Raw genomic sequence first — 69,569 nt, 5'->3', positions numbered from 1 at the left:
AAAGGCAGCATACAGGGAGAGACATGGACCCAAGGAGCAGAGTTGAGATCTCAGAGCAGATCCACAAGTATGTGAAAAATTGGGTATGACAAAGAGGGGAATTCAATGCGGCGGTGAACACATGAGCTATTCTATTGAGTTATCCAGTTGGAAAAAATTTGAATGAGTCTCTACCTCACCATACATAGAAAGTAAAATTTTTGATGGCTAAAAGACCTAACTGTAAAAAGTAGATCTTTAGAACTTAAAATATATATACATGTGTGTGTGTGTGTGTGTTACAAATATTTTTATGACCTCAGGCTAAGGAAGGATTTCTTAAACAAAACCCAAAATATATAAGCCATGAAAGAAAAGGACTGATAAAGTTGAATTAATTTAAATTAAAAACTAAAAAGTTTAAGAAGACACCATAAACAAACTGAAAAGATAAGCTGAAAACCTGGCGATGATGTTGGTGGCATCCATTTTTTTTAAATTTTTTATTAAGGTATGATTGATATACACTCTTATGAAGGCTTCACATGAAAAAACAATGTGGTTACTACATTTACCCATATTATCAAGTCCCCACCCATACCCCAATGCAGTCACTGTCCATCAGTGTAGTAAGATAGCGGCATCTATATTTTACAAAGAACTAAAAATCACTTTTGAAAGGGAGAAAATGAGCTAAGCTATAAACAGGCATTCACAGAAGATAAAATCTGAATGGCCTTTCTTCAAACTCACAAATAATCAGGAATATTAGAAATTAGAGTCTTAATAAGGGGTTTTGTATTCCAGTAATAGCAGGCTACCCTCATACTTATAACAACTAAATCAGCTGACTGAAATATTTCAAACATTGTTTGGATATGTTAGCAAACTAACAAGGGAATGAAGAATTACAGGGCCATGATGATGCCCAACGCAGTGAGTGTGCGCTCAGGGCCACTTTTCCCCTGGGGGCATTTGCCCACTTCACAGGAGGAGACCAAGAGGCTGAGTGGCACTCTGACAGCTTTTCAAGGAACAGCAGAGTCTAGTGAACTCCCCTCGCCTTCAGTAGCGGGGTGGGCCAGAAAGCCTGCCTCCTTGGAGTAAGGGTGAACCCCTAGTAGACAGACCTCACAGTGACTACTTAGCTTCAAACCTTCTCAAGCCCTAATATTGGACAGAAGTGTTCCCAGATTGCTTGTGTCCAGGCACCTCACAGGAGAAAATATTGTCCATCTCTGGAGGAAGACAGCATCATCCTAGGCCTCAAACTTTTCTACAAATAATTTGGCAGATACGTCAACAAGCAACAAAAAATAACTAGGCATGTGAGGAGAAAACAAGTAAATAGATGGATGCAGCTGTATAAATAAATAACAAAAATATCTGAGTTTTAAATATACATAGAATTAAAATACATGCTAATGACATTTAAGTTGGGAAGGAGGTAAATTGAGGTAATATGTCTTCAGGTCTTTACACTGTCAAGGGACAAGGTATTAGGGTTAATTAGTGTTAGACTTTTGTTAAGTCAAGGATACAAGTTTAGAGTAACCACTAAAGAAAAATAAAAGAATGTGTAACTTCCAACCTTTAGGAGGTAGAATAAAAGTAATAAACAATCCCAAAGAAGGCAAGAAAGAGGAGAAACAATAGCATGAAACAAGAGGAGCAAATTGAACGCCCTTTATAAAAAAGCCAATGTTAACCCAAATATATTTTTAAAATTTCATAAGCTACAAATAGAATAAATGCTCTAATTAAAAGGGTGGTCAGGCTGTTTGTTTGTTTTTTAATTTTAGTCTCTGGACTTATAAGAGACACATCTTAAGCATAAGATAGAGAAAGGTTTAAAACAAAAAGACAGAAAAGATGTATTACAAAAATACTAAGTAAAACTGGTGTTAACTATATTGATTTTAGAGAAAATAGACTTTAAGGAAAAAAGCATAACTAGAGATCATTTTCTCATGATAAAAATGTTCAGTACACCTGGAAGATATAATAATTCTATATTGGTAAACACCGAATAACATAACCTCAAAGTAAAGGAAAAAAATTGACAGAACTTCGGGGAGTAAGAGACAAATCAATATAATAGTGGCTATTTTAACATACCTCTGTCAGTAATGATAGACAAGCAGACAAAAATACTAGGGATATATACAAGATCTGAACAACATCAAACACTTCAGAACAAGTCTAAGATGCACAAGGCTCCTATGTAGTTTATAGTTTATAAAACATTGAAAAACTTGAAAGAAGACCTAAATAAGGGGAGAAACATATATGTGGTAGTCATGGATGGGAAGGTACGATACCATAAGGATGGCAATTATCCCTAAACTGTTTTATGAATTCCATGCAAATTCAAAATTTCAACAAGTTTTTAAAAATTTGTTTTGTTTTGTTTTGTTTGTGAAACGTGACAATTGATCATAAATTTTACATGGAAATACCAATGACCTGGAATTGTCAAGACAATCTTGAAGGATAACAAGGTGTGAGAGCTGCCTCTAACAACTTTAAAGACTTACCATAAAGCTACAGTAAGAAAACGAGTGTGGTATTGGCTCAAGGAGCAATATGGAGACCACGGGAATAAGATAGGGAATCCAGCAATAGTCCCAGCATATTCGGGCACTGGCAGAGCAGTGGGAAGTGGGGAAAAGAGAGTCTTTTCAATAAATAATGTGAGGACAATTGGATGACCATGTGGAAAAAAATTAATCTGCATCCCTGCTCTACATTAGACACACAAATCAACTCTGGGCAGAACATAGATCTAAATGAGAAAGGCAAAACAATAAAGCATCTACAAAATTGTATTCTAGAATATCCTCATAATGTAGGATAAGAAAAGCAATAATTTAAACAGGACACAAAAAGCACAAACCATAAAGAAAGAAATTGACAAATTAGACGATTAAATTTAGAGTCTTGAAAATGAAATAAGACTTTGTCAAAAGTTGACAAATAGTAACTACATTAAATGGGGTGCGCATCTAATAATGTAGATAACTGCTGAATCAGTATGTTGTATACCTGAAACCATTGTGATATGGTGTATCAACTACACTTCAATAAAAAAAATTTAAATAAAGGCGAAGAAATATAAAAGAAAAAACAACTAAAAGAGAACAGAACAAAAACAAAACAACTAAAAAAGACTATCAAAAGACATGACTAAGAAGCTGAAAAGGCAAGACACAAAACTGGGAGAAAGTAGTACAAAATGTATGTGTCAAACTTTTTGCTACAAATCAACAAGACAGACAACCCAATGGAAAAGTGTCTGAGACTTAATCAGGTACTTCATAAACATGGATATCCAACTAGCCAATAAGCATATGAAAATATTCTCCACCTCATTTGTAATCCGGGAAATGTACATTAAAACTTTAAGATAGCACTGTACACTCAAAATACTGGTGGTATCAGACAATAACAAGTGCTGATAAAGATGTAGAGCAATGACCTTTATCTTGCATCTACCTACCACTTCAGCATTTTATTAAAAATAATAATAATAATAATAATAATAATAATAAGGGAGAAATGTGGGATTCACATATAAATCAAGTATAAAAATCAAATGAATATTCATATTTGACCTGATTGTTTATAGTTCATAATGTGTGATCAAAACCGAAAGTTTCTGTGATGACTGCCGTTGCACTGTTCACCATGTAAGAACTTATTCACTATGTAAGAACTTGTTTACCATGTAAGAACTTGTTCGTTATGCTTCAGAAGATTGGAGACTGTTGAGAATGAGGCTTGGGGTTGATTAATGATTGTGCATTGAGTCCCCTATACAGAATTTTATTGTTGTTAACAACCATTTGATCAATAAATATGAGAGATGCCCTCTCAAAAAAAAAAAAAGACAAAGAGGAGGAAAATTAAAAAAAAAAAAAGATGTAGAGCAATGGAGGCTTCATACACCAAGGAAGGGAAAGTAAACTGGCAAACAGTTCAGCATTAAAGTTGAAAATATGAATGTCCCATGACCCAGTTATTCTACATTGAGGTATTTATCCAATCAAAATGCACACACTTGTACACCAAGAAATATTTATACATATCATATATACATTGTGTAGTGATTAATAGCATTTTTCCTGAGAACCCCAAAATGGAAATAATCCAAATGTCCATCAGTAGTGGAATGAATGAATAAATTGTAGTATAGTCATATAATGGAATACTACATAGCAAGGAAGATGGACCAACTGTAGTCGCACAAAACAACATGACTAAATCTCACAAAAATAATGTTGAATAAAAGAAGCCAGACCGAAAGGAATCCATATAGTATGATTCCATTTACATAAACTTTGCAAACAAGCAAAACTGTAGAGTTCAAAGATGAATGCTATACAGAAAAGCTAGGAAGTAATTACCCAAAAAGCCAAGATAGTGCTTACCTATGCAGAGGAGCAGAAATGGGGAGAGATTGGGAGGAGCCCTCAGGAGATGTAGATTTCTAGATCTGGGGGGTGGTTTCCGTGAGTATTCCTTTTGTGAGGAATTATTGAGCTATACATCTTTTCTGTGCATTTTTCCATAGGAGGGACCCATGATGTTTGGGGACTGTGCCAGTTAATAAGTTTTTGTCTCTCAGTTCCAAACCCACCCTTCTATACTCTGCTTTGTGATTGAGGCCCAGGGGTGCAGCAAACAACATTCATTTTGCCAGGTGCTCATTTTCAGGCTCTGCCAACAGTGGGTACTAGAAGGAGGCTGTAAGGCTAGAGGAGGAAGAGGGCCACTCTCAGGTCTGTTTCCTGCTTCAGTGAGGAGCACCAAGCTGATGCTTCCTCACCAGGGCAGAGCCCTCCTTTCTAGTAGCAGCAGCCAAATCCAGGTTGCAGTCTCTGCAACACTTACAGAACCAGTTGCACTATGCCCTCTCCCTTCCGCATTCTGGGAGCCCCTCCTCGGGGATCTAAGTCTCATCCCCATGGGTTCCTCCTCCAAGCTTCAAAGTTCTAATAATTCCATCACCTTCTCTTTGCTCCCTCAGCCGGAGGGGCAGTAGCTGCTTCCTGCAGTTGCTACCTCCTTAATGCCTTGGTGCTCACTTTCTTTTAATCAGAGTATTTTTTGAGATAATTATAGATTCACATGCAATTGTAAGAAATAATACTGAGATCCTTGGGCAGTTTGCTCAGTTTCCCCCAATGGGGACATCTTGAAAACCTATAATATAATCTCACTGCTAGGATATTAACATGGATACAATCCACCAATCTTTTTCATATTCCCCCAGTTATATTTGTACTCATACATGTACTCCTTTGTGTGTGTGTATTTAGTTCTACATGCGTTTGTCGCATGTGTATATTTATATACCCACCACAGTTATTCCATCAGCACAAGGGTCCCTCCTGTTGCCCTTTGTAACCTAACCACACCCACTTCTTCTTTCACACCACCACCCACCCCATCTCTAAGCCCTGCAACCGCTAATTTGAATTTCTAAAATTGTATAATTTCAAAAATCTTATATAAATGGGATTGTACAGTATGTAAACTTTTGGGATTGGCTCTCTTCACTCGACATAATTCCCTGGAGTTTCCAAGTTTTTGTGAGTATCCATAGTTCATTCCTTTTTGTTGCTGAGTAGTGTTCCATAGTACAGCCATACCACCATTTGTTTATCTACTCACCTACAGAAGGATATCTGAGCTGACTCCAGTCTTTAGCTCTTACAAATAAAGCTTCTATGCACATGTGTGTACAGGTTTTTGTGTGAACATAAATTTCCATTTCTGTGGGTTAAATGCCCAGGAATGCAATTGCTAAATCATATGGTATATGCATGATTAGTTTAAGAAACCACTGAACTGTTTCCTAGAGTGGCTGCATCATTTTACATTCCCACCAGCAATGTATAAAAGATCCACTTTCTTGAAGAAAAAAAACAGCAGTGGAATCACAGAACCCAAGAATGGACTAACAGGTACCAAAGGGAAAGGGACTGGGGAGAATGGGTGGGAAGGGAGGGATAAGTGGGGGAAGAAGAAGGGGGATATTAAGATTAGCATGCATTGAGGGGAGGGAGAAAGGGGAGGGCTGTACAACACAGAGAACACAAGTAGTAATTCTACAACATTTTGCTATGCTGATGGACAGTGACTGTAAAGTGGTTTATAGGGGGGACCTGGTATAGGGGAGAGCCTAGTAAACATAATATTCTTCATGTAAGTGTAGATTAATGATAAAAAAAAGAAAGAAAGAAAGAAAGAAAAGGGGGATTACTCCCTGATAGGATAAAACTAACTGTCAATCAACGATTAACGCATGCTTTAAATATCCTTAATTTTGATCACTTAAAGGGTGTCAGATGATCGGCTATGGAGGTACATTTTTCTGATAATATTCCTTTCTCTTAAAAAAAAAAAAAAGCAGTTCCTGTGTGGTGACCTCCAATGAGTTCTACACAATGGTATAAAGGGCATATCAAAGTGTGGGCAAAGGGTCTGTTTGTGTTTATACAGAGGATCAAAGCCTAATTCAGCTACCCAGAAAATGAACTAAGATATGATATGAAGAAGAACTTCCAATATCTACACTCTCTGGAAGAGTCATACCAGAAGATGATCATCAAAAAACCTCCACAAAGATCCAGGCGATGCTGCAGTTGTAGCTGCATTCATCCCACTGGTTCCTGGACTTGCCATTGGAATGAAGAAGGAGATATCTAAGCTGGCCTGTGCATACAGTAAAACAACAAATTTGACTGGATCTATACTGTTGGAACTCAACCAAGAATTAGGAGAAGTACAAGTTGTAGCGCTCTAAAATCTTACGACTCCAGACTATCTACTGTTAAAAGAACATATGGGATGTGAACAGTCCCCAGGAATGGGTTGTTTTAATTTGTCTGATTTCTCTCAGACTATTCAAGTTCAGTTGGACAATATCCACCATATCATAGATAAGTTTTCACAAATGCCTAGGGTGACTAACTGGTTTTCTTGGTTTCACTGGAGATGGCTGGTAATTATAGGTCTGCTTTGGTTATGTAACTGTATTCCTATTATGTTAATGTGTGTATGCAATTTAATTAGTATTTTAAAACCTATACATGCTTAAGTTACTCTACAAGAAGATATGTCAAATAAATAATCAATCTTCCCATGTTATCTTCTGTCTGCTACTCCTATAGCTTTTCTTCTTCCTTCCTAATTACAACGCTTAAATAGAATTCGTGCCTCATATTGAATTTACCAAGTATCATAATTCTTCCAAGTGGTAAAGATACCTCAAGACAAATCCTGGGCATAAAAGTCACAGGGCATAAATCTGCAAAGAAGTAAAAAGCTAACCTTTTCAAACAATATTGCCTCTCTCTCACTTACCAACTTTACATTTCCCTGTATGGGCCCAGAAGATGACTGGTTAGCCAGAGACGGGTAAGATTCCTCCAGGGAGGAACAACCTAAGACAGGCACAGTCGCAGGGGGGCCATCAGGTGAGAAATTGGGGATCAACAGAGGTGAGGCTTAGAACCTCACCCCCCCTGTTTTGAGAGAAATCTTCTGCATCCTTGGATGTTTTATTGCCCTTGTCTAGCTTGGATTAACACTTAGTCTACAGGCACACACCTGATCATCTAAATTTGCTCTCTTACAGCACTAAACTATGTTTTCTACCTTTATCTTGCATCTACCTACCACTTCAGCATTTTATTAAAAATAATAATAATAATAATAAGGGAGAAATGTGGGATTCACATATAAATCAAATATAAAAATCAAACGAATATTCATATTTGACCTGATTGTTTATAGTTCATAATGTGTGATCAAAACTGAAAGTTTCTGTGATGACTGCCCTTGTACTGTTCACCATGTATGAACTTATTCACTATGTAAGAACTTGTTCACCATGTAAGAACTTGTTCGTTATGGTTCAGAAGATTGGAGACTGACGAAAATTAGGCTTGGGGTGGATTAATGATTGTACATTGAGCATTGAGTCCCCTATACAGAATTTTATTGTTGTTAACAACCATTTGATCAATAAATATGAGAGATGCCCTCTCAAAAAAAAAAAAAGTAGAGGATAGGTGAACCTCCATATAGCCATAACCCGCTTTAAACAAATATTCTGCCACTCCATTCATTATAAATCACTGTTAATCCAAGAAATTACCTCAAAGTACTAATAAAGACACAGAAAAACCTAAGGGCAAAGAGTTTTCTTACCTAGCATGTGTAAAGGCAGTCTTCCCGTTACCCGCAGCAGCCAGCCCCGGCCACCAAGCATGGACAGGAAACGGGAGACACACACAGGTCTTTTTATTTCCGGCACAACTTAACATTTCTCTAGCTAATGCCAAGTTAATGCTATACTTCTTGTGATCTCAGTAACATCATCAACATTACATTGAACTTTATTTTACTTAAGATAATACATCTGAACTCCTGTCCTCACCTACTCAACAAAGGAGGGAACAGATGGAAGTCAGCACAGGCAAAAGGGTGAGACAGAAATATTTCTTACTCAGAGTCTGTGGACTGCTCTTACATTTTCCTCATGTATTCTACAAAGCTAATTAAAAACATTTTTCAAAAAAAAAAAAAGATCCAGTTTCTCTGCCTCCTCCCCAGCATTTGGTGTTGTTACTATTTTTTATTTTAGCCATTCTGATAGGTGTGTGTAGTACTATCTCATTGTGGTTTTAATTTGCATTTCTTTAATGGTTAATGATGTGGAACAAGTCTTCACATTTTAGGTTTTCAGATACTAGTTAACAACTTTGTATCCAGTTTTCATCAATGCCTTATATTAACTACTCTGTCCAAGTCCATTCCAGCAAAAATAAATAGTTGACTAAATAACTAATTAAGTAGGAGAGAAGGGAGAGCTCTTCCTTACAGCAGAATTTCAGTTAACAAATACAAAAGAAATGATAGAGATAGAAAATCACAACTTGGCAAACACTACAGTAATAATTGTTGTGGGCAGGGAACACCAATGATGCTAATACTAGTGGGTGACAATACGATATTTGCAGGGACTCAAGTGTATCTCAGTTACACAGATACTTATCAATTACCAAAGGAAATAGTAATTTTCTAGTGGGGAAACCTGGCAGACGCCACTAACCAAGTGCCCTACATGCCGCATCAATCAAACATAGCATCAGAGCCCACCCCAACCCAAAGAGGCAGACCCAGCCGCCAAGGAGCAGGGCAAAGAGCAGTAGGGCCTCCCTGTAGCATGTTAACATCACTATGTCCAGTGTCTGTGAAACAGGATAAAAACCAAAAGATCATGCTTACAACTGGCAACGGCATTTCTTTTGGGTAGGAGCTTTTCTTTATTTGGAAAAATCCTTGATAAGCAATTTGGGACGAAAGATGAGACCATAAGGGTCTGGATTAGCCAAAGCAAGAGCAATAAGGAAGTCACTAAGCAGCTCTGCATGGGAAATGGAGAGAAGTTAGAAATGGGGGTGGACAGAGCGTAGGGGAGCAGAGGTCAGGGGGATGGCCAAGAAACAGGACAAAGGAACCAAATACTTTTCAGATTATTAATATGGAAGCTTCACTGTTAAGTTATTTATATGGCAGGAGGTCTTCCCTAAAATTTCAGTAGTATCTGCTTCTATCACAAAGTCTGTATGTTTATGTTAGGATTAAGTTCAACTGCCTGTGGCTTAAACACACAAGGGTTAAGTGTCGATGAAAAGTCTGGAAGTCAGCTGACCTGGGCTGGTGTGGTATTCCCACAAAGTTGTCAGGAACCAGGGTTCTCCCAGCTTCCCTCAGCACACTCCCTAAAGTGTGGCCCTTGTCTGAATACTCCAGAATGGCTGCTCATTGTTCAGCCATCTCACTGGAATTTTAGCCAAAAGGAAAGAAGGAAAGGAGGAAAAACAGTTCAGGCCTCTCCATTTAAGGACACTTCCTGGAAGTGATACATGCCATGTCTACTTAAAAGCTCTGCAAGGGCCATTAATTGATGAATGGATAAATACAGTGTGGTTGATCCATATGGTGGAATATGGTTCAGCCATAAAAAGGAACCAAATTCTGACACATGCTACAACATGGGTGAACTTGTGGACATTATGCTAAGTGAAAAAGCCAGACACAAAAGACCACATATTGTCTCATTCCATGTATGTAAAATGTCCAGAATAGACAAACCCATAGAGACAGAAAGTAGATTAGTGGTTGCTAAGGGCTGGGGGAAATGGGGAGTTACTGTTAATGGGTATCGGGTTTCTTTTGGGGATGATAAATATGTTCTAAAACTGATCATGGAGATGGTTGCACAACCCTATGACTGTATAATAAAAAACACTGAATGGTTTAAATGGAAGGATTGTATGGTATATGAATTATATCTCAGTCAAGCTACAAATACAAACATATATATAAATAAATAGCAAACTGCCGAGGGCCCTGTGACACCACCAGGAAAAGAGTCTTAACTGTTTGAGAGAATAGACTCCGGTGTCAAACAGACTTAGTTCAAGTTCCAGCCCTCCTAAGCCCTTGTGTAGTCTTTGTCAATATGCCTAACCTCTCTGAATCTCAGTTTACTCATCTGTAAAATGGGGACAGTAATAATACCTCCCTCAGACTAGCAGTTACCAAATGGGAGGGGTGGGAGAGGGTGGGTGGGGAGGGAGGGAGAAGAGGATTGAGGGGTATTATGTTTAGTACACATGGTGTGGGGAGGTCACGGGGAAGACAGTGTAGCACAGAGAAGGTCAGTAGTGACTCTGTGGCATCTTACTACACCAATGGACAGTGACTGCAATAGGGTGTGGGGGGCGTGGGTAAAATTATAACATTTCCCAAATATCTCTCCTGGCTTTGGTGCATTTGCATATCCTCAGGGGTGGAGAGAAGTTCTCCATGTCAGTGGGTAATTACCGGGGCAACGGAGGGAGTGTCTGAACCTGAGAGTTTAAAGGGAGGGGCTGGCTGGCTTGCTTGCTTGCTTCTTCAGAAGCAGAGGAGAGAGATGGCCCTGGACTGCAGTTTGTAAGCAATAAACGGGTTTTAAACTTTATCTCTCCCTTTGACTGATTTCAGTTTTCAGAGGTATTTTGTCCCAGGATTTCCTCTCCCCAGACTTACAGGGGGGATCTCAATAATATGGGTGAATGTAGTAACCACATTGTTTATCATGTGAAACCTTCATAAGAGTGTATATCAATGATACCTTAATAAAAAAATAATGATAATACCTCAGAGCACAGTGAAAACTCAACCAGTGTCTGTAAAGTACTTGGCACTGTACCAGGGCCAGAGTAAGTGCTCACTAAATGTTTCCAGTCTCCTGTCTCCTCTCCAGCCTCATTTTCCAACATTCTCCACCAGACACTAATTACTCCAGCCATCTTGCCATCAACTGCACTTGACCATGTCCTTCCAAGCTTCTGTGGCTTTGCTCTTGCTGTTCCCTCAGTCAGGAATGCCTTTCCCCCTTTTCCAGCCAGGGGTCCCTGCTCACTTCAGAACACAGCTCAAGAACCATGTACTCTGTGCAGCCTTTTCCAGTGTCTGCCATGCATTGAATTTATGCCTTCATCTCCCCAAATTACAATGCTCTGTGCACATGTGCACTGATAGTGGACCATTGCATCTTATTTTTCATCCCCAGCAACCTAGCTCAGTGCCCAGCACAGAGTAAGTGCTGCAGTAATGTGAACTGGTTGAAGAGTAAATGAAAATATTTGACATTGATAGTGAAGTAGGGCAGAGACATGGGACAAGCATCATAATTAACTTTTCCCACCTATGATGAAAAATGCTGAGATATAAACAGTATAGTAAGAACAGGAGGGACCCCATCTTAAGGCTAAGATTCCATTTTTGAAAAGCAGAGTTGAGAAGTAAAATTCCTAACATATTCTCTGGTAATCAGACAATAACCCAACAGCCTATCTTAAGGCAGGGCAGACAATCTTAACTGATATGTCCCCACTACTTGAGGATAACCACTGTCTTAGAGAAGAACAGGACAAATAAATCCCTTGTGTTGGGTTTATTTAGCAGAATTAGCTGGAGGACTGATAACAGAAGAGAGGAGACATGGTGTCTCGTCAGAGATGAGCATCTTGAGACCATGTCAAGCCTACACCCAACAAACACCCCCTGCCCTTTGTCCCAGTCTTGAAAGCCTTAAAAGACAGAATCCGCAAACTTTCAGCATGCCTCCACTCTGAGGTTGCCCACACTTTCCTTTCTTTAAGTGTGTACTTTCAAATAAAGCTTTCTCACTGCTCAAATTATTGCAGTTTGTCTCCTTGCTATTTCATTTTATTTCCAAGTCTTCACTTTGTCTCTGCTTTACTCCTGATAAGTAGGAAGAGGCTGCTAAGAGCTCAGATTTTGGGCCTTCATGTTTCCATTGCCTTGGTGACCCAGATGAAACTGCAGCTGTGTCATCTGCTCTTAGTAGCCTATATGAAAATATCCTTTCTTTGGGAAGTTCTCAGAACATAATTTCACTCCATCCTGTGCTCTGTGGCTTCCCCAAATCCTGGGGTGGGAGGGGTTAGTCCGTGCTGATCCAAGCACAGATTGTACACAGGATGCCAGGTGACCCTGGCTTTAAGAGTTGGCATGGGGATCTGCCCTAAGCCGAGAACTTTCCCTCTTCCTCGCTTCACTTTCCTGTTCTCTGCTGCTTACAAGGGACCTGCCATTCCCTGCTGTTCTTGCTTTAATGAATTCTTTCCTGTTAGGGTCTAGGAACTCAGGGTTTTCCCGAGAGAACAAAGGACACAGGCATGGAGATGTAAGTACAGGCAAAGTTTTCATTCCGCCAGCAAGCTGGGGTTGACAGCACTTCCCCCGACACGCAGGCCGAGTCCGAGCTGCCGACCCCCAGACAACTTTAGGTATTGCTTATATACGATTTTCACAGCTGTTACACCGAAGCCCGCGCATTTCTACAACCAATAATTTTAAAACACATTCTATATTGTAACTAATGGGAAACACTGTAACCTTTTAGGGAACACTCCAGTTGCCTGACCGCTTCAATTGTTATCTCTTGATTGTAACCTTTTAGGGAACACTCCAGTTGCCTGACCGCTTCAATTGTTATCTCTTGCTTACCCAAGCATGTCTACGTGACTTATCACGGATCACGCCCCCAGGCTGTTGCCCACTTCTAGTTATCTAACTTAAAGCAGGCGCATTTCTAAGCTTAGCCTCGGGTTGTTTATTCAAAACTGGGTGGCCCATGCTTTAGGCAGTTAGGTTAAATGTTATTAGTCCTTTTTCCTGACTCTTGATGCCCTCTACCCTCCTTTACATTCCTAACCTACACTCATCCAACCTGCTCAAGAAGTCTTTCTTGTCCAGAGTCAAGAACCCTCCCCCATCCAGGCTGAGGTTTCCTCTAGTGCTTCACCTAGTGCACAGGGAAAGACCTCCCCAGATGCAGATGCCTGACAACACTATGACCTACTCCAGTCTTATCTAGTTGCCACCAAGCAGTTTCTGAAAACATCAGGGGATGGGAGTTGGGCTCTCTTCTCTTTAGAACTTGGTGGTTCAACATCTGGAGGAAAGATCCACTTAAAAGAAACCATGTGACCCTGAAAGAAAAACAACTTAACCTCTTCAGGTCTTAGTTTCTGCATCTGTAAAGTGAGCATGATACCCTCCTCTGGGGTTGTTTTGCAACTGTGGGACATAACTATGCCTGGCATGTAGTACATGCTGCTTGACAAATAGCTTCCCTCCTGCCTACCCCCATAGCCACCCACACATGGCACAAAAGCTGGGTAAGTTTTCTCAAGGCAGACTTGACAAACTCCTGTACTGACAGCAGACAACAACAACAGGGCCCATTTCCCTCCCTCCACTGCCCTGGAACTGTCCATGGCTTTAAACTTGACCCATCTGTAACTCCAGGGGGAAAATCCCAGGACAAAATACCTTTGAAACCAAAATCAGTCAAAGGGAGAAATAAAGTTTTAAGAAACCTGTTTATTTCTTACAAGCAGTCATCCTGTCTCTCTCTTGACCCCACTGCAGCAGAACAGAGCCCCACCCAACCTCTCAGGTCCAGATAAACCCTTGCTGGCCCTTGTAATTACCTAGATGATATGTAGATGCTACTTCTCTCCACCCCTTGGAAACACCTATTGATATGGAGATGCATTAAAGCCAGGCAAGAGATTCTGGAAATACTACAATTTTACTCATACATGCCTTGCAAATAACTGTGAGGTGAGCAGCTAATTTCTGAACTGGAAAATGGAAGTTTAAAACTGGTTGTTGGGAACAGGGCCAACCTGAGGCCCTGAGGCAACACTCTCAGGCCTCCTGCTCCCTCCCAGATCTCCCTGATCTTCACCTCTGACCCCAGCTGCAGGCTCTTCTGCCCTTTGGGAGGATGCATGGGCCAGGTTTGCCCTCCCCTCCCAGCCACTCACCTACTGCTGCCACATGTCTCTGCTGCTCCTCAGTGCCTCAGCCCAGGCCAGGCACTCTCCCAATTTCCAAGGTGACAGTTACCTGGACATAAACATGTTTGGGACCAGCCCAAAATGCTGAAACATTGCAAGTCACCTAGTGGAAAGTGCTCCCACAGGTGTGAACTACCACAGGGTATTTCAGGCCTTTAAACATTTTGTTTTGTTCCTTCTTTTTTTATTACATTTATTTTGAAAAATGTTAAAACCCACAGAAAAATTATGAAAATATTATTATGAGCCTTATACAAACCCTTCTCCTAGACTTACTTATTTGTAACATTATGACGTATTTCCTACATATATGTATGTATGTATATATAATATATTCACTATTTTTCTCAGTCTGATTTGTTCTTCCTGAGGCAGTTGGCAATAAGCTGCACACATCATCACACTTTGCAGGAACCAAGGCAGGCCACCGTTAGATGTGCCACTGTGACATGCACATCATTTTGAGCTGAAAAACCAGCAAGGCCCAAAATTCTCAGGAGGCTACTTTGACCTCCCCGTCCCACAACTGCATTAAAGACTTTAGGTGGAGGAAGGCTCCAAGAGGAGAGCTACCACCAGGGATAGCTATATTATCATGTAAACTAGGGGTTGACAGGGAGGGATGTGACCAAGTCTGTTAAAATTCCTCTCTGCACCCCCATTGTTTCTCTGTGGCTCAGCAAGTATTTTGTTTATCAAATGTTAACTATTTTCATGTTCCTCTGAGTTGCTCCCCTTTCCTTTGAGGTCTCAGTCCCATATCCCTTTCTCCTTAGTTCAGGATGACACGTATACCTCATTGTCCGTGACTGTGCAATCCAGGTCTATGGCTTCCCCTAACCTATGTAATTAAACTTTTGTTTTTCTCCTGTTAATCTGTCTCATGTCAATTTGATTCCTAGACCAGCTAGAAGAACCTTGCAGCGTAGAGGAAATTTCTTCCTCCCCAGCCCTCCCAAATACCTCCTGAGCATGTCCCATGATGTCCATCTCTGGTGAGAGACAATATGTCATTGTCTGCAGCCAGTCCCCTAGGTAATTCTGTAGGACAACCTTTTGTTCCTCTCTAAGAGAGTGGCTACTCCCAAGTACTGGGAACATATCAGTTAAGACTGCTTGCCTTGCCTTAAGTTGTTGGCTCATTACCAAAGATGTTAGTCTAACTTCCCAATTCTCTTTCAAAAGTGGAATCTTAGCTTTAAAATAAGGGTCTCCTGTTCTTATTATGCTAATCTTGGCATTTTTTGGAAAATTAATCATGATGCTTGTCCCTTTCCTCTGCCCTATCTCACCTGCATTAGCTAGAGCAAATCTGAAGGTCGGCCCAGATTCAAAGCATGTGGAATGAACTCACATTGCCAAGAGCGTGAGTCCTTTCTGGCTCTCTGGCTTAGTCTGATTAACTCCCTGAGTTCTTGGTGGGCCTCACTCTCTTTTTATCCCACTCATATCTGTCTTTCTGCTGAACACCTCAACCTTTCACAACTGATGTTTTATAAGAATCAATCTTATTGGCCTTTTTTGCAAGTTCCCATGAGCTATGACCTAGTGACCCCATTGAAAAGGTCTCCTGTCAGTACAGGAGTTTGTCAGGTCTGCCTTGAGAAAACTTACCCAGCTTTTGTGCCATGTGTGGGTGGCTATGGGGGTAGGCAGGAGGGAAGCTATTTGTCAAGCAGCATGTACTACATGCCAGGCATAGTTATGTCCCACAGTTGCAAAACAACCCCAGAGGAGGGTATCATGCTCACTTTACAGATGCAGAAACTAAGACCTGAAGAGGTTAAGTTGTTTTTTTTCAGGGTCACATGGTTTCTTTTAAGTGGATCTTTCCTCCAGTTGTTGAACCACCAAGTTCTAAAGAGAAGAGAGCCCAACTCCCATCCCCTGATGTTTTCAGAAACTGCTTGGTGGCAACTAGATAAGACTGGAGTAGGTCATAGTGTTGTCAGGCATCTGCATCTGGGGAGGTCTTTCCCTGTGCACTAGGTGAAACCTCAGCCTGGACAGAGGAGGGTTCTTGACTCTGATGGAGAAAGAATTCTTGAACAGATCTGATGAGTATAGGTACAGAAGGAATACATTAAACATTCCTGCAGGCAGCAAAGAGCAAGGAAGAGCAGAGAAAGGAAAAGGGAAGCTCACTGAACTACTGCTCTGCATATGGCAGATCCCTTGCCAATTCCTGAAGACAGGGTCACCTGACATCCAGTGTCTGCTTGGATCTGCACAGCATAGGAACTAAGTTCCTACCATCCCAGGATTTGGGGGAGCCAAAGAGCACTGGATGGAGTGAGATTATGCTCTGAGAACTTCCCAAAGGCAAAGAAAGGAGGCTTTCAGGCAGGCTAAAGAGCATGATCATACAGGTGCTGTCCTGTCCCAGTCACCTAGATGATAGGAACTTGCAAGCCCAAACCAGAGATCTCAGTAGCCCTTCCTACTTGTCTTAAGTAGGACAGAGAGAATGAAGACTGAAGCTTAAGTCCAGAAAATAGAATGAAATAATGAAGTAACAAAGACACTTACCACTGGAAGAGTGCAGAGACAAAACGCAAAAAGTTGATCAGTGAGAATTTTTTATTTAAGGCAAAAAGTACACACTCGAAGAAAGAGGAGTTCAGGCAACCTCAGAGAGGAGGGGTGCTTAAGGGCTTAGGATTCTGTCCTTTAAAGCTTTCAAGATAGGGCAAAGGTCAGAGGCAGGGGTGCATGGGCTTGACATGTGGTCTCATGATGTGTCTCTCCAGTGAGAGACATTATGTCAACATCCACAGTCAGTCCTCTAGATACGCTGTAAGATACACTTAACACAAGAAATGTATTGATTCTGCTCTTCTCCAAGATAGTGGTTTCCCTCAAGCACTGGGGACATATCAGTTAGGACTACTTGCCCTGCCTTAAGACAGGTTATTGGCTGATTACCAAAAAATGTGTTAGGAATCTTACCTCTTAACTCCCTGGTTTTTAAAATGGAATCTTAGTCTTAAGATGGAGTCCCTCCTGTTCCTACTATACTGTTTATATCTTGGCATTTTTCATCATAGGTAGGAAAAGTTAATCATGATGCTTGTCCCATGTCCCTGCCCTCCCTCAGCAGGAATGGGAGAAGTAGTAGCCAAGAAAGCAGTTCCCCCCTATAGAGACCTGGGGTGCAGTGGGGGTTGGGGGTGCTGAAAGCAGCAAGAAGCAGAGAGCCCTAGCAGTGGGCAAGGATGGGCCCCTACTCACACCCACCTAGCAAGCCCCTTAGAGCCTGGGGCCTGGCTGCACTGAGTCAGCACAGCCCCCTGCCCAGCCAGTTTGCTAAGGCTGTTTCATTTAATCTCTCATTAAACTTCTTTCTAAATAATTTATAAGGTTGTTAAGTGGGGCGAGTTCTCCCAGGGGCTGGGATGGGGGTGATGAGGAGCTCCAACTTTTAGGCCCGATGTTAACCTGGAGAAGTTTGGTGGGATTTAAAAGCACACGTGCATATTTTGGTTGCCTTGATCCAAGTCTGTGTACTGATGGCCCCCCTCCCCGTAAGTTATTGGTGGGAGTTACCAAACAGCCTCTCCTTTCCTGGGGAGATCAAGCAAGGTGTGCCAGTCTCTGTTTTTCTATAATTTCCCTTTCTCTCTAGTAATAGAACCCTCATTTTTTAGTGGCATACACGACCAAATGGGATAAAAATGACATTTCCCAGCCTCCACTGCATTTTAGTTTGGTCATGTGACTAAGGTTTGGCCAACAGGATGTGAGCAGAAGGGTACCTGCAACTTCCTGACAGCATTCTTGAAAGAAGATATGTTCTTCCTCACCCCTCCCACCCTGCTTCTGGCTGGAATGTGTATGTGTCAGTGCGATGTTGTGATTTATAATAATATATATGTGGTCTTCTTCTTTCTGGCAGAGCTCCTACAACCCAGAGAATTTCCTAAGTAGTGAGAGCAGCCAAGATGTCTTTTGTTATTCACAAGGAGCAGCCACGGGTGGGGGCTAGTTGCCAGGGAAACCAACCTTGTGAGCAGAGGGTTGGAAATTTCAGCCCCACAGCCCAATCTCCTGGGAGCAGCTGTAAATTGAATTATTCACCAGTGGTCAAGGATTTATTCAATCATGCCTCCACAAAGACCCAAAAGGACAGGGTCTGGAGAACTTCCTGACTGAACAAGAATGCATCCACCTGCTGGGAGTGTGGCACACCCCAAATTCCAAGGGGAGAGAAACTCCTGCGCTCAGGTCCCTTCCAAACCTCATCACCATATGCATCTCTTCCTCTGGCTTCATTTGCATTCTTTAATATCCTTCGTAATTTCTGTGTGTGGGTAAAATTGCAGTATCTCCAGAATCTCTCACCTGGCCTTAGTGCATCTCCATATCAGTAGGTGTCCCCAAGGGGTGGACAGAAGTAGTTTATCTCCATAGCAGTAGGTGATTACGTGAGGGAGCGAGGACATATCTGGACCGGAGAGGGTAGGTGGGGCTGGGTGGGTCCCTTTTTTGCAGCCAGGTGGCAAGAGACAGGGGCGAGCTGAAGTGGATGACTGCTCAAAAACAGTAAACGAGTTTCTCCCACTTTATTTCTCCCTTTGATTTCGGTTCCAAAGGTAATTTGCCCTGGGCTAGGAACAGATTTTCCCCGGGAAGTTACATGTGTAACAAAAAATTTTCCTCTACCCTTCTAGGTTCTTTGGCTGGTCTAAGAATTAAGTTAACATGAGACATGAACCAGAGAAAAATAAGTTTAATGTATCTACCTTCTGTATGCATGGGACAGACCCAGGAAAACTGAGTAACTCCAAAATGGCAAAAGCCACCACCCTGAGTACTATCTCCTTCTAAAGACAAAAGAAAGATGTTGGGGCTGGGGTGTCAGTTTACGGGAGGTGCACCAGAAAAAGCACAGTTATCAAGGGTATGGTTGTTAGGCAGATTTAAGTCTTTGCCTTCTGCATTGATAAGAGTTTCTAGAGATTGAGAATCACCCCCTTTCTGGTACAAAGAGACATCCTTACAAATGGAGATTTCCTTATACATGTAAATGTATCACAAAAGGGTAACTTCTACTTGGTTTTCAGAGCTGCTCCTGTGTCTGCAGTTTCTTAAAGCTAATCACCTTAAAATAGTCAATATGTCAAAGAGGCATATTTTGCTCCCCTTCTTAATAAATTTTTCCCAGAGTTCTGTGAACTGCTCTAGTAACTTAATCGAACCCAAAAGAGGGATCGTGGGAACCTCCAATTTATAGCTGGTCAGTCAGAACCATGGGTGACAACCTGGACTTGAGACTGGAGTCTGAAGGGGTAGGGCAGGGGCAGTGTTGTAGAACTGTTAGGTAGAAAGACAGACGTGAGCAGCCAGAGAAGGGGAAGGTAAGGTTCAAGAGAAAAACTGCCCAAATTTTACCCAGGTAGGGGGTCCCACATGAAGGCAAAAAAGCTTTGCAGGGAGAAAACTTGCTTATGGGGACCAGGCCAAAACAGTCCCAGCCAGGTCCCAATACAGGTGCAATGGAACAAAACCAAGAATGGTCTAAACCGCACCTCATCATAAAATCTCATTAAAATAAAACTGTGGTTTTGCTCCCTCTGCCCCCGTTTTCTGTGTGCGTTCTGGGAAAAGATGGGTGCACCAAAAGGAATGGGTGTATAACTGGAGCTGTCAATCAAATGACCTCACCCTGTCAATCAAAGAGGAGCCTCCCAGCTAGGTAGTGATAAACTGACCCTCCTCTAAAAGTTCAGGGCCTTTGTCTACCCTGTCTCCCTTGGAGTATATTCAAATAAAACTTTCACTCTGCTTCACTATTGTGTCTCTGCCTTTTAATTCTTTGTAGCGGGGACGAGGACTGAGGAGAACAAACTCAACCCATAATAGGACTGAGCCTTAACCTGAATTGTGACATTGTATCTAGGTAGACAATGTCAGAATTGAGTTAAATTGTAGGACACCCAGCTGGTGTCCCAGAGTTGCTTGCTGAGGGAAACACAACACATTTGGTGATCAAAAGCCAAATATTAAGCAGGGGAGACACAAGAGTGTACTTTTTTTTAGAGATGGGTGGTTCTCTGGCAGCCTTCTTGGATCATGAGATGACACACACCACAGGCCAAGAATGCAGGAGGAATCGCAGTCCTTAAGACCTTTGTGGAGCAGAGCTGCCTTGTGAACATGAGCAGAGCATGTCAGATCAAATACACCTCTTTGTTGAAAGGATTATTTTGCGATGATCATTTGGAGAAACAAGAGAAGCTCTGAGAACAGAAGTTAACCTTTTATGAGACATTTACATGTATAAGGGAAATCTCCATTTGTAAGGGTGTCTCCCTGCTTTACCAGGAAGGAGGGAGATTCAATCTCTAGAAAGTCTTTAGTACCAACTTAGATCTGCATAACAACCATACCCTTACACACACACACACACACACAAAAAAAAAAAAAAAAAAACACACACACACACACCACTCTTTCTTCCTTGTCTTTAGCTGAAGATGGGAGTTATTTGTAAGAATAGAAATAGGTTAGCATAAGCATAGCCATCTTAAAGGCCTAGAAGCCATTTTCTGAGTATGTGACTTAGAAAGAAAAACTGGAACTGGGTAAGGCCTTGAAAAACAAGTTAATCATGAGCACCGGGTGGTGGGCAGCTGTGACCCTTGGTCAGCTAACCTTGGTCAGTAAATCTTACATACCAAGCTTATCGTGCAGAACCTCCCTAACCATTGAGGAGTAGTCTTACCCTGCCCTTGCTTAACCCCAGGATATATGTCTTGCAAGAATAATGTATAGTTATAGAAAATTGCTATGAGTTAAGTGCTTTGAAATTGCTATATAAACCCTTGGCTCTGAGTGCTCGGGGTCCTTGTTGAGACCCACTGCATCGGGCTGACTTGGACCCCAACTAGTTGGCTGAATAAAGACTTTGCTTGAATTTACATCTCTATGCCTGTGTAGTTTGTTCTCTGGGGAAGCCTCGGAAGCCTGCACCCTAACATTATTCAGTTTCCCTGGGTCTTTCATGGATACAGGAAGTAGACATGTTACTAAACTTCTGGGGATTTTTTCTCTCTTGTTATTCTTTTATTAAAGGGTTTCAGCTAAGAACTCAGAAGGGTAGAAGGAAAATGACTTTTCCTCCCGTACAACATCCCTGGGACTTTATCATCAAAGAGAAATAAACTTCTGCTTTGTTTAAGCCACTGGTATTTGAGGGTTTATGTTACTCACAGCTGAGCTCAATCGTACTTGAAACTCAAGTGGTGACTCACTTTTCCTTGGCTGTGCAAAGTGCTTCACCGCTATTTGTACTCTCATCCCTCACAATAGCTCTTTGAGGTGAAAGCACTTTCCCAATGAGGAAATGGAAGCTTCGGCACTGGGTCAGGAGGTGGACATGAGGCGAGTTTTGCCTTTCTGGAAGGCCATTCCTGCAGTCACTGTATTAGTCACAGTGCATACACCCTGCCACATCAGCCATAGGTCTGGGAAACCAGGCAGCTCAAGTCGTTCTTGGTTGGCCAGAGCCTGAAATCAGTGAAGAGTGATGGGTTCACCCATCTGGAGACCAGTTCCTAAGTAAACAGGTGGCTTTAGTACATCTGCATATCAATAGGTGTTCAGAGGTGGAAAGAAGTATGGCTTTAGGGTATTTGCATCATTCCTCAGGGGTGGAGAGAAGTTCACCTCCATATCACTGGGTAATTACCTGGGCCAAGGAGGGCTTATCTGTACCCTAGAGGTGAGGGGAGGACAGGTTTTGTTTCTGCTGGAGCAGGAAAGAGAGAAACGGTCCCCGACTGCAGTTTGTAAGCAATAAACGGACTTTAAACTTCATTTCTCCCTTTGACTGATTTCGGTTTTTAGAGGTATTTTGCTCCGGGATTTCCTCTCCCCGGACTTACAACAGGCTACTTTGCAAGGTCAAAACCCATGCCCAGAACCCCACACTGACACTTCTCAGCTTGAGAGGAAATCATTCCAAAGCCTTAAGGTAGCTTTTGATGCTGCCCTGCATAACAGACAGTGTTCTGTTTTGCTGATGAACATATTGTAAAACTAGAGAATGCAAAAAATGTCAGTAAAGAAAATGGCAAGTGGGGACCAGGGGGAAGCCACAAAAATGCAGCCATGTTTAATAGTGAAGATTGGTTTCCTTACTAGTAAGGTTTTTTTGAAAGATGAAGGGGACAGAGGAACAATATGAAGATAGTGCCATAGGGGCAGAAAAGTTTCCCTTCTTCCCTTCTAGGTTCTTTGGCTGCTCTAATAATTAATTTGACATAAAACAGATTAACAAGAGAAAAAACAAACAAGTTTAATAACATGTCTACCTCCTGTACACATGGGAGAGACCCAGGAAAACTGAGTCTCTGAAATGGCCAAAGCCACCACCTGAAATCCCATCTCCAGCTACAGACCAAAGAAGATATTGGGGTTGGGGGCCAGTTATGGGGGTGACCAGGAAAAGCCCAGTGAACAAGGGCCAGGTTGTTATACAGATCTAGGTCATTACCTTCTTCATTGATAAGAGTTTCTAGAGATTTAGAGTTACCCCCCTCTTCCTGGTACAGTAGGGAGACACCCTTACAAATGGAGATTTCCTTATGCATGTAATTGTCTCTTACAAAAGATAACTTCTACTGGGTTTTCAGAGCTTCTTCTGTGTTTGCAGTTTGGTAAAAACTAATTCATCCTAAAATAACCCTTATGCCAAAGAAGCATATTTTGGGGTGGCAAATTCTGCTCCCATACAATACCATGCCAAGAATGTAAAGAGGTTGTGAAACATCCTTTACCTTGAAAATCAAGGATCCAAATGTTGGAATCTTTTTTTCATTGAAATCTTTATTAAGATCATTGTAGATTCTCATGCAATTATAAGAAAGAATACAAAATAATGGAGGGAGTCTAGTAACCATAATGTTGCTCATGTAATTGTACATTAATGACACTAAAATTTAAAAATAAATAAATAAATAATACAGAGGATTTTCCTAATTTCCCCAAATAGTAACATTTTGCAAAACTAGAGTACAGTATCACAACTAGGATATTGATATCGAGATACAATCCACCCCACCAGTCCTACTCACATTTCCCCCATTTTATTTGTACCCATTTGTGTGTGTACATACATGTTGTGTGTGTGCATGTGTGTGTGCACATGTGTACCTGTGTATTTAGTTCTATAAAATTTTGTCACCTCTGTAAGTTCATGTATCCACCACCAAATGAAGATACTGAGCTGTACTGTTACCAGGATCTCCCCTACTGCCCTTTTATAATAATACCTACTTCTCCCACATCCCAGTCCCTAACCCCTGCAACCACCAATCTCTTAGACCTTTTCTAAAATGTTATCAGTTCAAAAGTCTTATGTAAATGAAATCATGCAGTATGTAAACTTGTGGGATTGACTTTTTTCACTCAGTGTAATGTGCTGGAGATTCGTCCAAGTTTTTGTGGCACTAGTTTATTCCTTTTTATTGCTGAGTAGTATTCCTTGGTGTGGAACTAGCACAGGTTGTTTAATCATTCATCCATCAAAGGACATCTAAGCTGGTTCCAGTTTTTAGCTGTTATGAATAAGGCAGCTATGAACATGTATGTACAGGTTTGTGTGTGAGTGTAAGGCTTCATTTACTGGGATGAATGACTAAGAGTATAATTGCTGAGTTATATGGTAGTTGCATGTTTCATTTTGGAAGAAATCACCAAACTTTTTCCAGAGTGTCTGTACCCTTTTACATTCCCACCAACTATCTGTGAGTGATCCAGTTTCTCTCCAACCTTGTCAGCATTTAGTATTGTCACTATTTTCTATTTTAGCCATTCTCATAGGTGTGTGGCATTATCTCATTATGGTTTAATTTGCATTTCTTTGATGGTTAATGATGTTGAACATCTTTTCACATGCTCATCTGCTGTCTTTATATCCTCTTTGGCAAAATATCTCTTCATACCTTTTGACATTTTCTTTCACTTTTTTAAGAAAAAATTCATTACTATCAATTTTAACATTGAGATACATTCAATAAACTGCACACATCTTAGTGTACAGCTTGATGAATTTTGACATGTGTGCACACTCTTCCCTTTTTATAGTGAGGTATAATTGATATACAACATTATATTAGTTTCAGGTGTACAACATAGTTGATATTTGTACATATTGCAAAATGACCACTACAATAAGTCTAGATAACATCTACCACCATACATTTTTCTTGTGATGACAACTTTTAAGATTTACTCTCTTAACAACATTCAAATATGCAATACAGTATTATTAGGTATAGTACACCACGGTGTACATTACATCTCCATGACATATGTTTGTACCTTTTGACCCCCTTCATCCATTTCATCCACCACCCACCCCTAGCCTTTGGCAATCACCAAGCCGTTCTTTGTATCTCTGCACTTGTTTTTTTTGTGTTTTAGATTCCATATATAAGTAAGATCTTATGGTATTTATCTTTCTCTGTCTCACTTATTTCACTTAGCATAATGCCCTCCAGGTCCATCCATGTTGCTGTTGCAAAATGACAAGATTTTCTTTTCTTTTTTTTTTTTTTTGATGGTTGAATGATATTCCATATCCATATGTACTCTGTTTCCTTCATCCATTCATCCATTGATAGATACTTAGTTTCCTTCCATCTCTTGACTATTGTAAATAATGCTGCAATGAACATGGGGGTACAGGTATCTTTTTGAATTAGTGTTTTCATTTTCTTTGGATAAATATCCAGAAGAGGATTGCTGGATCATGTGATAGTTCTATTTCAATTTTTTAAGGAACCTCCATACTGTTTTCCATAGTGACAGCACCATCTACATTCCCACCCACAGTGCACAAGGGTTCCCTTTTCCCCACATCCTCACCAACACTCATTATTTCTTGTCTTTTTGATAATAGCCATTGTAACAGGTGTGAGGTGATACCTCACTGTGTTTTTGGTTTTCATTTCCCTGATGATTAGTGATGTTGAGCATCTTTTCATGAACCTTTTGGCCCTCTGTATATCTTCTTTGGGAAAATACCTATGAAGACCCTCTGCCCATTTTTAAATTGGATTGTTTGGGGTTTGGGTTTTTTTTTTGCTATTGAATTGTACGAGTTCTTTATATATTTTGGATATTAACTCCTTACCAGATATATGATTTGCAAATATTTTCTCCTATTCATAAGTTGCCTTTCATTTTGTTGATGGTTTCCTTTCCTGTGCAGAGCTTTTCAGTTTGCTGTAAGCCTGTTTGTTTATTTTTCCTTTTGTTGCCTTTACTTTTGGTACCAAATCTAAAAACTCATCACCAGGATGATGTCACAGAGCTTACTGCATGTGTTTTCTTCTAGGAGATTTACTATTTCAGGTTTTACATTCAAGCCTTTAGTTTATTGTGAGTTCATTTTTGTGTATGGTGTAAGATGGTGGTCCAGTCTCATTCTTTTGCATGTGACTGTCCAGTTTTCCCAACACCATTTATTGATGAGACTGTCCTTTTCCCATAATATACTCTTGGCTCCTTTGCCATAAATCATGTGTGGGTTTATATCTGGGCTCTCTATTCTGTTTTGCCCCTGTTGTAATTATATTGTTTATATTTTTAGTTTTGAGATTTGAGATTGCTTTGTGCGATACGTGGTTTGCAAATATTTTCTCCCAGGCTATAGTTTGTCTTGTCATCCTCTTCACATGGGCTTTCACAGAACAAAACTTAAATTTTGATGAGATAGAATTTGTCCATTTTTTCTTTTAATGGATTATACTTCTGGTGTCGAGTCTAAGAACTCTTTGCCTAGTCCTAGATGCCAATGATATCCCGTTGCATATATATATTTTGTCTTCTTCATCCATTCATTCATTGATAGATACTTAGTTTCTTTCTTAGATTTTGTTTTTTTCTTAAAAGTTTTATAATTTTATATTTTACATTTAATTCCAATATTTATTTTGAGTTAATTTTTGTATGAGGTATGAGGTTTAAGTCAAGGTTCATTTTTTTGCCTGTGGATGTGCAATTGCTCCAGCACCATTTCTATCCTTTCTCCATTGAAATGCTTTTGCTCTTTTGTCAAAAATCAGCTGAGCCTACATGTGTAGCTCTATTTCTTGGTTCTCCATTCTGTTCATTGATCTATATTTCTATGTTCCTATTTCTGACAGTTACACACTGTCTTCATTACTGTAGCTATAGAGTAAGACTTAATATCACATAGAGTGAGTGACTGCTCCCCTTTTATTCTTCTTTGTCAAGACTGGTTTACCTATTCTGTGGCCTGTGCCTTTCCATATAAATTTTAGAATACATTTATCTGTATCTACAAAAAGCCTTGCTGAGATTATGATAGAAAGTATATTACTCCATAGATCAATTTGGGGAGAACTGACGTCTTTCCTATGTTGAGTCTTCTAATCTATGAACACAGTATGTCCCTCCATTTATTTACATCTTTGATTTCCTTCATCAGCATTCCATATAGATGCTGTTCATGTTTTGTTAAATTTATATGTCAGCATTTCATTTTCTTTGGGGTAACTATAAATGGTATTGTGTTGTTAATTTGGTTTCCATGTGTTCTTTCTTCATATATAGAGGTATGATTGATTTTGTGTATTGATCTTGCATCCTGTGTTCTCACTGAACATGCTTATTAGTTCAAGGAAGTTATTTGGTATATTATTTGGAATTTCCTATGTAGAAAATTGTGTTATTTGCAAAGAAGGACAATTTTATTTCTTCCTTTCAAGTATTTATATGTTTAATTTCTTTTTCTTGACCTATTTCTCTGGCTAGAACTTCCAGTACTATGTCAAATAAAACTGGTGAGTGTGGGCATCCTCACCTTGGACCTGATTTTAGGGGAAAGCATTCAGTCCTTCACCAGTAAGTATGATATTAGCTATAGATTTCTTGTAAATGCTTCTTTTTCAAGTTCAAATCATTCCCCTCAATTTCTAACTTGCTGAAAGTTTTTATCACGAATGGGTATTGGATTTTGTCAAATGCTTTTTCTGCACCAATTGGCATGATTATATGATTGTTTTAGTTTTTTGATATGATAGATTGCATTGATTTTCAAGTGTTAAACCAGCCTCACATACCTGGAATAAATCCCACTTGGTCATAGTGTATAATTCTTTTGGATCCCCAAGAGAAAAGTTCCTAGAGGGGAAAAGTGCCATGTCACTCTCTAGAGGCAGGGAGGCTTACTCTGGGTCTGGAGCTTAGAGACCTACATTCAAATCCCAGCTTTGCCATTTACTAGCTCTGGTCCTTTGGCAAGTCACTTAATTCCCTAACCCCCTAGAGCTCAGTTTCTACATCTATCAAATGGGGATAACAACACCTAAATGAGAGAAATCGATGATTAGGCATTGGCTTTCTGGCACACAAGCATTTTTTAGTAAAATGGGAATATTTTAGCGGGAAAGTTATATTAGGAACAGGACAAAGAGGTACACAGCAGGTTTTATCCTAAATGATCACTGTCTCTGTAATCATTTACACTTGGGTTGTTTTTTTTTTTAATGTTTTTAGATGCTCTAATAATAGACATCACTGCAAGACACCAACAGGGTCATTCAAAGGCATTCTCATTATTAGTTATTAGCTTATTAAATAAAACAACCCTTAGTGCTCTGTGGGCCTCTACAGAACCTCCCTGTGGGAGCCCCACACTCATTAGCCACCTGGTCTGCACACACCACTTCACCCTGCCCCTTCAGGCCCATCAAAGAACACCTTGATTCTAACTCCTAATTGCCCAGGTGCTCTTTGAAACCCCCAGTCTTACTTCTTTTGATCTAATCAGGTTCTTAAATAGAGTTTAAATAAGGCAAGTCCATTTTTTGGTGGTGATGCAAGTAAATAAATTGGCTGGGAGAAGAATAATCAACAAAGGAAATGGAGTCCTGCATTTTACTTTCAATCCTGTGCTCTCTGAAAACAAATAAGGAATCAAACTAATCTATGACACTGGCTTTCAAGTATTCATGATGGTGACCCACAGTGACAGATATATTTTTATACTGTGTTCCAGTACACACACACATTCACATACGTATTTAACTAAAGCAAAAATTTAATGAAATAACTTCTTACTATCTGTGATGCATGCTAAAGTTTCCCATCTATTTTGTCACTATTATTTTTTAATGCTAGTTGCCACTACTAATGTCATGACCCACTTAATGGATCGTGAGAACCATGAGTGGGTTTCAGCCACAAAGTCATGTGTGCCCAGAGAGAACTCCTGCTAGGCTGCCAGGAACCCCAGAGCTAAGCTGTCCACAAGCCTCCCTGTGGTTGGTGTTTTGGTCAGTCAGGCTGTGAACAAATGCTCTCTTTTTCTCCTCTCAGGCTCACAGTTATAAAAGTCAGCAACATTTCCTGGGAACTCCCTTGAAAATTGCAAATGTTTGTTTAAGGGCTTCTAAATTTTCTGTGCCTAGAACACAAATAGAAAGAACATAAGTAACATTTATTCAGCAACTGAAGTTGGCCACGCACACCACGAAGAGGGCCATGTCTCACTCCAGCCTTGCACCCCAGGTCACAGGGAGACAGATCCCGAAGTCCTCTTTGAGGCCTGAGACTGCTTGTGACTCCTTTTCCAAACAGCCCAGCCCCTGTGAATAGTGAATGAGTGAGTGAGAGGGAGAGTGTGTGTGTGGAGGGGGCTCAGAGGGGACAGGGAGCAGAGATCCAGTAGTTACTGCCGCCTAAAACATAAAATATCACCTCCCCTGGTATGACTCCTGTCCCCCTCAGCCTTTCCTGACCACACCAGCTGCAAGGCCATGCAAGCCACCACTCATTCAGTGTCACAAACAGTTTCTGCCCTCTGGGGTGGAGACTTGGGTGGGCCTCTGGGAAAGACTGTCCTCTACACTGTGAAGCCGTCAGGCCCCGGGCAAATAGAAAGGAGGGATCCACCCTGCTGTTGGCAGGAAACCTGAACATGATCTGTCTCGGAGAAGGAAGTGAAGAGTCCTGTTTGAAAACAGAAAAACGGAGTATATTTCAAGATAAGAAAAAAACATTGGCTATACATGTTAACACTTATAAAGGAGGGGATTGCTGTATCTTTTATCAGAGCTGTGTCTCCCAGTCTTTGGAACTTTCTGGAGAGAAATATCATATTATTCTGTGTAACACTAGGCTAACTGGTGCCCTCAGAACTGATTTGTTCTTTTGTAGCTCTGAGATGTATTTTCCAGGCAACGTGGAGATGGGGTGAAGAAGGGACTGGCGGGCAGAGAGGCGGGCGGGCCGACGATCTGGACGTGACTGGCCGCTTTGGCTCTGATGGACCCCACCGTGGGACTGTGTGTGACGTCTTATGTGGAATGTGGCAGAAGCAAGACTGGCCGCTACCTGTAGAATGGAGTTTCTGGTGTGGGGCTGGAGAGGTAGGCCCTAGACTGGGGGACAAGCAAATAGTTCTCCCTGGAAGTTTGGTCTCAGAAACACAGCAAGGCCTGGGCATTCCCAGTTGGGGGGTTGTTAAGGCAGCCCAGCTGCAGGAGCCTTGAAGGGGTTGGGGTCTGGGGGTTCTGCCAATGAACACATCCAGCAGTGTGCAGAGGAGTACTTCTCTTCCATTACACCGACCCCTTTAGAGAAGGCTCTTCACTTCTCAGCTGGTCGGCTCTTCTGTGCCATGAGGGATTCTGGGGTGGGTTCAAGCCATCCTTGGGCAAGAGGATCAAAGGAGAGTAGGAACCCCTCCCTTTTTGTCGGGGTGAGAATAGCAGAGAACCAACAGCCAGGGACATATGTGCCCAGCACACAGTGTCCTCCAGAGGGCGGCATTTTGGTGGTCTGTCAAGAGGTGGGTGGGCTGGAGAGCTGTTGTCCTTGTGGAACCACCACAGGGAGACCTCTTAGAAACAGCCAGGGGGGTTCTGAGAAAGAGTTTTCCAAATAGCTCAGGCTTCCAGGGATTTAAATACTGTCACTTGAGTCTTTGTGTGGAACATCTTTTTTAAAGGGGAAAATATGAACCGTTTGTCTCTAGATTTTTCTCTCTCCTTTCTCAAAAGAACTGATACAATATGGCTTCAGCATTCCTATTGGCTAGAGCAAATACTGGTTTCAAAGCCTAGTTGGGATGCTGGGAGGAGAGACAGACAGGGGTAGCGGCTTGCTCATCAGATTTCCCCCTCAAGCCATTATTTCTTCTGACAGTTCAGAGACGTCCACACTTGATTCTATCAAGTTAGCTGCCTGGAGCTGCCCGAGTGTTTCGGAGCATTGCTAGTGTTCACCAATATTCTGTTCTCCTCCCCTGCTGGGCAAACGGGAGGATGATACTACCCTGCCTTGGTGAAGTTACATGTAGCTGTGTGACCTTTTTAGCTAATGAAATAGGAAAAGCAACATGTGTCAGCTCTGGGTGGAAGCATTTAAGCGTGATGCATGACTCTCCCAAGCTTCCTTTCTCTGCTGCAGCAAACCCTAGAGCCCATGTTTGGACAACAATGTCCTAAAATGGCAGATCCTTCATCAGCCTGGGTCCCTGAATGGCTATAATGAGCAGAGACCCCTAATAAGCCCACACTGGACAGGTAGCATACGCAAGAAATAACCCTTCGTAAACCATTGAACTTCGGGGGTTGTTTGTTACCACGGAATAACGTGGGCCCTCCTGACACGTACACACAGCTTTGCTTAGCAGAATCTATACAGTACCTTAATATTTCTCAAGGTACTAATTCACCAGTGATGGGGTGAGAAACATAGTGAACTCAAAACTGGAACTCTCCACTGCCTGTTCTCTCATGAGAGCTCATAATGGTCACAATTCACTGGAAACTCATTCCAGGAGACTCTGGATCTGTTTGGCAGTAACTCTCATGTTACCAGAATTCTGCTGGGGGCTGGGTGACTCTATACAAATCTGTCTTCCCAGAGGCTGTTTCAGTGTTGATACTTGTTCAAAAACATTCGGTCAAACAAATGTTAATTAAAAAGCTGGCCATCTAAACACCAGGCAGAACTGGGGCAACATTTTGCTGCTGACTCTCAGGAATCCGCTGCAATGAAAGAAAAGACATTCCTCCCAAGATGGCATCCTGTTCCTCAGTAACACAAGCTGCTATGTGTCTGCTGTGGCCTTCCATGGTTACCCAAATGCAGAGATCTGGTCTCCAGGACGCCCCTGATCCTCACTCAGTTACCATGGCCACAACACATGGTTTGACAAACAGTTCTGACCTCATCTGGTTCTCTCACATTTGAAAAGTAAGACATTTGGAGAAAGAATGTCCGTCAGCAGATTTAGAATTTTGAGTATTGTGATCAAAATGAACACAAGCCTTAACCTGGGAATCCCATTTTCCACCCATAAGAAAAAGAATGACTGCTAGAAAAATCATTTTTGTCAACCGTTGACATTTCAAAATAGAGCATATTTTAAATAATAGGACTCTATCAATGATAAATTGCCTGATTTTGATGATAGTATTGTGTATAAGAGAATGTCCTTGTTCTTAGGAAATACACACTGAGATACTTAGGGATGAAGTGTCCTGACATTTGCAATTAACTCAAAGTGTTAGTAAGAAATATTAATAATACAATAAGAGAGAGAAAGCAAATACGGAAAAAATGTTAACAACTGGGAACCTAGGTAAATGGCCAGTGTGCATTCCACTATTCTTGCAACTTTTCTGTAGGCTTCAGATTTTTCAAAATAAAAAGTTTAAAAAATTATGCATGCACCAGGTAAGTGACTTTCAAACTTTTTAACAATAACCCACAATAAAATATAAGCTGTATGCTCATATGTGGAGTATAACAATGAAGCAAAACTGAAGGAACAAAACAGCAGCAGACTCACAGACTCCAAGAAGGAACTAGCAGTTACCAAAGGGGAGGGGTGAGGGAGGCCGGGTGGGGAGGAACGGAGAAGGGGATTGAGGTGTATTATGTTTAGTACACATGTTGTGAGGCGTCACGGGCAAAACAGTGTAGCACAGAGAAGGTAAATAGTGACTCTGTGGCATCTTACAACACTGATGGACAGTGACTGCAATGGGGTATGGGGGGGACTCTATAATATGGGTGAGTGTAGTAACCACATTGTTTTTCATGTGAAACCTTCATAAGAGTGTGTATCTGACCCTGGAATTCCACTTCTAGGAATTTACCCAAAGAAAACAACTTCTCAGATTCAAAAAGACATATGCACCCGTATGTTTATCGCAGCACTATCTATAATAGCCAACATATGGAAGCAACCTAAGTGTCCATCAGTAGATGAATGGATAAAGAAGATGTGGTACATATACACAATGGAATACTATTCAGCCATAAGAAACAAATCCTACCATTTGTAACAACATGGATGGAGCTGGAGGGTATTATGCTCAGTGAAATAAGTCAGGCGGAGAAAGACAAATACCAAACGATTTCCCTCATTTGTGGAGTATAAGAACAAAGCAAAACTGAAGGAACAAAATAGCAGCAGACTCACAGACTCCAAGAAAGGACTAGTGGTTGCCAAAGGGGAGGGGTGGAGGAGGGTGGGGAGGGTGGGGAGGGAAGGAGAAGGGGATTGTGGGGTATCATGATTGATGCACATGGTGTGTGTGGGGTCATGGGGAAGACAGTGTAGCTCAGAGGAGACAAATAGGGACTCTGTGACATCTTATTACACTGATGGACAGTGACTGCAATGGGGTATGGGGGGACTCGATAATAAGGGTGAATGTAGTAACCACATTGTTTTTCTTGTGAAACCTTCATAAGAGTATATATCAATGATATCTTAATTAAAAAAAAGAAAAAAAATATGTAAGTTGTATGCTGCCACCAACATACATGTACATACATATATAATCTGAACAAACACATATAAATAAAAACTTTTACAAAGCAATACTTACTCTTATTACACAGGATGCCCTGTGACTTTTCTGTTCTATCTCGGTTTTTTAAATGTAACCTGTTTAATTGCACTGGTGACCACTAATGGTCACAAAAACATTCCTGCCTCAATGGTGCCTCCTGCCACATTTCTAATACCTAGTATTACCTACAGACACCAACACTGTCACCATGAAGAAATGACAGCTCCATGCACCCTGAATCCATGTGGGCTTTGAAAACCCACCACTTCAAATACAGAGAGGAACTCAGGACATTAAGATTAAGTTTTTCCAGAATGGTGACACATGTAGTCTTCATGAGATGTGTGCAATGAAGTATTTAGCAGACAGCCTTCGCTCTGGCACTCAGGCCTAGGGGCTTACAGTTGGCCAACTCCCATCCTGGGAAATCTCTCAGACCCCCTTCCCAGCTACTGGCCGCCTCTCTTCCACTTGGCTGCTACTCAGTCCCAAAGTGTGCAGCCCATAATAATTTCCATACCTAATGGTAAATCCAGGCTGGAGACTCCCTGCCCTGCTAACATAGCATCTCTGTGTCTTCTGGACACTCTTCCCATGAAATGCTAAGAGGATTTGTGGCCTCCCCAGAGATTCACAATACATGTTTGCATATGAAAGACTCTGAAAAGTGCTGCAGTATTGAAACCTAGTTAACTTTTTTTTTAATTTTAGGATTTTACAAATATATTTGTTCCACAAACACTCCCCTTCTTTTTATCCCTACCCTGCCCTAAAGATCCATTTCAGCTAAGGCCACCCCTTGGGAATAACTGTGGAGTAAATGAAACAGGTCTTTGTTTTAAATGCTTCCTAACACATATCAGACCCCAGAAATCGCTGCCACCTCCTTGGGACTAAGACCCTCTCCCATCCCCCTTCTCTCCTGTTCTGTCCATCTTCCTGGATGCCAGGGCCCCAGGCCCCTGGGGGAGGGACTGGATGATTGTGGTAGAAAACAAAGGGATTGAGTTTACTGGGTTGTCTGGCTATAAGAATTGGCACAGTTCTTAGTATTTATTTAGCCAATGGATTGATTCTAATTCAGGCATTGTGGACTGTATCCTGGAAGGTGGGGGGAAGGGTTGGGGATGGAGCCCTGTAGCCCTAGGAGCTTCCAATTCCTAGTCTTTTCTTCCAGCTGATGCCCATGTGACATGAGCAGAAATCCATCCTGCATCCCCTCCACCCCCAGCCACCACCATGGCATTTCCCAGGGTTCCCCTCTTCCTAGGGCCCTCTTTGTAGGCAAAGTGTTTCTTCCTACCTCTGCTGGAATTTTCACCACCTGCCCCAACCTGTTCCCCTTTTCCCCCACCACAAACACCCTCAAGCCCAGTTAATGAAACTTTCCTCCACTGTCCAAGGCAATTTGGGCCATCCCAGTGTGGCAGGGTCAGTTCACCTCTAGACAAATACCACGTGGTGGGCCACACTGAGCAGGAGACTAGAGCCAAAGAGAAACCTGGTGTTATGGCCCGAGCCTCCCATTCCATAAGAGAGAAGGCTGTTCGACAGCGAGGCATTGACCAGCCCCTCAGTGGTGTTGGCGGCCTGCTCTGCTGGGGCCCTCGGGGCCAAGAGCTTGGAGAGAAGACTGCTGAACCTGCTCACCGTGGTGGCCTCTGGTTCTGGGGACGGGCCTGGACTGGACATGGTGAGGTTCAGCTCCTCGGGGTCCACACAGAGGCCTTCAGAGGAGCGTCCAAAAGCCACCTGGCAGATGTCCAGGCCCGCCACAGAGCTGGGGGAGACACACAGCACATCAGCTACATACCCAGAGCTCTCCATCCAGTCCTGCAGCCACTTCAGGCGGCAGTCGCAGCGCCACGGGTTGTGAAAGAGAAAGAGGCGACCCAGGAAAAAGCCAGGCTGGAAGGCGGCCCCAGTGAGCACCATAAGGTGGTTGCTGTTGAGGTGCAGAGTGAGGAGTCCTGAGAGGTTCTGGAAGGCACCCTCCTCCACGAAGGCGATACTGTTGCGGTCCAAGTAGAGCAGCTCAAGCTCGGCCAGGTCAGTGAACCACGCACGTGACACGAGGCCCAGCGCGTTGCCGCCCAGGTTGAGCATGCGCAAGCGGTGCAGGCCGCGGAAGGCCTCAGCCGGCAGCGCGGCCAGCAGGTTGTCATTGAGCAGCAGGTGCTCCAGGGCGCCGCAGTCACGGAAGGCGCCAGAGTGCACAGTGCGGATGCGGTTGACCTGCAGGCTGAGCGAGCGCAGGCGCCGCAGGCCCTGCAGCGAGCTGGAGGCCACGGCTTCAATGCGGCTGCGCTCCAGGTGCGCCTGCGTCAGGTTGGCCAGGCCACGCAGAGCGCTGGGCACACGGCGGAACAGGTTGTCGAAGGCGGCGAGCTCGCGCAAGGCGGGCAGCTCGGCCAGGAGGCGCTCGGGCACACTGAAGAGGCGACAGGCGGCCAGATCGAGGCGGAGTAGGCGGCCCAGCGCCGTGAAGGTGCGCGCGTGCAGGTAGCGCAGGTCACCGTTGTGTGCCAGGTGCAGCTCAACCAGTCGCGACAGGCCCTTAAAGGCGCCGGGCGTGATGAAGGACAGGTTGTTGTGGCGCAGCGACAGGCGGCGCAGCGACGGCAGCGTGCCAAAAGCCCGTTCGCCCAGGAGGCGCAGGCCGTTGCGGTCCAGGTCGATGGAGGCCGCCTCGCATGGGAACTCGTCTGGCACCCGCAGGAGGCCGGCGCGGTCGCAGCGCACCTGGCAGCCATGCTCTGTGCTGCTGCAGACACAGGCTGCGGGGCAGGTGCGCGTGCAGGCCTCAGGGGCCCCAGCACTGGGTAGGCCAAGGACCACTGCTGGGGTGGGGATGGGGGATTGAGGAGGGGAGAGAAAAGACAAAAAAAGGGACAGTCAGCCCACGGGTTGCCCCAGGTAAAATGCTACCTGTCCACATGGCAGGATTCAGCCCTCCACCAAGTTCTCATACCTCCTACATAACGTGTCCTCCAAATGGCCTCTTTCTGCCTCCAGACCTTATACAAGGTTCTCCATCCATGATGCCCTCCCCTTTGCTTTCTAGTTATTTTCATCAGCAAAACTCATCTGGAATTCTGGTATCTGACCCCATTCTAAACCCCCTCCTGACTGTATCATCACTCGCGCTCTTCTAGAATGAGGCTTAGAAGATTCATTGTCTGCATGTGTAGGAGGACCTGGAAGGTATCACTGTGGCCTGGGCTCTAGTCCTGGGCTGTCTGGTATTGTAGCCACTAGGCACATGTAGCTATTGGGCATTTGAAACGTGGCTAGCCCAAAATGAGATGTGCTGTTGAAGTATAAAATACAATCCAGATCTCAAATATCTGTTTAGTACAAAAAAAAGGTAAATTATCTCATCAATAATTTTTATAATACTTACATGGTGAAATGATACTTTAGATATGCTGGGTTAACTAAAATATTAAAATTAATGTAAACTGTTTCCTCTTACTGGCTACTTAGGAAATTTAAACACACGTGGCATGTATTATATTTCTATTGGTGTAGCTCTAGTCCCTCCTACCATAAGAATTCAAGTCCTGAAAACCCCACTGGGCAAATTAAGCCTCCTGAAGAAGAGAGGATTAAGGAACAGGAGGTTGGAAATGAAAGAAAAGCTTGCAGATCTTTTTTTTCTTTAACAGTCACTAAAATTAAGCCACAAGGACAGAATACCAAATAAACTATCAGTGACCTTCTGCAGCTCAAGAAAATAATTATATGCGCTGTGCAGTTAATTTCCACTCACCAGCCCTTGCTCTCTAGAGACATTTTTACATCATCACAGGAAAGAATGGTGCATATAAATTAATTTTGTTGTGAGCATTTGAATGGAGGATCAGATAAAGACTTCAAAGCCCTCCAGTAGGCTTGCCATCTGCAGCAAAGCAAAATTGCATGGTGTGATGCCCTGCAGTAGCCAAAGGTCCCAAGCCCCATCTTTAGTCCCATAGAAAATGCACAGATTTTATTTTTCTGGCCAGCAGCAGCTCGCAGGTGGAGTGTGCGTGATGTGAAATTCCTGCAGAGGAACAGAGGAACCCAGTGTAAAGCTAACCACTGATATTCACAATTTCTCCCTCTCCTCAGCAGCACTCCCAAATTCATAGCAAACACCCTGGCCTACCATGTGTCCCTTTCACCATGTACACATTACCCTAGCTGGCCTACCCAAGCCACTGCGGGAACCCGAAAGTGTGACCACACAAGGCATGTGTAGAATATACTTGCTGCTGCCTCTCTAGATTTGCTGCACTTCCAGTGTCTTGTCAGTACATCTGTTGTGGACACTCCATGTTTTCTCAGCTGCTGGGAAGGGGATTCAGCCCTTTCAGACTTGGCTGGAGAACACTCAGCCCTTTGAACAACTCTTCAATTGTAAACTGTAGCTAGTTCCACATTCTGACATTTCAGAGGCTTAACTTAGCTTTTGAGAACTGTGAACTAGACACCAAGCTTCCATCAAGATTCTTGGACCCTTTGCTGAGCTTGGCTGTAAAAAGAGCAGCTGCTGGGCTGGAGGGACACCCTGTTAGAGAGACAGGGCCAAGAATATAACCTTAACTCCAGGTGTCAGCTGGACAGAGGTGGGACCTTTTTCTATTAACTCTTCCAACTGGGTCAAATAGAAGGCATCAGATTTCCTTACAAATAGTCCTTTATTCTACTCTCTTCTCCTTTCTAATTAAGAGAAGTGCAATCTCAACCATATGACTCATGTTTCTACTTGACAATAGCTAACGTTCTGGGCACACTGTACGGCTCAGTAAATGTTTGCAGAACTAAATGGAATTGATGTCTTCCTCTGTAATGATTCCTGTTGGAGGATGTCACTGATTTTTTAAAAAATTCTCTGCCAAGGAATTCATGGGATTATGACAGAATACAATCATTTTGCTTGTATAATGCAAGAGATCAAAAATGTAGTTGCCAGTTATTAAAAAACATGTGCCAGGGGGGTGGGAGTGAAACTTCTTATTGTATATCCTTTTTTCCTGTCAAATTTTGAACCATGTGAATGTATTACCTATTTCAGAAAATAGACTGAAGTTTATTTTAAATTTTAACTAAACACTCAAGATGTTGTCATTGTTTAGAGACCTGTTTTCAACCTCTTGAACTTTGAGAGCCATTAGGAGTAACTAAGTTACAGGATTATTTAGTGACATTTAAATCAAATCAAGTAAATTCTCAGAACAGACAACCAAACTCCAGTATTGATTTATCCAATATGAAAAACTAAGTATATACCTAGTGATCCAGAAAAACAGGACACCAAAACAAAATGTTTAAAAATAATAACATATTCAGGTACATTCTGCTTGCAATAATGGCAGAGTAGCTTGTATCAGATAACATTTCACCCGATAGCTAGTGTAAACTCTGGAAAAAATATTTTTTAAAAATGTTTGCCTTCTTAAGATTGTATATCAATGATATTTTATGTTTGAAGGCACTAGGGAACAACCTAAACAGGCAACCAGAGTAGATACAACCCTTGAAAGAAGAGAAATAAACTAGATGAGAACTACATTTAACTGGCTTTTCCTCTTGGGGTGTTTTCAAGTCCATACTGAGCATGGGTAGTAGAGCTTATGCAGAAAGCAAGAGTCTTATTGGGTTGACAAGTTAGAGGTCAGAGTGTATAGCTGCCACAGTGCCTAGAAATTGAGGTGGGAAAACATAGAAAAGAGTGGCCACAAAAGAGGAGCCATGCCATTAGCATACAGACTCCCCTTAGATCCTTGTTAGACTGCTAAGTGCGTTGGCGTGGAGTGACTTCAAGGAGCCAAGAGCTGAAGGCCAAAAGAGCTAAACAGAGATTCCAGCAATTTCCCAGTAATAAGAGACAGTTTAAGAGTTCAAGGTCCACCAAGTCAGAAGGGCTTGTAAAATACATGGAGCTTTCCATTGAAATCCCAGAAGGCCACACCTTAGGAGCAAAGACAATTTCCCAGGACAAAGGGCAAAACTGAAGTAGGCCTACCCTCACAAAGCCTAAAACCAAGCCTCCCAAGATCCAGGTTATCTGCTAAGATAATTTAACTGAATAGCCAAAACAAAATTCAACACTCTTCAAAGGAAGATAAGAGAATCTAGAGTTTCTACAACTATCATCTATGATACCTGGTATACAGTCAAATGATGCTAGATAATAGAAACGCAGCAAGACATGACACTTACCAAAAGGAAAACAAATAGTTAACAGAAGCAGATTCAGAGGCAGCCCAAATGTTGGAATTAACAAACAAGGATTTATTATAAATATGTTAAGGAATTTACAAAAAAAGATGGATGTAACGGGTGAAGACATGGGGATTTTGAATTTTAGAAAAGATATGGAAACTGTTGAAGTGAACTCAATGGAAATCTTAGTACTGAAATTATATCTGAACTTCTAAAAAAATCATTAGATAAGAAAACAGCAAATTAGACACAGAAGGAAAAAAGAGTCATGAACTGGAAGAGAGGATAAGTCAATAGAAATTACCCAAAGTAAAGTAAAGAGAGAAAAAAGACTGGAAAAAATATGATTACAACTTTAATCACCTGTGGGACAGTATCAAGCAGACTAATATGCATGCATCTGAAGTCCCAGAGGAGGGAATAGAGAGAATATGGCAAAAAAAATAATGGAAGACAATTTCTTGATTAAAAACAGTAAGCTCGGCAATTCCCACTAATATCTCTCTCTCTCTCTCACACACACACACGCACACACACATGCGCGCACACACGGTACATCATAGTCAAACTGCTGAAACTGAAGATAGAGAAAATTCATTAAAGCATGTGTGGGTAAAATTCCAATATTTCCAGAATCTGTCACCTGGCTTTAGTGCATCTCTATATCAATAGGTGTTTCAAGGGTGGACAGAATGGCCACATATCAATAGATAATTACAAGGGCCTGCAAGGGTGCTAGGGTTTAGCTAGACTGGAGAGGTTGGGTGGAGCTCTCTTCTGCTGCAGCCTGGTCAAGGAAAGAGACGGGACGACAGCTTGTAAGAAATAAATGGGTTTCTTAAACTTTATTTCTCCCTTTGATGATTTTGGTTTCAAAGGTATTTTGCCCTAGGATATTTCCCCCATACTTACAGCATCCAAAGAAAAAAGACACATTACGTAGAGTAAACAATGAAAAAGTGACTCACTTCTCAGAAACAACAGAAGCTATAAGACAATAGAATTATATCTTTTAAACTGCTGGACAAAAAGCAAAATCTGGCAACCTAGAATTCTACAGTCAATGAAAGTATCTTCAGAAATGAAGAAAAATAGAGAAACTTTCAAGTTAACAAAATCTGAAAAAATTTATCTCCAGCAATTCTGCACAAGAAACGAAGACATTCTTTAGCCTATAGGAAAATACTAGATGAAAATCAGATCTACAGGAAGGAATGAAGAGTAATGGAAATGACAAATATGTCACTAACCATAAAATATTACTCTTTTCTCATCTTAATTGCTTAACAGACAAGTGACTATTTAAAGCAAAAATAACAAGATACTGTGGAGTTTATAACATATAAATAAATGAAAAGTATAATAGCAATAGCATAAAGGATGGGAAGGGAAGTAAGCTGAATTGTACTCATAAGGATCTAACACTATACATGAAGCAGTACAAGATTAATTCAAGGTAGACCACAATAAATTAAAGATTCATATTGGAATCCCTGGAAAATAAAAAAAGAATCTTGACCCCTACTTCACACAATACACAGAAATTCATTTTAGATGGAGCATAGACCCAATGTAAAAGCTAAAACTATAAAGCTTCTTGAAGATAACATAGAATATCTTTGTAACCTAGTGATAGACAAAGATTTCTTAGGACAAAAAAAAATATTAACCATAAAAGAAAAAAATTAATGAATTGGACTTCATCAAAATAAAAAACTTCTGCTCTTTGAAAGACACTGTTAAGAGAATGAAAAGATGGGCCACAGAGTGGGAGGAACTATCTGTATATTTTCTCTGTATATAGCTCATAAAGGACTTGGATACAAAATATATAAAGAACTCTCTAAATTCAATAATAAGAAAACAGACAACCCAATTAATAAATGGGCAAAATGTTTGAAGAAATACTTTACCACAAACAATATACAGAGGGCTAACACATGAAAAGATGGTCAACATCATTAGTTGTTAGGGAAATGCAAATTAGAATTGCATCCTATTAGAATGACTAACATTAGAAAGACTGACCATACCAAGTGTTTGAGAGCCTTTGGAACAATTGGAACTGTTTTAGACTGCTGGTGGGAATGTAAAATGGTACAACCACATTTGGAAACAATGTGGCAGTTTCTTTAAAAGTTAAACATACACCTTCTTTATGATCCATCCATTCTATTTCTAGGGAAATGGAAGCATATGTCCACATAAAAGACTTGAGAAGGAATGTTCACAGCAGCTTTATTCATAATAACCCAAAACTGGAAACAACGCAAACACCCATCATGAGTTGAATGGGTAAATAAATTATGATATATCCATACAATGGAATATTACTCAGTGATAAAAGGGAATGGACTATTGATACATGCAACATGGATGAATCTCAAGATAGTTCTACTGAGTGAAAGAAACCAGAAAAAATAAAGAGTACTTATGATAGGATTCCACTTACATAAAATTCTAGAAACTGCAAATTAGTCTATAGTAACAGAAAGATCAGTGGTTGCTGGGGGATGGGTGGAGAGCAAGGTGGGCAGGAGGGAGGGATTACAAAGGGGGAAGAATCTTGGAGGTGATGGATTTGTTCATTGTCTTGATTGTGCTGAAGGTGGTTTCAGAGGGGTACACCTTAAATATGTTCAGTTTGTTATATGTTGATTATACCTCAACAATGATGTTTTTCAAAAAGATACCTTTAAGGAAAGGAGTACTCACAGTATACATATTTAAAACTTATACAAAATATAAAAACAACCCATACAAATGAATAATGAAAAGATAGACAACTAAATAAAAAATGGGTGAAAGACTTCAACACTTTACAAAAGAATATATTAAGTGGTCATTAAGCACATGAAAAAGTGCTCAACATCATTAGCCATTAGGGAAATGCAAATTAAAATCACAATGAGATTTCCTTACACACCCACTAGAATGGCTAAAATCCAAAAGACTGACAATCTCAAATGTTGGTGAGGACATAGAACAAAACTGGATTGTCTTACATTGCATGTGGGAGTGGAAAATAGTTCAGTAACTTTGGAAAACTTTGGCAGTGTCTATTAAAGCTAAACATACGCCTACTCTATGACTCAGCAATTCCACTGGTAGGTATTTACCAAGAGAAATGTTTTTAAAATGTCCACATAAAGACTGTACAAGAATGCTAATAGCGGCTTATTCATAATACATAAAAACTCAGTAGAGTGCAGAAATAAGTTCTAACATATTCATACAATACTACTCAGCAATAAAAAGAAACAAACTACTGATACAAACAAAAACACTATCTTGAGTAAAAGACACAAAAGAATACATACTATATGGTTTCATTTATATACAGTCCTAGAACAAAGCTGCTGGCAGTGGCTCTAGGAACTCAACAGAACAAGGTCTGGAGATGGACTCCAGCCCAAAAGACAGCAAATACCTATAGGTATTTGGACATAATTTAGGAATGTTATGTGCATATACAAGACTACTCAAATTAATTTAACTTTATGGGTTTCTGTTGCTCTTATAACGACCAACTTTTAATTAGTGTTTTGCTCAGGGCTAAGCTTTTTACATACCTTTTTTTCATTTAATTTTATGACAACCCTGCAGGGTAACTATTATTTTCTTCTCACAAAAGAGGAAACTGAGGTTCAGGGTGGTTAAGCGACACTAACCTTTTTTTTTTTGTCTTTCTACTATGCTATTATCCTCCCCCACACACACCCCTAGGCTTTCTGAGCTTCCGCTTCTCTAACTGTAAACAGAAGGGCCTGAACTTTCTGACCAAAGGGGGCCCTTCTGGCTCTCATTTTCCATGGCTGGACAGCAGCTGTTGCCAACCACAGCCTCTAAGAAAAAAATATCCCACTCATAGCCCCACGTGCCTCTGCCGCTTCCTCCCAGATACAGCTGTTTGGACCTTGGGTGAACATTTTACCCAAGCAGAGCCAATCAGATTCCTTCCTTTCACGTGAACATGGAACAGGCAGTGAGATCATGTGAGCATCAACCTGTAAAGCACTGGGGCTGGGGTTTGTACCAAAGCCATGTGCAAGTCAAAGTTATAGGGGAGCAGGAGCCAGGGACAAGGTGGGAAAGCTGGGGTGCAGAGAGAGGACTAGATTCAACGCAAAAATCAGAGATGGAGATCAAGGAAAGTGGGAAGCTGCTGGCAGGCTCTCTAGTTCCTGTAAGGCCCTACTATAGACGTTTCTGTGACATTTCCCCATTTTTATTTCACAAACTCACTCAAACCGTCTGTGTGGAGTGGATTCCTGTTCCTTGCAACCAAACCACCTCTGATAGTAGTGGACATCTGACACCTTTTCCCTCTACTCAGCACCTTTTAAGCACTCTGTCTACATTTATGGAATTTCCTATATTTTAAGTCCTGCCTCAGGAAATAAGCCAGAAACCCTCTGTCCCAACTTCCCTTGCAGTTAGGGCCCAGGCACATGACCTAACTTACTCGCTCAGACATACCCAGCAAGGTCCGGATTCAGAAGCAGGTGCCAGGCAGAAACCATTTTCTGGCCAGGATGGTGGCAGAAGCATCTAGCTTTCAGGCTGCCATGGTGGAATTTCTGGCACCCAACACCCAGCATGATGTGTGTGAGCTCAGGTGTGTCTACCAGTAGTGGTGGCCACAGGGTCTTTCCTGGAACTGCCCCACTAACTGGTTTAGGCATTGCTCCAGGCAGGAACCAAGCAGGAAGACTGAGAATACCTAACATCCCTGAATAAACCCCTTCTCAGCTTCAACAACCTAGAGTGGGTTTCCATGGTTTGCAACAAGATCCTTGAGCAACATCCTAAGTAAGGCAACTTCCATTAATCTCTTGAGTACTGGCTCCTCCCCTTTACCCCAAAGAACCTCATGTTCTCTTCACATCGAAAGAGGGAACGACTCAAATTCAGGACCAGGCTGTGCTCCCCAACCTAAAGGAAGCTCCTTGCCATTCATTGAGAGGAAATGTAAAAAAATGGGACCCAAAATTGTTTGGGCCATCCCTGATTTTTCCAAACCCAAATGAAAAATAGACTCTCCTGGACTCAGCAGTGATCATTCCCAAAACACATCTCCTTGGCTGTCCAGAGCTGAGTTCCATGGGAATACCTAAGCCAGAAAAACAGTCACCAAATTAAAATAAAGATCACAGCTTATGAGAAGAGAAGGTCAAATTCATTGGCAGTTGCTTAGCAATTTCTCTTCTTGCTCCAGTATTTTGGGGAAGGATCTATGTGGAACTCTGAAAAGGCTTCAGTGCTTTTATTCCCAGTCTGAGATAGGGAGGGGAATGGTGGGAGCCATGCTACTCAAGCTGTGTAGCAAAGCTCAGGCTGGAGGAGACTCCCACAAAGCAGGGGCCTTCACAGCTGGCTCCCCCTATTACCGACCTTGATTTTGTTTTTCTCCATTATACTATTAGCTTTGCTTTTGCTTGCATTTTTGCCAAAGACTAAGCTAACCTTTGCTAAGCGATACAGAAAGGAGGAGAACATAAACTTTCCAGAAGCTTTTCAGGACAGTGCTCCTGAAGAATAGAACACGCAGGGGCCAGACGGCAATCTTGGCATAGAATACCAAAACCTGCAGGTAGCTAGTCAAACATTGACTGCCCCATCTCCACCTAAGTGGGAATGCCCCCCTTGTTTGCAATGCTAGTGAAATTAGTGATGAAGAGTTTTATAGGAAAATTAGAGAAATAGAGTTATAGGGGAATACTGAATGGAATAACCCTGTCTGACACTTAATCAATCTTCTCACGTTTTCTTCTATTTGCTACTTCTATAGTTTTTCTTCTTTCTTCCTGATTACAGCCCTTTACTAGAATTCGTGCCTCATACGTGAAATTACCAAGTACCATAATTTTTCCAAGTGGTAAAGATACCTCAAGACAAGTGCTGGGCATAGAAGCCATGGGGCATAAATCTACAAAGAAGTAAAAAGCTAACATTTTCAAAGAACATTACTTCTCTCTCACTCACCAGCTTTACATCTCCCTGTATGGCCCTGGAAGATGGCTGGTTAGCCAGAGATGGGTAAGATTCCTCAAGGGAGGAACAACCTAAGACAGGCACAGTCGCAGGAGGGCCATCAGGTGAGAAAATGGGGGCCAACAGAGGTGAGGCTTAGAACCTCACCCCCCCAGTTTTGAGAGAAATCTTCTACACCTGTGGATGTTTTGTTGCCCTTGTTCAGCTTGGATTAATACCTAGTCTACAGGCACAGGCCTGATCATCTACACTTGCCCTCTTACAGCACCAAATCATGCTTTCTATCTATATCTTGCATCTACCTATTACATCACATTTTATTAGAAATGTAAAGGAGAAATTGTGAGATTCACATATAAAGTATAAAAATCAAATGAATAATCATACATCATATTTGACTTGATTGTTTATAGTTTTAAGATTTATAGTTAAAACAGAAACAGTTTCTATGATATGAATGCCCTTGCATTGTTCACCATGTAAGAACTTGTTTAGTCCCTGCAGTAGTGGAGTCATGGAGAGCTGTGTAGCATATGTCAGGGAGATTTTGGTATCCACACAGAAGAAAGAGAAATGTAGATAAGAAAGGGAAATTTAGTTTGCTGCCTACTGTGCCCCATAAAGGGGTATAAGGTGAAGATATGAGTTTATGATTTTAGATTGATGATAAGTTGATTAAAGCCTCTAAGAATATTTTTGTGGGAAAGAATCCTAGCTAATTGTGGCAGTAGGTGACCTGTATTTCACCCTGAGCTGATAGACTCCATAGTCACTGCTGCATACTGCACGCTCCTATGGTCACATGCACTACTTAGAAACTGCGTTGCATAGAAACGTAAAACATAAAAGAGTACAAGTTGCTAAGAAAAGTTTTGGTCAAAGAACAGAAAACAATCACCTGTCTAACACTTGACCAACCATGAATAGATTAGAAAGAAGAAGAAAGAAAAAAGCTTGCCTATACCTATTAATCAATTGTCTATACCAATTAATCAACAGAACAATAAAAAAATCATATCCTTGTGCAAAATGGTATAAATAAAGCTGTCATCAGCACTTTGTCAAGAGACCACCTCTATCTGACTCTGTGTCCTGTCTCTCCGTGCACCAACTCCATCTCATCCTTTTGGGCTTCACACCCCTCTCCCCCCCCGCTGGAGCTGGACTCTGGCAGGGGAAGATGAGACATTCAGCAGGATTGCCATGGGCTCAGGACTGCTCCATGCTCAGCCAGCCTCTGTCACAGCTCCGGATCCACATAGGTGGCTTCACCAAATGTTCAGTCTGAAAACACTCATCCTAATGGCTCTGCCTCTCACTCGAGTTCTCTCCTAAACTCTGATGCCACTGCCTGTCATCTTTGCTCTCTCATACTGCCTTTTTTGTTTGTTTTTTAAACCTCAGAGAACCTTTCTACATCTCGGTTTTCCCATCTGTAACAGACAGACAATTATGAGGAATACATGAGTTGTGATGCTTGAAACAGCTGTGACAGCATTGGGCCAAGCTAATAGCAGGTTCCATGAGCCACTGTTGTCACAGGATTAAATCTCACCAAGGGGCCAGTACTTCAACGACCACAGGGAAATCCACCCCAGAGTGGAACGTATGACACCAAGTATCAGAATACTGAAGTTATTAGTATAAGTAGACATCAAGTAAGAGTATAGAATGGTTCTCTACCTGGGTGACACGTTAGAATCATCTGAGGAGCTTTTAACCAATTCATAAGTCACAATGTCCAAGTCATACACCTGACTAATTATAGTAGAATCTTCAGGGCTGGAACCAGGCATTGGTACTGTTAAGGCTCTGCAGGTGATTCCAGTATACAACACAAGTCAAAAACCAGGGTCTAGGTGGACCAACTTTATAAAAATTGGATTCATCTGTGTAGTAGGAAATGTTGCAAGGTGTCCCAAAGTCAGTAGAAGGAGGGACATAATAAATATCAGAGCAGAAATAAATAAAATTGAGAAGAATAAAACAATGGAAAGATTCAATGAAACCAGGAGCTGGTTCTTCAAGAAAATAAACTAAATAAATAAACCCCTAACCAGACTTATCAAAGAAGAGAGTCTACACATCTAAACAGAATCAGAAAGGAGAAAGGAAAAATCACTACAGACACCACAGAAATACAAAGAATTACTAGAGAATACTATGAAAAATTATATGCTAACAAACTGGATAACCTAGAAGAAATGGGCAACTTTCTAGAAAAATACAGCCTTCCAAGAATGACCCAGGAAGAAACAGAAAATCTGAACAGACCAATTACCAGCAATGAAATCAAATTGGTAATCAAAAAACTACCTAAGAACAAAACTCCTGGACTAGATGGCTTCACCACTGAATTTTATCAAACATTTAGAGAAGACATAATACCCATCCTCCTTAAAGTTTTCCAAAAAGTAGAAGAGGAGGAAATACTCCCAAACTCATTCTATAGGTCAACATCATTCTAATACAAAACCAGACAAAGACACCACAAAAAAAGAAAACTACAGACCAATATCTCTGATGAACATAGATGCAAAAATCCTCAACAAAATATTCACAAACTGAATTCACAATTACATCAAAAAGATCATCCATCATGATCAAGTAGAATTTATTCCAGGGATGCAAGGACAGAACATTTGAAAATCAATCAACATTACACACCACATCAACAAAAAGGACAAAAATCACATGATCATCTCAGTAGATGCTGAAAAAGCATTTGACAAAATTCAACATCCATTCATGATAAAAACTCTCAACAAAGTGGGTATAGAGGGCAAGTACCTCAACATAATAAAGGCCATATACAACAAACTCATAGCCAACATCATACTTACCAGTGAAAAGCTGAAAGTACTGGAGGTCCTAGCCACAGCAATAAGACAACAGAAAGAAATAAAAGGCACCCAGATTACTAAGGAAGATGTTAAATTATCACTGTTTGCAGATGGCATGATATTGTACATAAAAATACCCTAAAGAATCCACCCCAAAACTAGTAGAACTAATAACTGAATTCAGCAAAGTTGTAGGATACAAAATTAACATACAGAAATCTGTTGCATTCCTATATACTACTGATTAACTAGCAGAAGGAGAAATCAGGAAAACAACTCCATTTACAACTGCATCAAAAAGAATAAAATATCTAGGAATAAACCTAACCAAGGAGGTGAGAGACCTATACCCTGTAAACTACAAGGCACTCATGACAAAAATTAAAGAAGACACCAACAAATGGAAATACATCCCGTGCTCATAGATAGGAAGAATTAATATTGTCAAAATGACCATCCTGCCTAAAGCAATCTACAGATTCAATGCAATCCCTATCAAAATACTAACAGCATTCTTCAAAGAACTAAAACAAATAGTTCTGAAATTCATATGGAACCACAAAAGACTCTGAATAGCCAAAGCAATCCTGAGAAGGAAGAACAAAGCTGGGGGGATTATGCTCCCTAACTTCAAGCTCTACTACAAAGCCACAATAATTAAAACAATTTGTGACTGGCACAAGAACAGACCCATAGATCAATGGAACAGAATAGAGAACCCAGATATCAATACACACATATATGGCCAATTAATGTACAATAAACGAGCCATGGACATACAATGGGGAAATGACAGTCTCTTCAACAACTGGTGTTGGCAAAACTGGACAGCTACATGTAAGAGAATGAAACTGGATTATTGTCTAACTCCATACACAAAAGTAAATTCATAATGGATCAAAGACCTGAATGTAAGTCATGAAACCATAAAACTCTTAGAAGAAAACATAGGCCCAAATCTCTTGAATATAAACGAGCAACTTTTTCATGAACATATCTCCTCAGGCAAGGGATACAAAAGCAAAAATGAACAAATGGTACTACATCAAACTAAAAAGCTTCTGTACAGCAAAGGATACCATCAGCAGAACAAAAAGGCATCCTACAGTATGAGAGAATACATTCGTAAATGAGTTATCAGATAAGGGGTTAACATTCAAAATACATAGAGAGTTCACATGCCTCAATATCCAGAAAACAAATAACCTGATTAAAAAATGGGTGGAGGATCTGAACAGACATTTATCCAAAGAAGAAATTCAGATGGCCAACAGGCACATGAAAAGATGCTCCACCTCGCTAATCATCAAGGAAATGCAAATTAAAACCACAATGAGATATTACCTCACACCAGTTAGGATGGCCAACATTCAAAAGACAAGGAACAACAAATGCTGGTGAGGATATGGAGAAAGGGGAACCCTCCTACACTGTTGGTGGGAATGTAAATTAGTTTGACCATTCTGGAAAGCAATATGTACAAAAACTAAAAAACTAAAAAACTAAAAATAGAAATACCATTTAACCCAGTAGTTCCACTCCTAGGAATGTACCTGAAGAAAACAAGATCCCAGATTCAAAAAGACATATGCACCCCTATGTTTATCACAGCTCTATTTACAATAGCCAAGATATGGAAGCAACCTAAGTGTCCATCAGTAGATGAATGGATAAAGAAGATGTGGTACATATACACAATGGAATACTATTCAACCATAAGAAGAAAACAAATCCTACCACTTGCAACAACATGGATGTAGCTAGAGGGTATTATGCTCAGTGAAATAAGCCAGGTGGAGGAAGACAAGTACCAAATGATTTCACTCATTTGTGGAGTATAAGAACAAAGGAAAACTGAAGGAACAAAACAGCAGCAGACTCACAGACTCCAAGAAGGGACTCGTGGTTTCCAAAGGGAAGGGGGTGAGGAGGGTGGCTGAGGAGGGAGGTAGAAGGGGATTAAGGGGCATTATAATGAGCACACACAATATAGGTAGGTCACAGGGAAGGCAGTATAGCACAGAGAAGACAAGTAGTGACTCTATAGCATCTTACTATGCTGATGGACAGTGATTGCAATGGGGGGGGATTTAATAATATGGGTGAATGTTGAAACCACAATGTTGTTCATGTGAAACCTTCATTAAGACTGTATATCAATGATACCTTAATTAAAAAAGAAAATGTTACAAGGTGTAACATAGAGTTAGCATATGCCTCAGCAATTCCACTCCCAGGTATATACCCAAAAGAATTGATAGCAGATATTTTAACAAATACTTTGTACACCAATGTCCATAGCAGTACTATTCCCAAGGGCCCAAAGATGGAAACAACAAATGTCCATCAACAGATGAATGGATAAACAAAATTTGGTATATCCACAAAATGGAGTATTATTCTGCCATAAAAAAGAATGAAGTACTGGCATATAGTATATATGGATGAACTTCAGAAACATTATGCTAGGTGAAAGCAGCCAGACACACAAGGCCACATGCTGTATGATTCCATTTATATGAAATATCCAGAATAAGCAAACCCATAGAGACAGAAAGTAGGCTTACAAGGTGCAGGGTTTCCTTTGGGGTGATGAAAATGTCTCAGAACTAGACATGATGGTTGCACACCATAAGTACACTAAGTGTTGCTGAATTGTCCACTTTAAAATGGTTAATGGTTAATTTTATGTTATATGAATTTTTCTTCAAAAAAATTACAAGGTATCCCTGAATGTGGGCAAATACTGGAAATGGGTCCCTGCTTTTGCATTCTGGCCTGGTGTACTGGCCAGCCCCCAAGCTGCATAGAGGCAGCAGTGGCCAGGCTCAGATGCCCCACAGAATGATGTCTTAATGCAGCCCAGCTGAGGAATTTCTTCTTCATAGGTCCTCAGCTATTCAAGTATGTGTTTCTCCCCCTTGAGGTTTGCTAGAACAGTTACTCATGGAGTTCCCAACCACAGACTGAGTTTGAAGTGTTTCTTCATTCTCATTGTTTTCAAATAACTTGTGTCTCATAAAACCAAAATAGCAGGGGAAAATATGGCCAATTTTCTGGTTTCAGCAAAATCTATTCAGCCACTTTGGCTCTAGAAATCATTCCGTTCCCACTCTTGGAAAATGCTATCCCAATTGCCCCACAGGCCAAGCCTCAGTGCTGGATTTTCAAAACAAAGTGAGCTGGAGAAAACAGAAATGCAGTAGGGGAAAACACAATTGTAGCAGTGGAGACCATCCCATGGCCTCTGACCTCAAGGTGACCCCAGAATTTGCTCCCCACACTACATAGGCACCTTTGGTGACAGGAAAGAAAGGATCATGGATTCACACTACAGCTTTTCTGGCATTATTATATGTAAGCCATGGGGGATGGAGAACTCAGTCTGTTTCCAAAAGGGTGGTCTGCTGATGGCCTCACAGGTCCTGTGGATCTCAAGGTGGAGAACTTTCCCATCTGAGGAGTAGAACATAAGCCCAGAAAGGCCTCCCAGCCTAAATATTGATAATCACCCCAAACTGGAAACAAATGCTCAATAATAGGGGAAATGTATAAACAAACCAGTACACCCATACAAGGGAATACTCCTTGGCAATCAAAAGGAAAGGACTACTTATCTATGCAATGACACTGATGAATCTCACACACTCACTGCCCAACTCTCCACACTGCCTGACTTTCAATAATGAAGAATTTGTTCTCCTTGGGGTACAGCCACTCTCCCTACAGCCTTCCTTTTATCTTTCAGTCAAGTGTATTGAAGTATGATTTACTTACATTAAAACGTACCCATTCTAAGTATACAGTTCAGTAAGTATAACAAATTTATACACCCATGTAACCACCTCCTCAATCATGATTTAAAACCTTCCTACCACCCAGAAAGTTCACTCAGGTCTCTTTGAGGGCAGTCTCTTCTCCATCCTCAGCTCTAGGCAACCACTGATATGCTTTCTGAACTATAGATTAGTTTTGCCTGTTCTAGAACTTCATATAAATGGAATCAAATGCTTTTTTCAGTCAAAATCATGTTCGTAAGATTCATCTATGTTGCTCTGAATAGCAATTGATCATTACTTTTTATTGTTGAGTAGTATTCCATCATATGGGTGTATAATTGTGTGTTCAGTCACCTGTTGATAGACATTTGGATGCTTCCAGTTTTCACCTGTTGGGCCTAAAGCTGATGGAAAGCTTGTGTGCAAGTCTTTTTAAGGATGTGTGTTTCCAGTTCTAATTTATCTAGGAGTGGTATTGCTGGGTCATATGCTAAGTATATGTTGAACTGCCACACACTTCTCCACAGAGGCTGCATCATTTTGCATTCCCACCAGCAGAGCGTGAGAGTCCCAGCTGTTCCTCATCCTTTCTCAATACTTGCTACTGTCTTTTTGATTCTAGTCATTATAATGGGTGTGAAATGGTATCTCATTGTGGTTTTGATTTGCATTTCCCTAATGACTAGTGATACCGCGCATCTTTTCATATACTTATTAACCATCTATATGTCTTCTTTGATGAAACAGCTATTCAAAAATTTTTGCTGATTTTCTAAAATTGAGTTCTCTTATTATTGGGTTTGAAGTGTTTTAAATATATATATACATGTACATATATATGTTAGGCAGGAAAATAGATATGAGTGGGGTGGAAAAAGAATAAAGCCATAAAGCCCACTAGAAGGGACTCAAAAAGTTAGCCAGTTAAAACTAGAAACACAGAAAAGACCCAGAGTTAATGAGTTAATCAGTTAAAGCTCAAAGGCCAGGAGCAACTTGGCCTAGAAATGTTTGAATATTCCCCAGATAAAGGAGGGTACCTCAGCATAATCCATGTCTTTATTGTGTTAATCATTCAGGCCCAGCTTATTTTTTAACTTTACCTATATGCTGGTTTTTCTCCTTCAGCCCTAATCAAGTAATTTGCAACCTGGGCAACTAATTGGAACAACATAGGAAAAAGCAGGAAGGATTCCATCTTAAAGATAAGGTTGCATTTTAAAATTTAGGAAGAAGTAAGATTCTTAACTTTACTCTTTGCAAACAGACAATAACTCAGCCCACCTTGGGGGCCAGGCAGGTGGTCTTGTTTGATATGCTCCCAGACCAAGAAGCCAGTATCTCAGAGAGAAATCAGAGCAGTACATTTCTTGTGTTAAATTAATTTTAAATATTTGGGGGGCACTTAAAAGTCCACACCGCTAGCCCTTTGTCAGACTCCAGAAAAATTCTTAAAAGGGTGAACCCCCAGCCTTTCAGTGTGCACCTCTCTCTGAGGTTGCCTGTGCTTTCTAAGTGCATAACTTTAACTTTTCCCCAATCTTTCAGTGCGCCTCTCTCTCTGAAGTAGCCCACACTCCCCCTTCTCTGAATGTGCACTTTCTCTCTTTAAATAAAACTTAAACCTTTCAAGACACCTCTCCTCCCTGAGGTCACCTGCACATTTTTTTTCTCTTTATGTTAAGTAACTTGAAATAAGACTTTTACTCTGCTTCACTACTGTGTTTCTGCCCTTCAATTCTTTGTTGTGGTGAGAACAAGAACCAAGGAAAATACACAATGCCCCCCTAACATATATATATGGGGTTTTTTTTACACAAGACCTTTATCAGATATTGTGATAGGTCTAATCTGGGCAGCTTTACCCATTCAACAAACAAACCATATTAAACACCTACTATGTCTTAGACTCTAGAAACAGCAACATGAATAAAACACAAACTCTGGCCCTCTTTTAAAGACCATGGTTCAGAGCAAGCCACTCTGTGAAGCAAGCTAAGGAGTTGGGATAATATGCTGTAGACAGCAGGAAGACCCCAAAGGGGTTGACATGGGAGAGCAGTGAAAGGAGAGGCACTTCCAAGTGACCTTCATGTCAGGAGAATTTCTGTTTCCATTTTGCCTCAGATTTTCCCTGCTGTGAGCCACTTTGGATTCCACCATGACCTTGTTTTGGCAGGCTCATTTAATTATTTTTTCCTAGCTGAGGAGGTAGAGCCCTACCGCTGCCTTATTCTCAGGAACTTGTCATCCATAATCCGTGTGACTTGTAGTCAGAATAATATTGTCTGTGCTGCTGAGAGTGTTTCAAATTAAGGTGCCAGGGAATGTGGAGACAGTCATTAATTTTAAGTGCATCTATTATTAGCAAATGATGTCACTGCTAAGCTCTCCAACTTGTCACAAGAAGTCTGGATATATTTCAGGTTTCTACAGCAGGGACAGTTCCTGTTTTGCTGTACGCAAGATACGAATACTGTCTGCATCCTGTGAGGAATGAGAGAGCTTTTGGTACACATTTAAAACAATATTGGCTCTTGGAAGCAAACATTCTGTCCCAGTGAATCAATCAAACTTCATGTCCTTTCGAGGTAGGAGAAATGGCAAGGAGCTAGCTATTTGTGCTTTCAAGGCTCCTCAAGGTAGGAAGTCATGCCCTATTTATCATAGTGTTCCATGTGTGTTGTTCCAATTTTTTTCCTCACTTATTTATGGGGTGTCCCATAAAAGAATGTAAGTTTTTCAAGGACAAAGGCTATGTGGTTATATTCCTCATACTATCCCTTGAGTGTATTTGGAGGTACAGTGTGTACCTGTCGATTCATTGAATAGACCAAGTTTTACCTTTTGAAACAATAGAAAGAAAATTCTATTCCTACCCTTTTAGAATTACCTGGTAAAATTTTCTCTACCAACACTGCATACAGCGATCTATTATGTGTGTAGTTAGAACCTCAAATAATTACATTCATCCAAGGGTCAGAAGGACAGATTTTTTGTGTAGAATCATTTACTGCAGAATTTAACAAGGAATTTTTCCTTGGGCTACCTCAGTTAGATTTGAGCAGCTAAACCTATAAAAGTATAGAAAAGATTGTGTGTTGCATCTTCTTGTTATATTAAAACCCATATAACAATAGGACAAAAACTTGGAAAAAAGTTTTAAACATCCATCATCACATCATTCCAACATGAAGTTTTTCATCCCTTCTTCCTTTAGAAACATGGTTTCTTTAAGGTATTTTTTTAAATTAAATGAGCTAAAATAATGTGATTATAAAACCACTGTAGTTTTTGGTGATTACACCAATGAATTCATATCTGAAATTGGAATAAGAAAATTGCCAAGAAGTTATTTCATATATTTTGCTCAGGAGTTTTTTTTTTTTAAACAAACAAAACCTTTACCACCTGCTGTTTCCTCTCATTCCCCATCCCCTCCGGCAGGATTGCGCTGTCAGTGATATCTAATTAGAACTGGAAGCCAAGTTCCAAGTACATCTTTCACAGAAGCCACTTGAAGAAAAAGCTCCTTGGGTAGAAGGCCTGTGGTTTCCACAATTCTTCTAGCATCTTGTATGGGCTTCCCAACCCCTGCACCCAGTGGCAGCTGTCTGCTGAGGGTCAGAAGGAACAGGCCTCAGAACTTACCATGTAACAGAAGGACCAGCAACCTGTGGCTTTTCATGCACCTGGTGGCCTCGAACCGCCCAGCTGGGGGATTCCTACCTGAGGGGAGAGAGCACAGGTCACAGAGTGCCAAGAGGGGTCCCTTGACAACCAGGCCCTTCCCCACACCTCCATGCTTCCTCCCCCAAATGTCCAGCCTTTTCCGTCTTCTTCATACTATTTTCTCCCCATAGATCTTGGTGTTGGGTTAAGAGGAAAAGTAACATCCAATCAGAAGTTCCCCCAAAACTGACAGCTTGGATCTGTTTGGAAACCCTTCATCAGGCTAAAATCCTGACAGCAACTCAGATGGACTCACTGACAGCCCAGCGAGAAAATGGACAGACAGGAAACCTCTGCAGAGAAGTATTAGTGAATAGTCCCCAAATGTTGCTTACTGTCCTGGGGGTCTGCCTGGTCCCACTCCTCCAAGGTGCCCTTCAGTTCCCCCAGCCCATCCATCTCCCAAGTCAGGCAGCCGCAGACAGTAAAAATGGTCCGGCAGAGAAGTAAAGCAGTGCGTGCGTGCATGCGCATGCGCGTGTGTGTGTGTGCACACGCACGTGCGTGTGTGCAGGGCATGAGGAGGAATGGTTGCTTGTGCAGTTTTGAGTGCTTAGTGTTCTTTCTCCAGATTTAATGGCAGGAAAATCCTGTATCAGATGAGGATTAGTAGAGATGAAAGAATGTGTCTGCCTTTCCAATCACCAAAGCCAGTGACAGATTTTGCTGACACACCGATCAGCTTTATCCCCGGGCCTTGGCCTCTCCATCTGCCTGGCTCTTTTCTCTCCTTAAACCCTCCACAGAGTCCACCTCCTACCCTGACCCCTGCCCCAACCCCAGCCGAAGCCTCCAGCTGGGAATTGGCTTTCTGCCGCCCAAATGATATTATCAGCGTTTCCAACAAGGACATGTTATATAACTTGGAGAGGTGGGGAAGGGACAAGCTAGCTGAAAATAATGATGTTTTCCTGAAATGCAGGCTGCTGATTTCCTCTCTTTGGAGTGGCTGATGGTGGGTGATCCAAAAACAGACTGTGGAGAGGACGCTTCCCTATAGTAAGGCTGGTCTCCCAGCTTCGGGTGGATGCTGTGTCAGCTACTGCCTAAGGCAGAGGGTCTGTGGGCCATTTTCAGAATCTGGCTGAGGTTTCTCCAACCCCCCAGGACACAGATAGGATTTGCTACTCAGAGCGTGGGCATGACCAGCAGTGGCTGTGGCATTGGGAAGCCAGTTAGGAATGTGGAACCTTAGTACCCTCACCCCAGATCTTTGGAATTTGCTTCTGCATTTTGACAAGTCCTATGCTCAAGTAAAGTTCAGAAACCAAAATATGACTGAACTTTTCATAACCTCTGTTGGGAAGGAAACCATACTGGGCATGGGGTAGGGATACGGGGGGGAGGAAGCTCCCCAGAGGAAGTCCCTGTCCCAGGGGTGGGCTCACTTTGCCCAGATGGGAGTGGTGGGCAGGACTCCCTTCATGACCACTGGCTTTGGAGGCATCCGTGTGGCCTTCATTCCAAACCTTGGCCCAAGGAAGCCTCTCCTCCCGCCACAGCAGGCCAGAAGCTGAAAGATGGCTGTGAGAGCAGCCTGTCTGCTCCTCCTGTAAACCTTGTCCTAGCTTACTGGGTCGACCTTGCCTTCAGCCTTCTCCAGGCTAGTGGGCCTGTGGCTTTGGGCCGAGGAATTTCCCTGAGGAAAGCCTTCTCTGCCTGTGAATTAAACACTCTCCTGAGCGTTAAGGAGCAATCAGAGACTCTCAGGGGAGAGAGCCAGGGGCCCATCCACTGAACCTGCTCGCACCACTGACTTGGGGGACAAGCAGCTTTGTTATTAAAACCTTGTTCCCAAGAGAAAAAAATCAAGAGGGGGAGGGGTTGTCACAGGAAGTGGGGTTGACTGGCATGCTCCTAGGGAGGAACTTGAGACAGAATCCTGTTATCCAAAGATAGAGGTGGCCCTGCCCACAGCCACCTGGGGGCTGCCAGGGCCTTTAGCACCACCCCGCCGGCTTTGCGTCCTGATGCACATGGGGGCTGAGAAGAGAGGGGCAGGAAAAGGGAGGAGGAGTATGCTAAGTGAGCATGTGAAATAGAGGGGGCCCAGAATGCAACACTTTACCTTTGCAGGTGGCCTTCTAGAAAAGCTTCCGTCAATAGAGAGGGGCGTGGGAGCCCTAGTGTTTCTTTGTAATTCCTGCTGCATTGGTTCGGGGCAGCTAGCAGGGACTCAGCAAGGGTCCTCTAATGAAATGAAGAGACAAAATTCCTCCTTAGGGTTCATGGATTCAGGCGGTCAGCAGCCTCCTATGGGAACTCTCAGAGGGGGCTTGAACACTAAGCCAGATGCTTTCTGTTTCTCCGCTCCTGACTCCTCCTGCTTGTACACGTGTACACACGCCACATGGAGACCATTCTGCTGGGGCCGAGGGTGCAGGCATATTTAGCCTGATGCCAAGTGAAACAAAGCATGGTGCCCTGTTTCATCTACTAGGAGGCAAATGAGGCAAGGTCCCAGCGGAGCCCTGGAAGGAAGTCAGCGATCGCTTCATGCAATGCCTGTAATTTACAGATGAGGAACCTCAGGCCCACCTGCAACATTAAATGTCCTTACGCTTATTTTGGTTTCCTCCAGAAGCACACCTGGAGACAAGGGTGACAAGGAAAAAATTCTGAAATGTCCTAAAATTAAGTGACAGAAGGACAGAGAATGGGGGAAAGAGACAAGGTAAGGTCATCAGTCAATAGCTGTGGGCCCTAACCAACCAGAGACTCCACAGACAAAGTCATTTCAACAATCACCTAGAAGGTCCCCAGAACCACTGCATCCACCTTGGGCATGACCAGTGTCTGATCATCATCACCAACCCTACCCCCGGACTTTCCCAGCTTCACACTAGTCCGCCTTCTGTATCTGTAGCCAATGTGAATATGAACAAGTTACTTTTGAGACTCCCTTATAAGTATGCCTGTTTTGGGTGGGGCAGACATGTTTCTGTTAGCTGGCCTTGCTGCTGGTGAAGCAGAAACTTCCTGCCCCAGGACTCAGTCCATATTTGGCCAGCATCTGTAACAGCTCAACAGACCTAGAGTTTTTGGTTTGTCAAGGAAAGGAATTGGAAGTACGTGATTTGGGAGGTGATTCCAGGAAGCGCCAGCAGAGGGGTGGCGAAGGTAGAAGTCTGGTGTTACCAGGCAAGTTGACACCAGGCAAGTGGAGCCTAATCCCTGGCAAACCACAGGAGATGGTGTAGAGCACACATCTCAGAATTATCTCAATGCAGGGCAGGGAGCTGGGGCGTTTCTACACCAATTCTCACCCTTAGGAGACACTGCTCCCAGAGATGAGGGGCTGTCCATGCTCCAGTAGCCTCTGGCTACTAGACAAAATGATGTAGATGCACTGGTGTCTAAAGAAACTTCTTTCCAGGGTCATCTCTTGCAGCAGATTGGGGGCAAAATTCCTTATGAAAGCTGGGAGTAGCTAAACTCCCCCAGTTTGGAATTGTTGAAGAAGTGCTGATTACCAAGGTGGCATGGTGCAAGGAGGGGTGTCAGGACTTTTGTCCAATGCCAAGCTGCCCTAGGATGGGCTGTAGGGTTCTCCTGATCTGATGGTCGAGGCTGCCCCTCTGGGGCTGACCCCCCCCCCCCACCATTGTGATGCAGTGATACCGGAGGCTTTGCCTGGCATTCAGGGGACACAGATTGACCTCTAGCCTGTCTGCACTGTGGTCACAATTCACAGACACGCTGACCCTGACAGCCTGTCCCTGGGCGTTTTGCTCCTTTCTTTCCCTACTTCTTCACCTACTGAAACCCCAACCTTCCCAGCAGGCTTAGCCCAAGTGCTACCTCCCCAAAGAAATAAGTCATTTTCCAGCACCCTCCACCCTCACCTGGAGGCCTCAGATGGCCAGGGGCTGTTCTTGATCCAAGTCTGTACCTCCACAACACCTGGCCAGTAGCAGCCTCAGACTGGGCAAGATGGAGGGTATAGGGGCCACGTGCAGGCTGCCCCAAGATTTGCCACTTTGGCAGGCAGATTATGTCAGATCTGAAAACAATCAAGGTCCAAAACATTCAAATAAATTTGTACCTTCCCCCTAACTGCCTAACAATTTCGATAGAGGACCTGCTCCAGGAAGGAAGCTATCACATAGGTAACTACAGTATAATATTATCTAGGGGTGGTAAACAGGGAGGAACCTAGTGAAGTCTGTTAAAATTCTTCTTTATGTCCCACTGTGTTTGTGAAGCCAAGAAAACATTTGTTTACCAAATATTTACTCCTTTACATCTTCCTGTGAATTGCCTTCCCTTCCCTTGAAGCTGCAGACCCCTACCTTCTTCCTTACTTCATTTTTGCCTGTCTTTGGTATCGCCTATGTGGATTCCCCATATGCATGTAATTAATAACTTTGATTTTTCTCTGACTAATCTGTCTCACATCACTTTGAATCTTAGACCAGCTAGAAGGATAGAGGAAAATTCTTCCTCCCCAACAAGGGAAACACAGGGCAAGGAGGCATGGGGCCAGGGGACATGCCCAACCAGAACCATGTACCTGCGACCTCAGAACTCCCGACCCAACAGATTCTGAACCCACTCTTCTTAGTCCATCCTCCTGAAGGTGGACTGTTCCCCACTGCACACACCTGAGAAGTGGCCCCTTAAGAAGCAGCTGTTTGCACATGAGGACACATGTGTGAGAAAGGTGTCTCTTGTGGTGGGGGATGGAGAAAGGATGTGAAGGGAGGGAAGCCAGGCCACAGGCTTTGAGCTGGAGCCACTCTCTGTGCTTCCAAGTTCCAGCTCGTTATGCTGAAGAATACAAGAATTCCAAACTTGAACCTGGCCTTCCAGATTGCTATGGAGGTTAATCTGTCAAGGTAGGAAAATAGGACATATTTCATTTAACAGTTTGTCAGGGTAACTTACAACATTTAAATATTTAGACGTAAAGTATGTGGTCTCTCTGTGTGTACTTCTGCCCAGGTGCCACTAACATTAGCGATGGGTCTACTCTGGCACACAGGCAGAGGGGCACAAATGTCTGCTAATGAAGCCCACGTGAGAATTTGTGGGAGAGCTACAGAAAGAGGACTGGGGTGAGTGACAGCCTTGGCCCTGGCCCACCTTTTTATCTGACTGGGTGGTCTCCAGACAGGCACCCACATTTCCCGGCCTTATTGTACTTGAAATATATTCCACAATCTAGTCCAGACCACCATTCTTCACCAAGAAAACTGAGGTCCACAAAGGTTAAGTGAGCTACTCCCGGGGGACAGTTACATGCAAGTGTTGCTAAGACCCAGTCCTCCTGCCTCCCTGGTCCCTGGGATTCTCTGGGACCCTGGCAAGACCAGGAAGTAATCCCAATCCCGTGGCCACTCCCACTTCTGCATGAAGAGAAGGGGAAGGGGATGGTAGCCACCCCAGTTCTTGCCAGGCACCCCTTAACCACCTTACCTAAACCCATTCTGTGGCTAAAGCCCCTAACTCCTTTGTTCTCTATTAGCAAACTATCTTACTTCCCCTGTGGGTTCACCGTCGACCTTCCAATCGAAACCCAGCTCCGTGGGGGCTGGTTGGATCACCTTGGGCTCAGGGACCTCCTTTCTGGAACTGGGGGGAGGGGAGGGTAAGAGAAAACGGTGCCTTCATTCCGCTGACCCCAATGGAGTGACGTCACCGCAACTGCAGGCCGGGACACCAGCGGGGTGCGGGCTCGCTCCCCATTCCGTCCCCCGGGGTGAAGGGCGCGCCAGCGTGGTAACGGAGGGGCAGCAGGCGGCGAGTCAGAGATCGGGACGTTTCAGCCCAGCTCCTCCCTCTGTCCCTCCTAGGGCGTCGGAGAACTGGTTCAGCAAGCTAGCCTCGGCTGCAACCACGCGTGGCACAGTGGATTTTTCCTCTTAAGGTAAAATCCTTGCAAAACCCCTGCAGCTTCTGCCCGCGTCCAAATTCAGCCCCGTGGAACTCCGGGACGAAGGGGCGGGGCATCTGGAGCGGAGCCCCGCCCCTTCAAGCCCCACCCCAGCCGGCGTGGCCGCCAGAGGGCGCAGAGCTTCGGAGCCCGGGCGGGCGGCTCCCAGCCCCGGCCTCGCTGGCGCCCTAGCCTCGCTGGCGCCCCGGCCTCGCGGGCTCCCCGCCCCCACCGCGCCTCTCTCACCAGCTGGGCTGGGCGGGGAAAGTCCCAGGGCTAGGCTGTGCCGGAAACGTTAGTCACGCCCGGGAGCCTCAGATTGTCCGGCTGGAAGGGGTGGCAGGGCGAGGGCCTGATTGGCAAAGATCACACCCTGGGGAGGGTCTCCAGCGTAGTGCCCTCCTACGCCGGCCGTGTAGACCTGAGGGCGGCTGATAGCCTACTTGCTCATGTAATAGAAATATGACTGTAAATGAAGAGCTGGTCCAGGGGCCCTTCCTGTCCTTTCACTCAACAAACGCTGCACACCGCCCAAAGATAGACCCCCTTGGCGTCTCTTTTAAAGTCATCGCTCTTTAGATTGCAGCAAAAATGGGGCTCTTCATTTCCCAGTGAAAGGAACCAGAGTTGCCAAAAAGGCTGCTTCCAGGTCTGGGGCATGCAAAGTACAATGATCCTGGAACATCTTACCATTTCAGAAGACAAGCGCATAAAGATACTTGGGTAGAAGGAAAGTTGAGTGGTTCCACTAACCAAAGGTGGGTCAAGCATCAATTAAAATAGTGACTGTAATGAATGAAAACGCATCCAATAAAAAATGTTTGTTAGATCGATTAGTTTATAATAATACTTAAAAAAGAAAAACTCTCAACAATAAACATTGGAAGTTACCAGGACATTATTCTGAAAGTTGATAACTAAAGAGAAAGAATCAGGCATTTATCTTGCCTTTCGTCTATGGACTGTATTTCACAGGAACCAAATACTCTAGTTAATGAGGGAAAGTTTTTCTTTATACAAGAATCACAACTAATAAACACAGACGTGATAGAATGAAGAAATCACTATGTTGTAATGAAATCATGGATCCTACTGACCATTCTTAACATGTTCCCAGAATGGCACAACCATGTATTGGGTGCCCCCTGATGTGTCGTAAAAGAAAGTACACAGCACTACCACTGAAATATTCCAAATCGAAAAAAGAAAAAATCTGAAGCTAATCAAGCCTCCAGATCTAGCTACTATTTAAAGAAATAAGGAGGATAGAGAAATATGTTAAAAGATGCAAAGATACAATCAGCTAAATATAGACTGTGGAAAGTTCTACAGGGCAAATGATTCAGTTTTTCCAATAAATTAACAGAACTGAGGAGGAAGAAGAAGAAGGAAGATCTGTTAGGAGACTTAAGAGACATCAATCAATGCAATTTTGGGACAATTTTGAAACAATCAGTTTGAAATACAGGCTGATCGTTAGATAATATCCAGAACTGGTTTCCTGTTGGCTGTGATAAGGAGTATTATGGTTCTATTCATAAACTTTTTATGCATTAGGAAAAAATACAGATGTATTTACGGTGAAATGATATGTCTGGGAGTTTCTTTAAAATAGTCCCACAAAACAAGTGGCAGAGGAGAAATGAAACAAAAATAGCAGGAAGTTGTTATCTGTGGAAACTAGGTGATGAGTAATACCTGGAGTCTCTAATTTTCTGTGTGTTTGAAATTTTTTCATAATAGCTTTTTTAAAGTATACCCCTCATTTGGCCCCTCTCAAATATATAGCTAGATGTATTTGGTGGGAAGAAAATTTTCTATTTTTCTCTGCATTACTTCCATGCATTCCTATCAATTTTCTTATATTTCCTTCATTTGAAAATGCAAATAACCTACGAAAAGTAAAATAATGAGCAATCACTCCTTCCTTTTTTGGTCTAAAATAGTTCCATATATAACCAGGAACTTAAAATGGCTGAACTAAAGAGGACACAGAATCAGAACCTCTGAGTTTTATGACTGATTTGATTTATTGTTCTGGTGTCCTTGTTTGCTTTTGTTTGTGTACATAACATTAGGGGGTGGCTTATAATAAGCAATAATTTCTTACAGACCCCAAAATGTGCTTTTTTGGCTCAGCTGTCTAGCATGTCAAGGTATGAATAAATTTGTGCTCCTCATTTATAAAGGCCGTGAATGTCAATTCTTGGTCCAAGCAAAGAAAGGTTGAAGGTATGGGGAGAGAGCTTTATTCTACCGAAATCCTTGCCCTAAACAAGACCCTTCTTGTGTTTCGTTTTCCTCTTTTGTAAAATAGGGATGTTTGACTTCTTCCTAGTAGAGTGTTAAAGGCTAATTAAAGCCTGTGGAAGCACTTTAGAAGACCCAAAGATGTACTATGCTAGAGAAGTGAAAACTATCATTAATATATTTTAATCATCACATTAAATACCCACATAGACACACCCACCTCTTCTCCATTCAGACACATTTTTGCAAAGGGGTAATTAACACGGATGATGTCATAACCACAGATCTCTGCTTTCATCCTGAAAGCCGCAAAGTTTCCAAATGCTTACTAACTCCTCATTAGACTTTCTAAGTATATTAAATAAGTACAGATTCCCCATATCCGAATAAAAGCATGCTGGAAAGAGAAACCTTTTTCTTTGTAAACAGAATAAATGAACATTAAAAGTACCATCTTTTAGGTAAGTCTGCCAAAAATCTAGAGGGCAGCAATAATAAAATTACATGTTTGGAAAATCAACTGGACTGCTTCCAGAAAGACACTCCACCCCCTCACCCTAGACCTGTACCTGCCCTTTAAGTCCTCAGCACACCAGGAGGTGAAGAGCCGCACGGTTCCTGTCTCTTGGCACCTACCCAGAAAGGGATGACAGCAACTTTTCTGCCATTGAATGCCAACCCTCCAGAAAATAGCTAACTTTTTGGCTATCACTCCAGCAAGGCATCAACTCCAGCAAGGCAGCTTGTTGAAATTCTAATACTGTGGTCTCAAATTCCCTTATGGTGGGAAACCCTGTGTCCTTTTCCAGTGTCTACGGGGATAGTAGGATAGGGTGATAGGACAGGAGAATGGTACATTTCACCTAGTGACTTCTGGTTCTGATTTCTGGCTTGTTCAGAATTCCGTCACCCACATCTCGCCTCTTGTTTCCTCTCTATGCCAAGTCAGCCCTAACATGTAATAAAGCCCCTATTCCTCGAGCTCCCCAAGACACCACTTACCTGGGCTGCTGTGAATGTGTAGCAGACTGTTGCTGAGGATTTGGAGGCAGCAACGGGTTGCTCTCACTGTTGCCCGGCAGCTGCATCTGGGAGGTCTCTCCCTGGGCACCAAGTGAAACCTCAACCTGTGTAGGGGAGGGTCCTTGGTTCTGAATGAAAAAGAGTTCTTGTGCAGGTCTGAACAGTGTAGGTAAAGAAGGAATTTATTAAAACGAGACTAGTAATGAATGCAGGCAGCTGAGGCCAGGCAAGTGCAGTGGGAGGGAGCGGGAGCTTGCTGACCTTGTGGGTATAGGGAAGTCTCCCTCGCCAGCTCCTGAAGCCAGGGTCACCTAGGTGATGGGAACTCTCAGGCCCAAATCTGAGGTCTCAGCAGCCCCCACTACTTAACAGAAATAAAGCAGAAACAAGTGGAAACGTGGAAATAAAATGAAATCGCTAAGAAACGAAGACTCTTACTACTGGAAAAGCAGAGACAAAACGCAGTTAAGTTGAGCAGTGAGAAAGCTTTATTTAAAGTTATGCACTTAAAGAGAGAAAAAGTGCGGGTGTCCTCAGAGAGGAGGTGCACTGAAATGTTGGGGTTCCCCCTTTAAGGATTTTTTTCAGGAATGTGACAAAGAGCAAGGGGGTGTAAACTTGTCAAGTGGTCTCAAGATGTTTATCTTTGATAAGAGACATTACATCTCTTCTATTATCAATCCTCCAGGTAATTCTGCAAAATTAGCTTAACACAAGAAATTTACTGATCCAGTTCCTCCCCAGAATAGCAGCTTCCTCTGGGAACATATCAGTCAAGACCACCTGCCCTGCCCCAAGGTGAGTTGAGTTTTTGTCTGTTTGCTAAAGAATATGTTAAGAATCTTACTTCTTAGCTTTCTGGATTTTAAAATGCAATGTTAGCTCTAAGATGGAATCTTTCCTATGTTTCTATGCTGTTTATATTTGGGCTTGTTTGCTAAATTAATCATGATGCCTGTCTCCTGCCCAGGTTGCAAATTACTTGATTAGTGGCTGGAGGAGGAAAAAACAGCATATAGGTTAAGTTAAAGAATAAACTGGGCCTTTAGCAAATAACTCTTCCAATGGCTTGATCTAATTGACACAATGAAGACATGGGCTGTGCTCAGATACTTTCCTCTATCTGGGGACTATTTGGATATTCCAAGTTACTCCTGGCCTTTGGAGCTTCAACTGATTAATTCATTAGCTCTGTGAGTCTTTTCTGGCTCTCTAGGTTTAACTGGTTAACTCTCTGAATCCCTTTTGGTGGGCTTTACTGGCCTTATTTTCTCTCCACCCTGCTCTTATCTATTTTTCTCCCTAACATCACCCCACCCACCTTTCCCCATTAAGGACCCCTTCCCCTGGGCCTCTCTTCCACTCAGCTCCACCTCCAGCCACTTGCCCCTTCCTTTGTTTCTCTCCCTAGCAAACTCATGGGAAATACTCTAAATTCTCATTCTTTTCCTATACTGAGCAGTCTGGGTCTCTCTCTGTCTCATTCCCAAGTGGCCCCAGCCCCTCTATCTTTCTGCAGTCACAATGGCCTGCCATCTTGCTTTTCTAAACAAAGTCAGTTCTCCCCCAAGAAGAGCCGCTATTCTGTATCACTCAGGAATATTTTTCAGAAATTAACAATTTCTGAAACAATTGACAGAAAAATTCATCAATAATGCCTTATATCAGTTCTCAAACTTCTTCTAGCTTCAGGACTCCTTTACATTCTTAGAAATGATTGAGGATCCCTAAAAGCCTTTGTTTATGTGGGTTATATCTATCAGCATTTATTGTATTAAAAATTAAAGCTGAGAAGCTTTGTTTACTAATCTGTTTTTTATTGATGTATAGGTGACATATTATAACAGTTTCAGGTGTACAACATTAGGAGGCATTTTTAACAGAAACTTAAAAATTTTGTATTAATTAATTTAAAATAACAATAATAAGCCCATTACGTGTTAACATAAGTAGCACATTTTAATAAAAAAGAACTTCATTTTCCAAAACAAAAAATATGATAAAGAATGACATTGTTTTATATTTTGCAAATCTTTTTCTTATCTGGCTTAATAGAAGACAGCTGTATTCTCTGCCTACTTTGTATATGATACATGAGGAGGCTTCTGGAAAACTCCACTGTATGCTCATGAAAGAATGAGGATAAAAAAGGCAGATAACATCTTAATATTATTATGAAATTTGTTTTGTTCTGGTGGGACCTCTTAAAGGGCCTCAGGGATCCCCAAAGATCTCCAGAACGCACTTTGTGAACCACCATTTTAAAACATAAAAACACTTATTGTTTACTTAATAAGAGGTCCGAGGTAGGTGGGCTCAGGATTCAGCAATGTCATCAAAGACCGTGGTACTTTTTTTCTTCCCATTCCACCGCCATTGCATTTTGGTTTCTTGTCTTTCAGAAGCTCCAGCAGACTTCTTGAAGCTAATTGGCATTGATGGGTCACATGGCTACTCTTAACTGCAATGGAAGATTGGAAAGCAAGTCTTTGGAGAAAGGGGAAAAAGTTGGCTATGATAAGCTGAACCCAAGCATCCTTGTCCCCTGGGGCTCGGCACATGTTGCCCAAACAAAATCAGGGCTTGTTAGCCATGTAGATGGGGGAATGACTGCATGGTGAGCAACAAATAGTGCTATCACCAGGTCTTAAACTAATAAATATTTCTCATGCTATATCTCATGAGGCTTAGATTTCTAGCAAAAATGGTCTCATGGGAATCTCTGGTCAACTGGAACCACCAAGTTAAGTGAAACTGCAGAAAAGCACTGCTATTTTTCAAACATTAAGATTAACAGTAAATTTAATGCAAAAATCCTGCATCACAGATCCCCAAGGCCATCTTTAAAATCATTTTATGAATATCACATCAGCGATGAGTTCTCTGTGCTTTCCTTGGGTGTAAGATTTTTTTGGAAACAACAGAATGCCACACAGTAGAGATGATCATAAAGATTGAAGAGTATTACTTCACTTAAGTGGATTATCAAGCAAAGCTACAGCCCCACAAAATCCTAGTGCAGTGGATGTCCACAGATGATTAGCCACAAATTCGGAGATGCTCAGCCTGTCTTTCTGGAAATATCCATTGAGCAGACTTGGAATATGTAAGTAAAATATTATTATTTGTTTTTATTTGAAACTTAACCTCATTCCAAAAGGGATTCTAGTAGCATACAATACAAAGAAATAAAAATAAAAATAAATACATGGGATATCTACAGTAAGAATTTTTTTAACCAATTTTTTTCTAACCCAAGTAAAGAAGTTGGACAAAGAGGAAAACGAGATGGGAAAAATAGGCTGAAGCTAAGGTTAATGCCTGAAATTCATAACATAAGATTACATATTACTTTCAGAGGTGACTTTCACATTTGACTCTTAACTTCCAGCAGCCCAGTCAAAGATAGAGTACAATCAGTTGTACAAGCCCACTGTTACTAAGGAAAAAAATTTCCCCCAGGTCCACATAAAGGCACTGTCTTATTGAAAAAAAAAATGCCTTCAAAAACATCTCCATATAATCTCTACGAAATACACTTCTAATAAATACAGAAAAGAATTAAATAGGGCTACCTCTTACTATAGTCTTTAACATAGATGGAGGGAATAATGCCAAAGCAAATTTCCATAAACATCATGCTATAAATGCCCATAATGATGGGGCACAGGCACACAGCTCTTCCGGATCTGGTTTAACCCAAAAGTAAAATTTAGAGACAAAGAGATTTGCAAATAGCAAGATTCAAATGAAAGATTAGTACATTCTAACATTACTAAAGGACAAGCTTGATGAGTAAAAGCAAAATAAATCAGTAAATATTTTGAGAAATAATTGGTACAGATTGAATTTTAATAAGAATATCTAGCAACCACAGATGAATGGGGGTGGGAGGGCAGAGAACAGAGAATAAAGTTTCCAAAACTAGACTTTTAACATTCTTACATGAGAATTCAGTGTATCCCAGGTTAACAATAGAAGTAAATACCATAACTGGACAGTTGTGTAAAAGCCTAATACATTGACAATGTTAGAAAAACAGGTGAATTGAGGTTATTTTCTGATATAATTCAAAAGGAAACAGAAAGTTCAAAGTACCCACATAAAATCTACAAATTAAAGGAGAGAGAATATGTAAAAATTTAAATAAATTTGAAAGGAAATAGGATATGGTAAAATTTCATCAAAGCATTAATTGTAAACAGGCTGGGCTTTCCTATAAAAAGAAGACACCTCACTGACTGTTAAAAGAACAAAATCTAATAATCTGTTGCCTACAAGAGACACACAAACCAAGAAAATCAACAGAATAGCGGTGTAGGAGGATATTCCTGTGTGAACAGAAGAAGCTGGGATTACTATTTTGATAGGAGATTAAGCAGATGTCACAGCAAAAGGCAGTATAACAAATAAATAAGGTCATTACATAATGGCCAAATGTACATTAAATCATCAAAAACAAAGATATTGAATGTGTATGTTACAAAAACCATTGCAATGAAGTCCAGAAAAGAAAATGGACAAGAAGGCAAGATGTAAGACAAATATTACCTTAATTAGAACTCTCATCATTC

The 69,569-nt window shown here is 41.9% G+C and overlaps 1 protein-coding gene and 1 long non-coding RNA gene across 2 annotated transcripts; one reads left to right on the top strand and one right to left on the bottom strand.

The window, feature by feature from the left end:
* Positions 1-23,300: 23,300 nt before the first annotated feature.
* NYX (nyctalopin) lies at positions 23,301-61,449 on the bottom strand. Its single transcript, XM_037001485.2, has 6 exons — positions 61,394-61,449; positions 60,452-60,677; positions 59,693-59,850; positions 57,916-58,436; positions 55,767-55,844; positions 23,301-36,129 (listed from the first exon to the last, which is right to left on the bottom strand). The coding sequence occupies exons 5-6, from the start codon at positions 55,801-55,803 to the stop codon at positions 34,733-34,735; spliced, it is 1,434 nt and encodes a 477-aa protein (XP_036857380.2). The 5' UTR covers positions 55,804-55,844; positions 57,916-58,436; positions 59,693-59,850; positions 60,452-60,677; positions 61,394-61,449; the 3' UTR covers positions 23,301-34,732.
* Positions 61,450-61,625: 176 nt separating this feature from the next.
* On the top strand, positions 61,626-68,089 carry LOC140847400 (uncharacterized). The gene is made up of 3 exons (XR_012127382.1): positions 61,626-61,716; positions 65,684-65,793; positions 67,398-68,089. It is a non-coding gene; the product is annotated as an uncharacterized lncRNA (long non-coding RNA).
* The last annotated feature ends 1,480 nt before the right edge of the window (positions 68,090-69,569 follow it).

This window comes from Manis javanica, chromosome X (genome assembly GCF_040802235.1).
Source record: "Manis javanica isolate MJ-LG chromosome X, MJ_LKY, whole genome shotgun sequence".
In the NCBI taxonomy this organism is placed as follows: domain Eukaryota; kingdom Metazoa; phylum Chordata; class Mammalia; order Pholidota; family Manidae; genus Manis; species Manis javanica.
The sequence above is the reverse complement of the archived record's forward strand: the minus strand, read 5'-3'. Positions and strand labels throughout refer to the sequence as shown.

Bases quoted from the DNA above. Each gene is read 5' to 3' on its own strand.
- NYX (XM_037001485.2), bottom strand. From the start codon at position 55,803: ATGAAAAGCCACAGGTTGCTGGTCCTTCTGTTACATG. The intron at 36,130-55,766 runs GTAAGTTCTGAG...TCCCCACCCCAG, and splicing joins GCTGGTCCTTCTGTTACATG to CAGTGGTCCTTGGCCTACCC.